This window comes from Lissotriton vulgaris, unplaced genomic scaffold, assembly GCF_964263255.1.
Source record: "Lissotriton vulgaris unplaced genomic scaffold, aLisVul1.2 SCAFFOLD_1111, whole genome shotgun sequence".
Lineage (NCBI taxonomy): Eukaryota > Metazoa > Chordata > Amphibia > Caudata > Salamandridae > Lissotriton > Lissotriton vulgaris.
Genome location: NW_028253888.1, coordinates 33,760 through 105,848, shown reverse-complemented (window position 1 = coordinate 105,848; position 72,089 = coordinate 33,760).

The window sequence follows — 72,089 nt, the reverse complement described above, 5'->3', positions numbered from 1 at the left end:
AATGTGCAAATGAAATTAAAACTGTTAATTCTAATGCGAGATCTTCCATCTTGGAGTCATTTCAGGCCTCCAAGATTCAGTTAACATAAGAGAAATGAACATGGGCTTTACGAAATTGTATAGAAATGAAGACATATTTAGTTAATAATTTTATCTGCATTTAAAATGACACAATTAATAAGCACATTCAACAATAAATGATTTCACAACACCAGCATTTCAGTTAATATTTTCTGCTAGTTACATTTGATTTCCGCATAAATTCTTCAAGTACTCTACATTTTGGCCTATACACACCACATTTGTGTTGTTACATTTTTCAAGATCCTAACACCTAGTTTAACAGAAGAAAAGACTATATGCAGATGCGTTCTACACATGCCATTATAATGCCTCCCTAAAACTGAAAATGGATTTTGCGCTGCATCATAATAAAACAGCCTGTCTACTCTTGCCACATATCCACTGTATTTGCCCCACTGAGGGTGTATGGAAGCAGATATTTAGTTTCTTGTAATGATTGCCTGTATCTCTTTTGTGGCCTCCTGTTAGGGAAGCAGTCCATGGAGAAGACGGCAAGGCCTAAGGTGTTGGGTGTATATATCTGAACTTAGGCATAGTGTGTGTCATCTGTCTGGTGTTTCCTATTCCCTTCCATTCAGAATTCTCTACACTAGCAGTTGAGTCCCCCCCTCCCCCACCCCCCCCGGAGCCAATCTCGGTCGCTGGGGAAGAGAACTCGCCTAGCAGTCATAGGGTCGAAAGCTAACTGTAAAATTACTTTACAGTGAGAATTTAAATATAATGAGGCTCCACCCCATCATGTGTAATGTAATGTTATGTAAATAGGTACTTGTAAAGTGCGAGGCTGCTCCAGAGAGTGTCCCGGCACTGAAAGGACCCCGAGACAGACAGGCCTAGATCTAATGTTGGAATAGCCAGGTTTTTAGTTGGCTCCTAAAGGCGAGGAGTTCCTGCACCCGTCTAAGAGAAAGTGGCAGGCTGTTCCATAGCCAAGAGACCATCACTTGGAAGGAGCTACCATCCATGCGGGAGAACTTAGGGATAGTCATAAAAAGCTGTGCTAAGGACTTCAAAGCCCGTTGCGGGACATAGTGCTGAATCCGTTTCCTAATGTAAGAGGCACCCGTATTATGTAGGGCCTTAAAAGTCAGGACCAGAACTTTAAAATGGATCCTCTTCTTCAAAGATTTCAAGTGGGGAGATATTAGCGCTCTGGGACCCACCGTGTGTATAGCTCTGGCCTTCTCATTCTGGATCACCTGCAAGCGACTAAGTAGAGAGTGAGGGGGTAGAAGCTCAGAAATCCAACTACTAGGGGGAGATTTCCTCCCAAAACTGACTGGTGATTCCCATCAAGGCTGAGATCTTCACCTAGGTGTAGGGGGAATCTACTTACGCAGATGTAGATTTGCTTTAGTGAATAAGGCCATCTGTGTTTACTGCACTGATTACAACATGAATTACATTTTTACCACATACTTGTCCTGATCATTTCTCTAGATTATTGCCTGTGAAATCTGTCTGAGAAAAAAAGTGGTGAATGATTATTACTGATGCTTCGATTCAGGATCTGCAGTTAATTAATGCCTGGCAAAGGATTAATCAGGCTGCTCAGGAATAAACTTGTTATTATCGCCAATTTCACACCGCCTCACGTATTGATTTTTTATTAACATCACAATCTCTGTTGCTTACTGCAGCAGAAATTGGCAGGAATGCTTTTTCGGATCATGCTTATGTTCAAGTTGATTTTGAAAGTGGGAATGCAAGGAGGAGGAACTCCAAGTGGTAGATAGACCGCCTCCTTCTTCAAGACCCTTTGTGGCTTGAGAGATAAAGGGATTGGATTCTAGATTATTTTAATACGAACGAAGGAACAGCTCTGTTTGGGGTGGATTTAAAGCTGCAGCCTGGGGTCAAATCATTGCAGCATCTGCAGGAAAGGCGAGAAAACGTCGAGAAGAAATTGCAGAACTCCAGCTATCTCTTGAAAGCGCATCTAAATTTTGTAAATCCTCATCACAGGGTCAGTGGGAAGTAGCAAAGAAGATTTTGTAAGACTATTTTATTCTTTAGGAAATCAATAGCTCCCAGACCTACTTACAAAGGGTTTACTAAGAAAGTCAAATGGTGGGGAAAATGTTAGCTTGGTCAACGAAAGCACGACAAGAATCAGCCTGTAACTTGGAGGTAATAGACCCTAAGTCTAATATAGCAGTAACTGATAGAGCAGATATTGCCTCGGTCTTTATTGAACATTATCAACAACTATACACCACTAAACATATGACCAGCCCAGAAGCGATTCATGAATATTTTGCAAAAGTGGAATTACCCAGGATATCCATGAATTCAGCTGTTCAGCTTCAAAATTAAATAACCGGATCAGAAATTTTGGCAGTTATAAAGTCTACGGCTGGGGTAAAAGCCTGCGGGGAAGACGGAATACCCATCGAATTTTATAATACCTTTGCTAATGAATTAACACAATTTCTGAAGAAATTATTCAACTATATCAAAACTGGAGGTGCTGTTCCGTCGGAGTTCAAGAGGGCGATTGTGGTCAGTTTTACAAAAAGGGTAAGGAACCTAACAATGTGAGCCCATACAGACCGATTAGCCTCCTAAATGCCAACTATAAGATCTTGATGAAGATATGGGCACAGCAATTTACCCTTTTGGTTCAGGAAGTAATTCAAGTCTACCAAACGGGTTTTGTCGCGGGACAGACCATGTCATCTAATACTGAGTACCTGGTTAAAGTACTTGATTATTTTAACGTCAACAATACACCAGCCTGCATCATGATGGTTGGTGCAGAAAAAGCCTTCAATGTAGTTATTTGGGATGCTTTATTTTTTGGGCTCAAAAGGTTTGGTGTCCCGGTTCAAGTAATTTCCATGCTACAAAACATCTATCGGGGTCTCAGGCTCAGTTAAAAATCAATGGGAATCAAAAAGGGTCAGTGGATATTAATCAGGGGACCAGGCATTAAAATACGAGCTAATATAGATATTAAAGCCCCAATTTCAGGCGTTTTCAAAACTAAAGCTCTTTGCCGATGACGTCTTTCTTTATCTTTGCCCCAAAAAGCCAAACATAGATCAGGCTTTGGCCAAATTTAGACAATATGAACTAATTAGGGGATATAGAATCAATCCAATTAAAACTGAGATTATCATAATAAATACTGGAGCTGAGTTCTTGCTAGATAATTAGAAACAGCAGGCTCTCAAAACTGATCCTATATGTCATCTTGGGATTTTGGTTGCAGGTCACTATGGCCAGCTCGTTAAATAGAACTATGAGGCAACTAGTATTAAAATACAGAAGTTACTCGAAAAATGGGCAAGTTTTCCATTAACTTTAATAGGTCCAGTGGCGATTATTAAAATGTCCATATTACCCCTAATAATATTTCTTTTTTCTTACATCAAGATTAAGATCAATGCTAGCTATTTTAAAGGGCTCGATTCTATGATAAAATCATTCATTTGGAGCAAAAAGGTCTCAAGAGTTAAACTATCAGTTCCACAACTAGATACAAATTTGGGTGGCTTAGCACTATCGGATATCCGCACATATTACGAATCAGCTTTATTGGATTTGGCAGCTTGTTTATTATCTAATACAAAACGGGTAGACAATTTTTTCATAAAATAAGATAATCCAAAAAGCAGGAACTTAAATCCCCACATTTCTTAAAAGTTCCAAACTCCCCCAAAAAACTAGGTACAAAACGCTTCTGGATCTGTTGAGTAGACTTCACTCTTTTTTTAAACAGAGCGGTTTGCTGGCTTTCACACTCTAAAATTGAATGAGTGTAGAGACTTTGGTCTTCACATTCACTCCACCCAATTTAGAACTTGGCAGGATTCTGGCTTGGGTGTAGTGAAACAGGAGAGAATGATAACTTGGGAAGAAGTTCAGACCAGGTGTTACGATCGCAATATGTCATTATTTTTTGAATATTTACAAATAGTTAATTTCGTAAATAAATATAATTTAATACTAAGTTGCTCCCCTTCAAAATTAGTTACCGCCTTGTGTTCCGTAAATATGAGAGGGGTGGGAAATAGTATCGTCTGATACGACACCAAAATGAATCTCCTTTTGGTGAAAAGGTTTCTGGAGAAAGTCGCTTCGGAAACTAAATGTTTTTTGTACAGTCAAGAATGGCAAATAATATCTATCACAGGAAACAAACGGTCATAGCTGCCAACTTTAAAAGAATATTACATATCAATGGGGATACCCAATAGGCTACAAGACCTGGGTTATAGAGGCGGTACAATACAAAAAGCGGTCGAGTAGCACAAATAGCTTAAAACATGAACAATTTTACTTGCATTCACCATTAAGTCACTGTTGCAATTTTATGCAGTTTATTTGCATTAGATTAGATTTATCAGTAGTGGCAACACTGTTACGCCTTAAATTTAAAAATATATGAAACATTTACACAAAAGAGAGTGGTGTTAAGGATGAAAGGATGAAGGATGGGATTGCGATGGTGATTAAGGAGTGGGGGTAGTGGACAAGGACAGGGTAGTGTGTCATATATACATCAATATCACATATTAGTACTGGTCCGGCCTTGGTGCAAGGTCAATTGTTCCGAAGGTAACACATAGCAGTGTATGGACACTATCACATTAGTTTAAAGTTGTCCTGGCTTGTGAGTTGGTTGAAAGTAGACGTTTCGACCCCTATTGGGTACACTAGGTGAGTCCAACCTTAGGGTGGGGTCTTCCTCAGGACTAGCAATGTGAAGAGTACCTAAAAGTTAAATGAATAAATGGTGTTACATAAACTCTAGGGTTACAGGGAAGGTGAATGAGCGTGGAAAGGGGGTCATGAAATTTACCAAATTATAAGTCATCCAGCGTGTTTCCCACGAACTGTGAATGTTTGTCGAGATGGGGCTCAGCCGAGCTCCTAGAGACAGAGAAAACACGATTATATTAATATCCATGAAAAACTGAATGTAATCATGGAAAACACCCTTCACAATAATGACACTTACTAAGTAAACGGTTTGGGTGTATGGCTACCTGTGCACGTACAGGCGTAATGTCAATGCAGGTAAATGAATCCCTGTCACATTCCAGATAAATCTGCAAAGACCGTAAAATGAAGCAAAAAAATAATAAGGGCTTGTGGTCAGCGCTGGGTAATGTCATATAGAATTGTGGTGAATGAAATCAAAACATTTAAATGGACGTTAAACGTTCTAGCACATTACTTAAGTACTGCACGTGTCGTATTAGTGCAGAAGTTTAAACAGCGTGGTGCCAACTGAATCGTACGTCGGCCCGCGGTATTAAGGACAAATCAAAAAGACGTACTTCGGCATCCGCCGAGTTGAGATTCCGCAAAACAAATAAATTTTGCAGAATAACGCATTGTCCTGTACAAAGTGAACGGGGGAACTCGGTTGGTGCCATTGACGCGGCACAAAGTATAGTTAAAAACAGAGGTGGGGAGGGTCTACTCGCCTACGACTTTCCAGTGATGTGGGGAAGATTGCGAGGAATGCTTCCGCAGCCACCGGGAGACGTGTCTGATGGAAAGAGGGGAACTAAGTGCCCGCTTCTGTTCTGCTTTTAAAAATGACACTTTGTGGCAGCTCGAATATCAATGCATATGCCTCTAACTCTTGGAGGACTCTGCAGATAAGATCTCACGGGTACGCAGTCTATACCCTTACAGCTAGCATGCTCTTACCTGTTAGCAACCGCCCGGCTCTGTCAATGTGGCATCAGTGAGCTCGCAGTTGGATGCGTCAGTTTTAAAGGCCTGCATGGGTTACGTGTGCGTTAAGTACAGCAGCTATATCTTAACTCGTAAGGCGGTGTGACACCGGATTGTTGCCTGACAGCATTAACATAGTGACAAGACCTCGATGGAAAAGGTATGCATCTGGCTGCTGTGTGTCTCATGAATGATCTAAAATGGAATTGTCACGTCTGTGTGGCAGAGGGTAAAAACCGATGACAGAGCAGAAATTGTGCGTTATCTTTAGCAATACATTTGACGATAGGACAAGTTAGGAGAAAGCTTCTCAGATATATACATATGGGGCAATGAGGCCCGTTAGATGCTAAATCCTACATTGTACACACAACATCCATGGTACATTGTGAAAAACGGTTCAATATTGATATTCAGAACAATAGTCATGTTAAGGTAGAGGCACCATTAAATAGAACAACAAATGGCATCTTGGAATAATGCAACATAGTATGTAGTTAATAATACGTTTGACGATAAGACAAGTTTAGGAGGGGCTTGGAGAGTGCTTCTCAGATATATACATTTGGGGCAATAAGACCTGTTTGATGCTAAGCCCTGCATTGTGCACAAAACATCATTGGTATATTGTAGAAAACAGTTCCATATTGACATACGGAACACTGGGTCATATTAAGGTGTGGGAACCATTAAACAGAACTGTACATTGCATTTTAGATTGATGGAACATTGTATGTAGTATAACAGAAAAGACATTACTCAATAGCAAGGATAAACATTTGAGCATTCGTGCCATCAAGTTTGTTAAGTCCATTGGTTACACTGTCCATTTTATGCATCTATTTGCATTCCCTTACGTTGTCTGATTCTCGCCATGTAAACCGGGGCATCTTAAATGTAAGGGAATGCAAATGGATGCATATAATTGACAGTGTGACCAAAGGCCCCAATGAACTTGATGGCAAGAATACCCAAATGTCTAGCCTTGCCTGTAGGGGTCTGGCAGCTACTGCTTGATCCTTGAACAACCAGTGTTTCTCCGACTCCAGCCAACTCCATTCTACCAAATGACGTGGTTGTGTCGGCTGAAAATATAGCGGGAGGTCGGGAATGCCGAGACCCCCTCTTTCAGGGGAAGCACCATTAGTGCTTATTTCATCCGTGGCTTGCAACCATTCCAATCAAATTGTGCAAGTTCAGACTGCGTTTGTTTGTTGTATCCACCCCCGTTTGGGGGTTGGAGAGGCATGGTTTGGAACAGATACAAGATCTGAGGTCATTTAGTCATTTTGGCTGCAGCTATTTTACCGAGCCAGGAGAGTGGGTAGTGATTCCATTGGCTCAATTCCTTGCAAATTTTCACCCGCAACCGTACATATTTAGTAGTCACTATGGCTGGTAGGGAGCAAGCAAACGGGATCCTGAGATAGGGAACGGAGCCTGTCGCCCATTGAATGGAGTGACGTTCCTGGCGGTACGCACAAGTGGATGGTGTTAGTGATTTATCCATATTCACCTTAAACCCTGAGGCTTGTGCAAAGGTCTCTAATTCTGTGAGGTATGCTGGTAGTGCGGGTGTTGGGTTCGACAACGAGATCAGAACGTCTTCTGAGTAGAGACTAATCATGTGTATATCGCCCCCAAATGTAATCCCTGTTATCGCTGGGTTGTGTCCAAAATGGTAGGCCAAAGGCTCCATATAAAACACAAAGAGAACAGGTGACAGGGTGCATCCCTGTCTCGTACCTCTCTCTATGGGGAACCGGGATGACGTGTAGCCATTTACTCGTACTGTAGCTGTTGGGAACCAGTAGCAATTGAAGAAGCGCATTCAGAACTTCTCCCTCATCTCCACCCGTTCGAGAACCTGTTCTTGGTATGGCCATTGGACCCTATCAATGGCTTTTTCGCCGTTGATGGTGAGTAGCATGTTTTCCCCCTGCGTCCGAGAGGCTTTCTCCATAAGGTGGAGTGCCCGCTTTGTATTATTGCTTTTTGGGCGCTAAGGGATGAAGCCTGCTTGATCTGGGTCTATCAGACCCGTAATGTGGGGCACAGGTGAGCAGCCAGTATCTCAGTAAATAGTTTAATATCAACGTTGAGAAGAGATATGGGGCGATATGCTACACATGTTATCTTGTCCTTTCCCGATTTTGGGATAACCCCTATGGAGGCTTCAAGTATTTCTCCCGGTATCGCTCCAGGTTCTGTGAATGAATTTAAAAGCTTAGTGAGGAGCGGGGCCACCAGTGTGCAGAATGTGTAAAATGCTGCAGATAAGTCATCCAGCCCAGGGGCCTGGGCTGGCTTAAGGCGTGAGATGGCTGCAATGACCTCTTCAATGCTTATGTCTCTGTCCAGGTGATCAGCCTGGGATTTAGTCAGAGCAGACAGGTCAGTGGTCATGAGATAAATGGCCCCATCCACAGTGGACAATGGCGAGCTAGTATACTGACGGGCGTAGAAGTCTCGGAACGCTTCAGTAATTTCACGGTCCTCCAAAACTCACCGACTATCCCCACGTTGAATCTCTCGGACCCCGTCGGGTCTCCTGCACTTTGTGGACATGACTGTATCCATCCCCCTGTGTAATAGGCGTGTTGCAAGCCTGAGGGCTGCATACTCTGCCCTGTCTTGGTCTAGTGCTGCGAGCTGTTTTCGAGTGGCTTTCAATTGACACCAAACCCGTGGTGCCCCTGTCCACTGATGTATCTGTTCTAGCTCCATCATTTTTTGGGTAAGGTCTTCCCTCTTGTGCTTACACTCTGTATTGTCTTCCGCTGAGATGGCCACCATTTCCCCGCATATGACCGCTTTAAGCGCTGCCCATTGTGTATCTAGGGAAGTGTAGTTATTATCGTTATGAGAGAGGTAATCCTTTATTGAGCGCTGTAACTGTTCTACTACTGGTGCCCGATGTAAAAGAGTGTTGCGGAGGTGCCATTGTCTCGAGGGTCGCTGCATGGGTGGGAGAGTGAAGGTGGCGATTACTGGTGCGTGGTGAGATAGATAAGCTACTCCTATCTCTACCTTTATCACTAGCGCATGTAGAGGTGCAGAGGCCAGCAGATAGTCTAGTCTAGTCTAGTCGAGCGTATGTTTTGTGCGCATTAGAGTAGTGAGAATTTTCTTGGCTATGGGGATGGAAGCAGCGCCATAAGTCTTAGAGGACTAAGTCTTGCAAGCGCTCCAACCCTGTCATCGATAGTGTCACCCCTGTCTGCGCTGTGCGTCGACATGATCTATCTGCTTCATTATCAAAGACCAGATTAAGGTCACCCCCCAATAGGATCCGTTGTTCTGTCATGGCTGTCACTTCTGTGAGCGCTGTGTGTAGAAACCTTTCTTTTCCCTCATTGGGGGCGTACACCGAGCCCACCTTGAATGTGAGACCTCCGAGAGTGAAACGATAGGTGAGGTGTCGCTCCTTAATTTCGGCCTCCTTATGAAGGGCCTCCCCCCAAAAACCCCTGGGCAACAAGTATAGCGACAGCTGCTGATTTGGTGGGGCCAGAAGAGAACAGGTAGGTCGGGAACTTGCGAGATTTGAGGCGGTGACAATATTTGGGTAAGAGGTGCATTTCCTGCAGAAGGCTTATATCTGCATTAGTATTTTCCAGACAAGATAGGACTGCTTTACGCTTAACGAAATTGTTAAGCCCCCTCATGTTCAGGGTGAGTATCTTAAGTGTGGCGGGAGCCATTTATTCAGATGGGGATGATTAGGGCCAAGGACGGAATCCAAAATCTGTTGCTTTGCTCATAGGGAGCAGATTGTAGTACTGGAAAGCTCTTCCTGTGCGAAGCTATATTGTCATTTAAAAATGGTGGCTAGGGACCCCACAACCCCTAAAAAACTAACCCCAAACAAATAATCAGAGGAAACCCTTCTGCATAGGACAGAAGTAAGAAAGGGAAATATTGAGAACCACAAGGAAGTCCATCATCCTCAGATGATCGGGTTAGAGTTTTCATGGGGGACATAATGTGGCCAGGGACATTGCTCCACCTTCCCACCAGCTACCCACTAACAAGAGGGTTATATAAAAAAGGGTTGATGTGTCTGATGAGCATCAGTCAGGATGCGTTTTCGCCAATTCCATGGGCAGAGTCTCAAGTACTGCTTTCTGTCCCTTGGAGATTTCTGCAGTGTCTGGTCACTTAGGCCTGCGCCGCCGACCCTGTTGTCTCCATCGTGATTTTGTGTCTTCTGTGTGGGGGGTAGAGCCTTCGTCTCTGCTCTCCTCCATCAGGGGGTCGATACCCAGCAGGCGGCAGGCCTCTGAAAGGGAGCAGAGCTGGAGGAGTTTGCTATCCATCTGCAAAATTAAACGAAACAGGTGACTCCAGCTGTAGGAAATGTTGCGGTGGCAAAAGTATGAGGTGACGGGTCTGAAGGTTCTCCTCTTTTGCAAAGTAAGGGCTGCCAAGTCTTGGTATAGAACAGGGTTCTGTCCACAGAACGTCAGGGGGTGCATCTGTCAGGCTTTCTGTAAGATTTCTTCTTTTATTCAAAAGTCTTGAACGCAGACTAAAATGTCTGATAGCGGGGTATTAGCAGGGCGTGGTGGTCCCACTCTGCGCGCCCTATCAAGCTTAAGGTCGGCTTCTAGAGGGTTGCCCAGGACATGGTTAAAGAGTTCCCTGGTATATTTGAAAATGTTGTCCGCTTCCTCGTTGGTCTTCACCCCTCGGATCCTGATATTATGGCGGCGGAACTGATTCTCCAGGTCTTCGAGGCAGGATTGTAGGTCCACCTGCTGGTCGTGGATGCAAATGATTTCTTTTTGAAGAGACAACAGCTCAGTGTCCCTTCCGTCGCTTTTCTCCTCCAGATAAGTGACCCTCTGGCCTATGCCATCCATATCCCTTCAGATGTCTTTGATTTCGGCCGTGAGGTCCCGCTTGAGTGTCTGCAAGTCTTCTCGCAGTGACACAAACAAGGACTCCAGGAAGGCCATAGTTATGGGCTCTCCACCATCCCCACTCATTTGTGTGGCTAGTTCGATGTTAGCCGAAGTGTCGCCCGCCTGATTTCCACCTTGGGCCTTTGCAAATAGATCCCTTAGAGTTTTCTCTTTCCGTCCTCAGGAAGAGAACATGCTATGTTTCAGCAGGCAGCTGGAGCGGGTACTGATGGGTCCCATATGAGTTGAGGTAGGGTGCAACGCAGTGGCCCGGGGCTCTTATATCTTCCAGCGGCCTACTCCCCGAGTCACTGCGTGCCGATGTGCCTCCGCCCGGTCCCTGTTGTGTCTTGTGAACTCTAAACTGACCCTTCATATGCAGGCCGTGTATGCGTGTCTTCTGACCGACTACAGCGAAACTCCAGGAGGTCCCCTTACTGTCCCTAGTGCAGGGCCGCTGACACAGTAGTATCCCCTTCAGTATGGCCGGTGAAAACTTCGCTTTCCACCGTTAGGCCTGTGTTACTCGAAGAGTTCTGGGGGGTCACGATGCCTCTGGTGACACGTGTAGGCTTTAACTGGCGTGCCTACCCTCTAGGCGACCCCCCACGGGATCAGCGGGTCTTGCGGTCGAGGGGGCATGAGTCGACCCCCGGTACTTGGTGTAGCTTGTTGCCGCAATCCTTAGGAGTCCGACGCCTTCTGCCACCCCCGCAGAGCACTGCAATGCTCCAGACCCCGTTGGGGCTCCGGGCTGGACCGCTGCTGAATCTCCCCCAGACATTGCTGATGCAGTCCTGTGAGAAAGTGGCTCTATATATACTGGACTAGAATAAAGTGTGTTTAGAATCCACAAACCCCAGAGGTATAACGGAGGTTATACTCTCAAAAGTGGTAGCTTGGTCGAGTAGTAAGGCAATACCAGAGGACAGTGTAAAACATTTGTTGTACACACTCAGTCAGCAAAAGGATTCACACACTCAAGGACTGAACTTCATGCCAATTGTTTTTATATCCACAGATATAGTTGTTTTATTTTTAGAACCAACAGGTATCAAAATATACTTTTCTCAATATGAGAACTCTCATGTAATTACTTTGCAAGGAAGCAATAAAGTTTGTGAACACAATATGTACAGGGGTTGCAGTAGGCAACACAATTCTAAATACACTTTAACATTGAGCTCAATGGGTTTTCATCGTATAAGTACAGTTGATTACTATACAGATTACTTTAGTAGTTCCAGGACTAGATCCTAGATTCAGTCCTGGGATCTAAACTGAAATGTTTTAGTTACTGTAGTGAATTGTCATGAATATAAAGCTGTTTTAAAAGTTTACACGTAGAAACTTTTCAATGAAAATCTGACAATGTTATCCAAAGGGAGAAAATTCAGGTTGCAGGTAAAGTACGATTTCGTTACTTTGGTAATCCAGTACTGGGCTCCTAAATCCAGCACTGGGGTCTCAATTTAAAACAGGTAGGTAATTGAGTTTCAGTATTTCATATGATTTTTAAAGAATATTTCAAGTTTTAAAAAGTAGACACAGAAGAAATTTCATAGAAAAGCAGACAATGCATTCCTATGGAGAAAATACAGATTACTAATAAACCTGGTAAGGATTACTTTTGCAGTTCAGTATTGGGCTACAAGGTACAGTACTGACTTCTCCCCTGATCACAGGTGAGTACTTCGGAATTCGGAATTTGGGTGATTTTATATGAATATTTTTAGTTTCCAAAACTTCACACTTAGACGATTTTTCGAGTCAAACCAGTCAATGTTATCCAATGGCAGGTAAGTGAGTTACCGGTTTCCAGGTGAGTACTTGGCTTGTGAAGTTAGGGTTCTGGGTATAGACTCAGGGGCCCCCAGGTTCAGGTAAGTACAGTTAGTTCACCCCCAGCGTCACAGGGGCGGCAGGGTGCAAAGGTGGCTAGGCCCAATGTTATCCAACGAGGGAAAGGGGGCCTCCGGTTGGTGGCTGCTGGCTAGCAGGCCACGCGGCTGTAGGAGCTGGGCTCCTGGTCACTTGCTCAGGGCAAAGGGGGAAGTAGGAAAGGACAAAGGTGGCACAGCCAGCGGCACTCGTGCGGCTGGGTGCAGGGTGCTTTTGAGCCCTCTGGCGATCAATGTTACCCGATAGGAAAGGTAAAAAAGGAACAAAGACTGCAGGCTCGGGGACGGAGACTCTCCAGGGGCGACCAGCACTTCGAGAGGTAAGTTGGGATCTTGGAGCACAGGTAGGTACCCCAAAGGGAGGCACAAGGGGCTGTAGGGCGCCGGGTGCAGGGGTGCCTTTGGGGTCGGAAAAGCTTACCCTCAGCTGGTCGTGGTTGGGGTGGCCCCTGGTTCTGAGTCTGCAGGGGTCGTCTGGTTCGTCAAGGAGGATCTTTGGGCACTGGACTTTGGGTCCCAGTTACCGGGGGGACGTCCTCGTGGTCTTGGTTTGTTTGGGCACAGCCCTGGCTCGGCAGGTGCAGAGTGGGCTGGTCCGGAGCTTCCTGGCTGGCACCAACGGGGTTGTTGCAGCAGAGCCTCTGCTGATGGGAGTCCCATTCTTTAGGAGGGTCAAGGCAGGCAGGTCCTCTGGGTTTCCCGAGGTTGCTGTCCGCAGGAATCACCGGGGTTAGGCAGGAGCAGGTTCCAGGGTCAACAGGCAGGTAGGGCTGGGGCCAAGTCAGTTGGTGTCGTCCTGTTTAACACCAAGTTTTAGGGCACCACTCCAATCATATATAGTCAATTCCAATTTTTCAGAGTCCACATCCAATTATGGAGTCTTGATATTTTCTCAATCCGTTCTTTATTATTTTCTTAAACTCAAAAAGTTCATCAGCCAACGCGTTTCGTTCTGACCACCAGAACTTCTTGAGGGTGTGTATAATAGTTGAGAAAACCAGCTGAAAATATCACTGATATGTGTGGGATCCTTCCAAATCACAAGAAAGTATTATAGTTCCAATTAAGAAATCTGAATAGGTATAACTGGCTAGCTAGACCACACACAGGCAAGGCAGTTAGTCGTAATTGTTGATCCAAGAGTATAGAAATTCAAACTCCAGAGATAATAATCTCAGCAAAAGTCCTTATTGTTGTTCATAGGTATATATAGCCTCTCTGGTATTTAAAACGGGAATCTGACTCATTATAATCCAAAGTCGTATATCCCAAAAGGACTTCTGGTAGACAATACTGCCTAAACGCTATCTCAAAGTATTCCGGCCATATCCGCGCGGAACATAAAACAGGCTCCCGATCGAAGACGGGTTAAGATCGCATCTCGGACGGTGTCGTCCTGTTGTTAGCAGCTGCACGGCGTGTCTTCTTCCTCTTGATCTTCTTTCTTCTTTTTACTTTCGGGATCTAAGGATGGAAGGTTCAGGGAGACCCTAAATACTGAATTTAGGGGCGTTACAGGTAGGGCAAGGACAGAGGCCAATAGGTCCCTGTCCTGGGGTGGGTACACTCCCTAGCCTGCTCCTCTCATGTGGGAGAGGGGCAGGAGCATAGCTGTGATTGGGCAGGGGTGCCCATCTACAAGATGGCCGGAGCCCGGGGTCGTGCTTTACCTCTTCTCCCCCACCTGAGGGGTGGGGTTGGCACAGGCTGGCACACCCACCTTCCTGATGTAGTTTTTCCCACCAGTCTTCCCACCAGAGTGGGGGTCAGGACTGGTGGGGGCCAGTTGCTGGGTACAGCAAATGGTCTAGAGAAGCTCACAGAGGCGGCATGCCTTTGAAGCTTCCCCCTGCCCATTGTGGGGGAGGAGACCTAGCACCTCACCCAGGATGTGCATTGTTGCAGGCCCAGGAGAGCGGGGGCTCTCCACCCAGAGGTCCAGCAACATGTCTGCTGCAGTGGCGTCACTAGGGAGGTGCGGGGGTGCAGACCGCACCGGGTGTCACCCCATCATGGGGTGACACCAATCTGGTTAGTTACAATGTTACGCTGGCTGCTACAAAATTCAAATAGTCTCCAGTCAGTGCAGTGAGTGTGCACTGACTGCAGCACGTCGCCACGCACGCACCGGTGGTGATGTCGTGATCAGTGATGCTGGTGCGATGCGATGCGTACCCCAGTTTGTGGGTCCCAGGGCCGTCAATCTTCAGCCCTACCAATGACGGCCCTGGGACAGCCCCCGCGCACTGTGCTCCTCTGACGCGTTGCGGTAAGGCGCAAGGGAGGAGACGAGACGGCAGGGGAGTGCGTGCGGTGTGCTAGAATAAATAATTAATGTGAAGTTAGTCACCACCATCTTCTGTGATATCGCGAGCGGAGTGCTGTCGTCTCCCCTTCAAATTTGGGACAGTGGGACTGACTTCTTGGGTCACGGTGAAAGCAGTATATCATTTTTATGAATGAACTCAAAATATGAAGTTCAAAATGTGGCAGTGCAGGCTGAGGCACACAATCAGATTCAGATCACATCATCGCAATCGCATTACTCCCAGACAGTTCCCAAAGCCCAAAGAAGACAGACAATCACACACACACAGTACTTTAAAAAAGGAGAGCTTCAGCTTTAAAAAGACGTGTCAGGAGCGATCTCCAATCATGATTTATTTCAGAGCTGGACGGTGTTCGCTCGCTAGTCTCTACATTATTTATGTGTGACTGCACGAAATGTTCCAAAAAAACAAGCTCTCTTGCTTTGGCTCTTCTTTCTTAGAAAGTTTCCCACTGATCAGTTAAGCGTGGTACTGGTACAAGAAAAAAGGGAAGTCTAAAAACAACGATTTTCCATTTTAATTCCCATTGGAAACTGACTGTTCTCTGATACTGAAAAAAACAACTTGGCTGAAGTTAGGATTTTACTCAGAAAGAATGCTATTACTTATGGTAAATCTGTTTAGTAGTTTTAAGAAATATTTGTTGAAATAAGTCTTTGGTGTGCTTATGAGGGGGTACATTTTTCAGAATAGTTAGTGATATCTGGACCGTTATGCACTAAAAATAAAAAATTACTTGCTGAGGGAGCATTTTTTTCCAGTCACCCAATGGAGTACTGCAAAACCTGGTATGGTACTCCCGTAATTGACGTTCTGATTGGCCAGCCGTAACTTTCCATGAAAATGCTGTGGTGGTCATGTCAGTACTCTGGGAATCTCGCAAGCTTCCACCTCATGGTACTATGTCACCACTCAAGCTTCACGAGGAAGCTTACATTGTTCTGTGGTACCATGAGGTGGAAGCTTGCGATAGGGATGCCATAAGAGTACAGCAGTACCTGAAATGTTTTTTTTTTATTTTTATAAAAGGAGGAAGACATTGCATGATGGGTGCACAAGGCCAAAGGAGAGACAGCATCGTACATAGACAGTATTAATATTTGTTAAAATGATAAATTAAAATAATATTTCCAAAGAATGTGCCACATTCTGGGACTTAATTTGCTTTTCCTTGCTTCATTACTTAGTCACCTTTCCTGCAAAATCGGATCCTCCATGGGTAATAATTCCAGTGGCCCTTGTCACATTTGATGTACTGCCCACTGCATATTTTGTGCATAGGAAGTCGGGTGTTAAGAATGAGCCAAACCTGTAGGATAATATTTTACATTTGTAGGTGATATTGCAAAGCCAACCTGAACCCCATAAACAGTACACACACAAATAATAGTATTTTATACCATATTAGAATTATAATTAATTATTCGCTATTCGTGTATAAAACATGTGAACAAGAATAACTAGTATAATTATAAACATCTCAACAACTAAAAATGTCATAAGGGTGAAAGTGAGATACACCCAAAGCATTGTTCACATTCATCAAATATTCTAGTCAAGCTATATTTTCTTAAATTCAGTAGCCTTACAGCTGAACTCATTATAAGCAGCAAAATATTAGCCATCATGTAATGCCCCTCACATACCTCTATGCCATTAGGCCTCAAATCCAAATCCAGAATGTCAGCATCTCTCGCCCGAAAATGGTCAGACTGCTCGTCTCCCCCCAATTACCTGGGTCTGCCAAACCTTTACAGTGTATTAAGGTCAATCGAGCAAGGGTCTTGGAATTTGATTTTGTTACACAGAACAGAATATAATGGGGACTATTTACAAAATACATTGTGTAGTACATATTGAGGTACTACAAAACCTATTACAAAAATGCTATTCACATACCTACGTTTCTGACTCTGCCTCGCCTATACTTACATGTGCAGAGATCTCTGCCATGACTGTGGAGCCTCCACACACAAAAGTATATATTTTAGTAGTAAATGTGGGAGGGACACAGGGAAGTGACTGGAAAATAGTCAATACTTACTACTGAAGCAGTGGGGAATAGGCAGGAGAAAGGAGGGTGTTAAGGAAGGATCAGGAAGGGGTTTTATTCATAGGATGTGAATCCACTCACAAATGAGTAAGCCTATTTCTATTCACAAACTGCAGTTATAGTTACTACAGCCAAAAGGGATCCATAATGGTGCTAAAGTACTACAGACATCATCAACAGTATCTCAGCAGAGGTACAACAGGGCACACATGCTTAAACTAGCCTTTTTTAATACACTTTTATGGTCCCCAAGTCGTGATTCAGATATCTTCACCCTACAAGTGGGTGGTGGGGTACTCCTCAGAAGTTGCGTGCAAGATTGTTGCAGCACAACACCACCATACAACGGGGCTTACATATAGATGCTGACCCTCACCTATGGCAGATCTGGGAATGCATGGTGGGCCGCAGAACAGATGTCAGGGTATTGAGGTTTGAGATCAGCTGGCCAACTCTTTTTAGGTCGAGCTCGACCTGCATTCAATGCGAAGCATTGATTGCTGTCTGCTCGGAACCTATTACAATTGAAAAGTAACAAATCTCTAAAATCCTCCATTTAAAATCGTCAGCATTATGTCCTTTATCTAAAAAATGCTTGACCATGGGGCATGCAGTTTTTTTAGTCCTTATAGCCGAGCGGTGTTCGTTTAGGCGTGTTTGAATCGCTCTCGAGGTTTCACCTATGTATCCTTGAGGACATGGGCATTGTATGAAGTAAATCACGTTGTTTGTTTTACAATTCCACATTTCTCTTGCTTTAGTTTTGTGGCCGTTGTACTCGAATCTATTATACTGTAATAATATGTGATTTTGAACCGATATAATTCTATGTTCTGTATGCATCTTCACCTTATAGATATTGTGTGGCTGCTCCAGGAAGAAGGCGCTGGCCGCCGAAACGCGCGTAGAGACTGAATTTTTATGCCACCTACCCCCATTTTTACTGTTTGTCAATTTATAATTTGTGAATGTCAATTATATACTGTGAATTTTTAACTGTTATTTGATGTCATATAAATGACCTTTTTTTAATTGTGTTAATTGATTAATAAAAACTTGTGTTTTAGTCAGCTGTAGTCTACTCTTAAATATTTTTATTTATATGTGACTCCAATTGTTAAATTGCCTAGGTTGTTACTTTTCAATTGTGCTTATTTCCCTGTCCTAGGAATTACAAAATTCGTTAATTCAGGGGGTCCTTGTTAAATACACATTTGCTCGGAACCTATTGTCAGCCGTTTCTGGGAATGAAGACACGAGTCAGACGCGTGCTTTTGCAGTCTCAGTTTTGACCGCAGGAGCGCGCCTCTGAGACGCACTTGCGCAGATGCACACACAGCCCCTGCTTTCGCTTGGCTTGCATGCAAACACGGCGCACACACACACACACAGCCAGCCCCCACACCCTGCACACACACACACACACACACACACAGGCGTGCACACACATACACACGCTGCCGCCCCCCCCACCTCCCCTGCACACACACACACACACACACACAGACACGCACACACACAGACACGCACGCATACACCCGTCGCAGCCCCCTACCCCCCTGCACACACACACACACACAGACACACCCCCCGCCCCCCCTTACAACTAAGCCCAACTCACCGCATCGCCGCCACTCCTGACTTCAGCAGCCACCGCGGGGCTCTACCTCAGGCATGGGAGCCCCGCCCGCGTCACCAATGCTGCTCTCTGGCACTCCGTGGATGCGGGCTTCACGCAGAAGGCGGAAGTCCCGCCCCACGACCGGCTTCACGCTGCCGAACTTCCGGTTCAATAAATTGTGATTAAAAGAAAGAACCGTATTTCCCCTATAAACTGCCAGAATTTTGGCCCAACATGTTCCTATTTATAACACTAGTTGAAAGAAAGGTAAAACTTATTCGGCGATATAATCAACGAAGTACAATCCTGGTTTTCCGAGATTAGGAGCTAACTAGTAAACCTTACTAGTGGCTGCTCATTAGCTAGCTGTGTAATTCTAAACTATACTCCACGCTACAAGCCTAGCGCTTTGAGCAGCTCCTCGAACTGCAGCTGTGGTAGATTAACGAGGCGCCTTGGTGAGGATTGTAAGAATCTCCACCCTTCAGGCCCGCATGTGAGTAGGCCACCCAGCCTGAGTAGTTTATTTACCACTTCTGTTTATCCAATCACAATATCCGGAAATTAAATGCAAGTAACACATGGACCTGGGAGACTTGGCAGATGTGCTCCCATCAAGCCTGCACGTGCTTCTAAGAGTCAGTCCATGTGTGAGACCCTCAGTCCTATCTAGCTATTTATTTATTTATTTGCAAATTTATATACCGCGAACATTACCCGAAGGTGTCAGAACGCTTTACATAAGATCCAGTTGCATTACATAAGGAATTTGGATTACATGAGTTACATAAAAGGTACATACAGCAAAAGTTGCATATAAACAAGTTGCAAGTTCGCACAAGGAAGATAAAAAACAATAAAACGTTACATTCACATAGGAGTAGTAGTAAGTACAAAGGTCTACTACAAACGCTAGTGGTTAGAGATATATGTATACAAGTTGCATATTCACTCAAGTATTTACAGATGTCAGTGTTATTAATGACATGTATCATGTTCAAACACCCTCGATTTTTGCCTATCTGCTGTTTAAGAAGATTGCCTTCTCATGTTCGGCATAATGCTTTTCTGTTAATACGTCTTTCAGGTTACCAATGAATGATGCATTAGAGAGGTGTAGAACCCGCCCACAGTTTTTTTTGGCTGTACTTTTGTGTATTTAAAATATGAGAAATATAAAGTGGTTTATTGTTTTCAAAGGATGAGTAGATATCTTTTTCTTTGCTTTCTAGTACTTTTAGTCGTTCGTCAATAATGGAACGAAAAGGACCTCAAGCACTAGGAAAACCTAGACTAGTTGAGCTAGTCGCGTTAGGACGTTAAAAACTGCAAGTCCCAGCATGCTTAGAACTGTTAGCTAAAAAAAAGTGGCTGAGAGTCAACTACACGACAATGGGTCATTAATGTCTACAAGGGTACCAACTAGTGCTTTCTTAAGAAAAGCACTGAATAGTTTTCCATTCTTCAAAAAGAAGCATCAGTTTAACATGAATACTCCAACAATTACACTAAAGAAATCCTAATAGCCCCTTAAATTCACTACAAATGATCTGCTACACAAACTATTAATCACTTTAAAATAAACTGCTCATAAACATACATGATGTAGCAGAATCCATTAGATCTGACATAGCTGGTGATGTATATCATCTTACCATTGACATGGGTATATTATAGTTTGTATGGATATGTATCATTATTCTATTGTCTTAAGTCCAGTTGTTTACTAGTTTTACATGTGGAAGTTGTCCGGTGTGAGGTATGGTTTTAATCACAAAGGCACAAATTATGGTTTGTGTAGGGAACTTTAACCAGTACATTTTAAAAGTTTTTAGGTTTTGTGTTGCAACCATAGCGTCACAGTGAAATCATGTTATGTTAGAATTTTTAGAATGCAACAAATACTTAAGGGGAGCACTGGCAATATGGAGCTAGTAGTCCGCAAGAAAGCACTGATAAGATTGTATAACAAACATTAACAATGCCAATAGGTCTGGCTTTAAAGAAATGTTGTATGATAATATGAAACATTACAAGTAAATAGCATGGTGATGAATAAGGCATGCCAACTTGTTACTCTCTGTGTCGCTCAGATTGCTATGAACGTCAATGAATAGAGGACAAGTTTGAAAAATGATGTCATACTTTAAAAAAAGAAAATGTATTTTAACTGTTTGTAATGTTTATATTGCATTACAAATGCTATAGGTGTCACATTTGTGAAAGTTAAAACTATTGGCATTGTAAATGACAAAGCTATTAATTTCGTTATTTTCAAAACCAACACATAAATAAAAAAAATGTCATTTACAATACCAATAGCTCAAACTTTCCTAATGCGAGACCTATTGCATTGCAAATGCTTGTTTCCCTTGAGCTGCTAGTTTCTTTACTGCATTTATGTGGTTGGGCCATCTGCTGTCAAAGATGATTAGTGGGCATCTAACATGCTGTCCATAAATTCCATCCTGAGACAACTCTGTTGACTTAACATAATGTTTGTAAGTAATATTCGGTGTTGAAGTGTAAAGAAATTGCCTTTCTATTTTCCCAAGCATTGTATCATTAATCCATCCTATCGTTCAAACACAATCTCAAGCCACTCAGTTGTAGGGCAAACATTGTTAAATTATAAATAAACACACATCTGTTAGGTCCGGAAAACATGCCTGCTTAGATCTTACTAGTCTTTAACCTTTCTGTGTGTCTGACTACATGTACTGAGTCTTGGTTCTGCATTCCGCCATGATGTGTGGAAGTTCTGTTCTGCATTCGTGTGGAGTCTCCAAACTCGGGCAGGTTCCTCCGCCTACTGCAAATATACAAAATATTACATACGGTAATAATAGGAAGACAACAACAGGAAGCTGGACATTTTCTTTTTACAGTTTTATATAGCGCGAGCTAGACATGAAGACATCAGGGGCCTCATTTATGAGGCCTTGCGTCAGTTTTGCGCTGCGGATGCGTCACTTTTTGTGACGCATCTGCGGCGTAAAACATGCGCCTTGCTGCGCCATATTTAAAAAGTGACGCATCTAGGTAGATGCGTCACTTTTTAAACCCCTGCGCCACATTATACCTGCGTCAGGTATAATGTAAATTGTTGTGTCTTGTAAAGCGCACTGCTACCCGGAGGCCTCGTAGCGCTATAGACCGCTGGGGAACCCGTCCTGGCTTTCCCTGTGAGATAGTCCCTCCTTGGGGTCTCCAAGGTGAAGCCAGGCATCCCCGGCGTTTGTGTGGGGCCGTTGTGGAGATGAGGCAAGCTAATGCCCAGAGTTGCCGAGTGTGCTCCCTGGTCGGAGTAGGCACCGATGCGAGAATTATCAGTCCGCTGATCCTGGTCCAAGACCCTGCCGCGTCGGGAATCGAACCCTGGTCCCGGGCCGTTCTATGCACTCGGGTCTGCCGCCTCTAACCAGTGAGCCACACCTCTCCACAATGCAATGTATGCAGAGGGGGCGTTCCCCCGCAAAAAGCCTCGTAATAGTGACGCATTGAAAACTATGAAATTTCACTGCGTCACTTTTAGGATGCGGTTGCGTCAAAATCTTGCGCCTGCCTCACAGCAGGCGTAAGACTGACGCAAGCCCTTTCACATGGGGCTTTCCCCATGTGAAAGGACGCATTGCTGGAGATGCGTCACTTTTGTGACACACTCCAGCAATGCGTCACTTTTGCGCTTACAGATGCGTCAGAAATACTGACGTATCTGTAAGTCCTTGCGACATGATGCGTCATACATTAAATATGACGCATCATTGGTGTCGCAAGGAGTGCGCAGTGAAAAGTGACGCATCGCTGTTTTCACGCAGCGATGCGTCACTTTTCATAAATGAGGCCCCAGGTATCAGAGCGCTTTACAGAGCACCAGTTACGTTATATGAGGACGCATTCATGTTTTTTGTGAGGCACGGGGAGATTAAGTGATTTGCCCAGAATCACAGGATTTTGAACGTGGATGCCGAGACTAGAACCCGGTTTCCCAGCTTTGACGTCGACCGCGCTTGCCGTAAGGATATATCCTGTCACGATTTTGTTTACATTCCGAGCTGCCTTCTCCTCCTAGAAGTATCTTCCACGCTTCTCGACACATTTTGGCCCTAGCAAGGATTAGGTACTTGAAGAGAAGGCACCCTCCTATTTAAAAATCCGAATCGAACATCATGATGAAAGGGGTAATACACGAGTACGCCTTAGCTTTATTGAGGACCAATTGCACAACTAAGCAATGCAGCATAAACCCAAATCTAGCGGGACATAGCAGTGGGTGTCCATACGCGGAGGGGGAAGCTGTGCCACAAGTACCGAAAGGACCTACTTTGCAGGACCTGCATTCTGGGGCCAAGGACATTATGGGTTTGTCCTCCCACTCACATACGCAGCATCCACACATAATGCCACAATACCAGAGGGTTCTCAAGTGAGATAGACAGTTATTAAGGGCACATTAGTCCTTGACACATCAGTGGATGTGTTTTTTGAGAGTGCAGTCCTGTCATGTGTTCATTGAAAGCTTTGTCATCATAATACTTATTCTATGTAACACATTCTGTTGAAAATTTAATAGCATGCGTTTTTATCATTTGTTTTCTTAGAATTGAATAATAATCTATATTTGCCATTATGTTCAAGCTGACACTGTGTACCTTTACGATACTTCCTAACCAGGATCAATTTGTGATGCTTTATTCTCTAAGTTCACACGAGGACAGAATACTGTGTAATGTTCTCCCTCCTTTAAAATGCTTTTTAAATTAATGGGAAAAATGTCTGCTCAAGGCTAACCATTGTGTGTTACCTGTTTTAAACCTACATTTGCAATATATAAAAACATTGTTTTTGCATAACTGAACTATTTCTTACCCTTTCACCTATTTTGAATGGCTGATACAAAAGCTATTTGTGAATTAGCAATTTTAAGGTCTGCTAAATCAGAACATTTTAGTATGAAAGATTTTAGTAAAGTCTTCACAGTGCCAGATACAAATATGTAGAAATGCATTATTGATTCAATTATTTCAGAAAGTGTCATTTAAAAAAAAAAATCAGCAAACCCAGCTGGCCAAGCAAGTTCAGAGAAGGACCATGGGCAAGAAGAAACAACATCAGCTCTGAGGCAGGCACAACTTATAGATAAGACCTGCGAGGAAGTGAAAGCCACCACCAGCAGGAGTAGTGGACTTGCCCAGAGACTGAATGGGTCTGCCTCCCAAGAACCTCCAGGAGCACACTGGAGAGACACCTGGGAGTGGCCTTTGATTTGGGCACCAGCAGCCAGGAGAAGGAAGTTGTTGGTTTTTCTTCTTGCTTTGAAGACTATCAAACAATAGGGTCTCTAGAGCTGGCCCCAACACTATGTGGATCTACGCATAGCCCTTTCTTAGCTCCTGAGGTCCCCATTCCATCGGGGCCTCCAGCTGCACCACTTGCATCAACTCCTCCTCCCCGTGCCCATCCAGAAGTACTAGTCATGGGACACTTCAGCCCTTGACACCCCATATCCATTTTGTGCTGATCAATCACTTCACCCAGATTCAACCTCAGTGCCTGCATTTGAGAAGATCACAACACCATCAGTAGATATCTTGCAAGGTTATGGCAATGCTGTCTTGGGGAATCTGTGACTTAAGTGGAGAGGTTTGGGTACTGCAAGAGGCATTCTCTGGGGAGATGCCAAACTTAACTGGCACCGTCACCTCTTCGATTGCAGCAATTCTGTTTCGTCTGCCTCCCCTACATGCACCACCTCCTATAATTCTGTCTTGCAGTCAATCAATCAATCAATCAGTGGTTTATAAAGCGCGCTACTCACCTGTGAGGGTCTCAAACTGCTGGGGGGAGGGGGGAGAGCAGCTCTTGGTCAGTCGAAAAGCCAGGTCTTGAGGTTTTTCCTGAATGTGTGGAGGGTTGGGGATCGTCTGATGTTGACCCAGAGCTCTTTCCAGGATTTGGCTTCTATGTAGGAGAAATATCTCCTGCCGGTTCTGTTTCTGCGGATGCTGGGGACCTCTGCCAGGGCGAGGTCAGCGGAGCGGAGGTTCCTCTTGGGTATGTGGAAACGAGCTCGGTCGTTGAGGTATTTGGGCCCGATGTTGTTGAGGGATTTGTAGGCGTGGGTGAGGAGTTTGAAGGTGATTTTCTTCTCGACGGGGAGCCAGTGGTGTTGGGTCATATGATCGTGGCATAGTGCCCCTAGAATGAGCCGGGCTGCGGCATTCTGGATTGTTTGGAGTTTGTGTAGAAGAGTTTTGTTGATTCCGGCATAGAGGGCATTGCCATAGTCTAGTCTGCTGGTTATGGGTGCTTGGGTGACGTTATTTCCGCAGTCGGGTGGGATCCATTTGAAGGTCTTGTGGAGGATGTGGAGGCAGTTGAAGCTGGTGGACGTGATGGCGTTGATCTGGCAGTTGATGGTGAGGGAGGAGTCGAGGATTTTAGAGAGGTTGCAAGCGTGGTCTGTCGGGTTGGGTGGGCTACCGAGGGCGGAGGGCCACTAGGTGTTGTTCAAGGTAGAGTTGCAGGGTCCGAGGATGAGGACCTCAGTATTCTCGGAGTTGAGCTTTAGGCAGCAGTCAATGTTTCCCTCATGTGCTTTCTTCCCATGTGGTATTTAGTCCTGCAATGGCTAGCCAATTTACATCTTCACAGGACGGGGATATGAACATTATTGTAAAACTTGATAATATGGATGGCCAGTGACTTTTGCCCTCAAGCCAGGACCCTGAGTTGTACATATCCTCTGGCTTGAAAAGACAGTTTTTCAAAATTTATTTTATGAAATTTGAGTCTTGTGGTTTGACTCTTTATAGGCAGTGGACTTTTCATATCCATCTTTATATGTAGACTTGGTTACTTCCCAAATTATATGTTTTTGAATTTAAAAAAGTTTACATTTCTATAAATCATTTGAAAGCTGCCAAAAATCTTTTTCTTACATTTATAAATCATACTGTGCATTTTATGTCAACTAAAAAAAGGTTTTATGATTTAGAAGATGCTTTCTATTTCTAAGTGCAATAATATAATGTCTTGAACTATGGTAATGAGAAAAGAATATGACATAAATAACAATAATCTATTTTGTAAATGCAACAGAAAGCAGTCAATCAATGATGAAAGGTTGACAAAGGGTTGTGGTGTAATAAGTGCACATAGCTTTATTTGACAAAAAATGGTGAGAATAGTAAGTGTTCTCACTTATTACAGCCGTTGTTTGGGTGCTTGTGGTGCAAGTAGTACAAGTAAGGTTTGTGATGCTTGTGGTGCAGGTGGTGATTGTTGTGCAAGTGGAGAAGGTATCTGTGTATAATCTCCACATCTTAATTTGTGAAAAAACATAAGAGTAATGGCCCTTGTCAGGAGGCCACTTACACTTGCACCACCATTGCTACTGTCAGTGTTGGAAATTACAATAACAACACAATAACTAACCATCACAGTTTTACAAGTGTAAAGATTCTTATCATTCCACTATAAGAATGGCGTTGGCTGCTGGTATTAGTCATTTTAATGTATATCAAATTAATAAACAACTGTGGTTGTGCTCATCTCTAAATTAGGCAAACAGTGCCACTTCGGGGCATACTGTCATAAGTGCCAATGCTCTCAATTAAGTGCTGGTGCCGAGCACCGGAAACCACTGGCTCAATCTAAGCACTGGCTATCTTCATGGCCAACAAGTTATTTCTTGGTAACATTACACAATATTAAGCAAGGCATGGCTTCGCCTGTGAATCATCTGAGGGAGTTCCTTAAGTGAGTCTGCAATATCACACACAGTAGCCCCTGGAACCCAAATTTCCTGCTAGACATCAATTTGTTGCTAGAAAAACTGATCCCTCCAATGAGCAGCACTAGCCGATGCCATGTCAAATGACCAACAGGTTGACGGTCATGGAGACAGTTGGCACCAGAGAGGTTGAGGGGGGATAATCATGAACGGAGGATACCTGCTCCTTCCCAGCAGTGCGTTCTCCTTCAGATGATTGAGAGACATCTGGAGGTGCACAGTGCTGGAAGAAGTACGTAAGTGATTGTACAGAGAGGCCTGTAATGTGAGGGCTTTGTGGAGATGAGTGCTACGTAGGTAGATGCATCTTGTTTGGCTAATGGCTGAAGGCTGGCAATCCTCAGAAGGGATTAAGAAGGAACTCTGCTGCTAGGCTGTAGAGTGGCCTTCATTAAGGTTTTATGTATGGGGCAACAAGACCGTCCTCATCCTACAGGTCCTACGCCTCCAGGTCCAGCTCCTGCTCCTCTTCTTGATGATCAGGGCTGGATGCAGATAGTGTTGCTTAAGGGAGGATCTAATTCTCGTCTCGGATTGCCCAAAGTCCTTTGCTTGTAAATGGTTCAACATCATTATCAAGCTCAATATACCTAGTAACTGAAAGAATAAGATCTCAATGGATGAAGAACATCACATCCAGTTAAATATTAAATTGTGCAAATAAAGAATCAAGTTTATTTATTTATTTTATTTATTTATTTTGAAAGATTTATATAGCGCGGACAAGATCCTTGCAGATATCAGAGCACTTTACAATCAGCGAGTCTAGTTATAAATAACAATGAAAGAAGGAAGAATCACGAGTAGCATTACAAATCACGAGTAGCATAATAAATTAAAAGGAAATTCTGTGGAGGCAAGATCATGCATGACAAGAACAGTTCGTGTACAGGGGAAAAAAGCGTAGCATACATGACAGGAGCATCATAGTTAATAAATAGTCCCGGGGTGACAACTGAGATAAGGATGTTTAGTTGGATCCTAAACGCAGAAGGCACATTAGCAAGGAAAGCTATTGAGTCTCAGAAAAACGTAGCTTATAATCAGGTGAATTTTGCCATGAGAGTTGCTTTAACTTCCTTTTTGAAAGAAATGGTAGAAGCATTCAGTCTAACTTCTGGTGGAAGAGTATTCCATATCCTTGGCGCCATGCCCAAAAAGGATCGTTTATATGTTTTCTTCTTCTTGAATCTTTGAGGTTTCAGGAGTAGGTTATCTGCGCTCCTTGAGGACCTTAACCCACCAGAGATTGTCAGTTTCTGTGCGAGGTAGCTGGGTGCGTTGTAATGTAAGGCCTTATGGGTCATGCAGGCTATTTTAGGATGGATTCTTGCTTCCAGTGTGAGCCAGTTTAAGGATTTTAAGTCTGGTGAGATGTGGGAGCTTTTCGAGCCAGTGATGAGTCTTGCAGCGGCGTTTAAAGAGGCTTGCAGGGGAGCCGGAGAAGCTTTTGGAAGGCCACATAAAGAGGCACTTCCATATTCCACTCAAGGTTTAGCCAGAGCTTGTACAGCCAGCTTGAAGTCATTGACTGTAATGAAGGGTTTCAACTTCCTCAGAGTGTTGATTTGGAAGTTTGCTCCCTTTGTAGCATTGCTAATATGTTTCTGCATGGTGAGGTTGCTGTCTAGAGTTATACCCAGAGATTTTGCAGAGTCAACAATGGTAGGTTGAACGTTGAACCCAGTAATATGTTGGATCAAGGCTTGCGTAGTGGGAATTTTTGCAGGTGGAGCTATTAAGAGTAATTCGTTTTTTTGCGCATTAAGTTTGAGGTGGTTTTCTGCCAGCCAAGTCTGGGTGTTCGTGAGGGTAGTGTTAAGCCGTTTAATGTCATATAGGGTTTGGATCTTAAGATAAAGTTGAGTATCGTCTGTGTACCATGTGTGACTAATACATTGTATTCTATTATGGATTGATCCATGGATAAGCTTATTTTATATCACCCTTCCCTTGTCACTATCCCTGGTAAAGGGAAGTAGGAGAACTAACAGCGTGGACCCTGGATGAGTGAGGACTATTAACCGGAGGCAATAAGCCTGAGCAGAGCATAAAACTAGACATTTACACATTTATTTAACATTTTTCTTAATTTTAATTATGGTTTTATTATTATTAAGTATGTCAGTTAATTTAAGAGTCATCCACTTATTCAATATAGTCCCATTCCTCAACAATAGAAATTGATTAAGAACAGTGGATATTTGTTCATATCATTCAATACAATCAATGCAATCTGCATCTCATGACCATCCCCTGGCAGCTAACAGTACCTTTATCTGTTCTATCAAATCCTATCATTCCCCCCAGATATCACATGCAGACCCAATTCACGTTTGATCCAAGAACATCAGGATTCCCCAGAAGGTAAGTTGTTACAGGGCTCCAAATATTTTTCGGTCTAGATGCAATCGGAAGCTCCTCAGCATAAATGTTCCACTGATCTTTACAGTATACAAGGTCCTTGAGCCACGTCTTCACTCTTGGTACCATTTTCCCACCCCAATTTTTGGCCACTAGCCTTTTGGCCAGTAAAAATGTTATAGCCACCAGTTTACTATAGCACAGTTGAGTTGCCTTCAACAGTCCCAAAAAACATACCTGCGGCATGCATGCTACCTTTTCCATAGTCATCTGCAAGATGATTTGCGTCACTGTACCCCAATATACTGCCACATTCTTACAGCACCAAGCTAAATGCACAAAGTCAGCATTCTCCACCCCACAGCTCACACAGAAGGAGTCGTCACGCAGCCCGTATCGATGCAAGCGGACTGGTGTATAGTACATCTGCTGTAAATACTTAAAATGTATTATAAGTAGATTGCAATTTGCTGTGAGGTGCCCAGTCAATGCGCACCACGTAACCCAATCTTCCCATGACATCTGTACATCCAACAAATCATTCCAGTTAACAAATGCACCAGACGTAACCATTGGATTTTCAACAAGAGAGGCGTTATACAGCCTGGTTATTATGCCTTTCCTTTCCTCCATGGACAGCAGCACCTAAAGTGCATTCTGAGGCTTCAGCTCATCCGGGTACTCCGGGTAGATAGTACAAATAGCAGCCCGCAATCTGACATACGCAAAGCCCAACATAGTTGTGTACTGTTTGGTTGCAGTGAGGGCTGCCAACGTTATAAATTTCCCACTCGGGTAGAGATCGCCCAATGTAGTAACTCCAGCCCACCCCAGAGTGTCCAAGAGGCCCTGCTCCTGAACAACGGATATGCCAGGGTGCGCATCAGTAACAATGCTGGCGCATACAGATAATACCTTCTCGCTCTCACCCGCAGCTCTTTCCATGCACAGTAGTGCAGGTCACTGTATCAATAAGCATCCTAGAGTTAAGTGGTCATTCATAGAGCACCACCACCGAGAGCAGGGCCGGATGGACGTCGTCTGACTCCACAGCCAAATGCGGTAATTTCTTTTGCGTGAAGCGCCAATAATGTGCGAAATGTGCTTGTGCACATAGATAGTAGAGGCGCATGTCCGGTGCACCAAATCCAACCCCCTCAAAAGGCTGGATCAGTGTTTCCCAACTGCATTGCAAGTTCTAACCCACCCATACCAATGTTGATAGACATGCCTGGAGTGACTCGAAAAAAGCTTTAGTCAGCACTATAGGAATGTTTGTGAACAAATACAAGAATCTGGGTAGAATCATCATTTTTATAACAGCAATGCGGCCTGCAAGAGACAGCGGGAGGTGCATCCACCGGGATACCTGGTCTGTCAGTGTCGTTATCGCCTGCCCATAGTTCATCTGCACCACTACCTCCGGATCCCTATGCACCCAAATCCTGAGATACTTGACAGCTTCCGTGTCCCACTTCAGCAGATACTCCAATTCACACGGCATTGTTCACTGTGTGAGGGGCAGTATTATTGATTTATCCCAATTTATATAGAGGCCAGAATACCCACCAAACTTAACATACTCTCGGAGCAGAGGGTCCAAATTCAGCTCTGGCTCCGGCACATACAGCAGCATATTGTCCGCATGCAGACATATGGCAAGTGGCTGCTGCGGGAACCCCGGAGCCGCCTGTTTGTGCAGCGGTCTGATTTTACATGCCAGAGGTTCGAGCACTAAAGAAAAAAGCATGGGCGACAGCGGACATCCCTGCCTCATACCTCTGCATATTCTGATGGGATCCGACAGAAACGTATTGACCCTAATCCTCGCTGCCGATGCAACATATAGCAGACATATCCATTGCACAAATGGAAGAGGGAGCCCCATATAACACAATTAAGCATGGGCGAATTTTGCAAATTTGCGTTTCGTGAATTCGCGTGAATTCACAAACAAATCTGCGAATTTGCAGATTTCCCCGAGGAAATTGCGGATTTTTTGGCAATTGCACTATACTCAACTGGAGTACTTTCTACTGGCTAATCAGTAAGTGCTACCTCGTTGGGTAAATGTATCGTGCTTTTCCTACACTACAGCAGCGTAAAGGCCCGGAAGAGTTGTCTTCAGTGACCACGTGTGTCTGTAACTTTGCCACCGCGCCCATAGGCGCCGAGGTCCCTCGAGTGAGCTGTCCATCACAGTGGGGGAAAGGGCTGGAAGAGGTTACATAGCCTAGTATGTTTTGGGCCGGGCTTCTGTGTGAGTTCACATGCCTCTTGTTTATAAAGGTCAGAGACGGATCAGAGCAGCAGATAAGGAGAAAGCAGTAAGTGCTACCTCGTTGGGTAAATGTTCGTGCTTTTCATACACTACAGCAGCGTAAAGGCCCGGAAGAGTTGTCTTCAGTGACCACGTGTGTCTGTAACTTTGCCACCGTGCCCATAGGCGCCGAGGTCCCTCGAGTGAGCTGTCCATCACAGTGGGGGAAAGGGAGGGAAGAGGTTGCATAGCCTAGTGCGTGTGTGAAGGGGCCAAACGGGCGGGGCTTCTGTGCGAAGTTCACATGCCTCTTGTTTATAAAGGGTCAGAGACCGATCAGAGCAGCAAATGACGAGAAAGCAGTAAGTGCTGGTCACTGGAAGTACAGGGGGATTGCACTCGAGAAACTCGTGGATGCCTAGACCCCCATCACGGGTTACAGCTAATTGTAGACGGTAGATCTGGGGAGAAAGCACATCTGCCTAGCATCGACCGTGCTCACTAGATTCTTGGGCTGATTATAATGCGTTACTGAATTTGAGCTTCAACTCGGCACCTGCTTTATTTATATCTGTAAGTGCTTCCTGCTGAGGTTTAATTTTTGTGACAGGAGCCTTGTTGCCTAATTGTAACTATTCTCTGACCCTGCTTCGAGGGTCAGAGCAGGGTCAGAGAATAGTTGCAAGTAGGCAACGAGGCGCCGCTCAGGAAGCACTTACAGGGTTACAGCAGGTGCCCAAGTTGAAGTTAATTTCTTTGTAAACATTTTGTAAATGGTTACAAAGAAATTAGCTTCAACTTGGGCACCTGCTGTAACCCTGTATGTGCTTCCTGAGCAAAATTTGTCCCGATCACGGATTCGCAGATTTTGCCGCAATTTCACGCGATTCGCGATCGTGAAATCGCGGAAAATCCGCAAATTTGCAAGTGAAAAGAATTTTTCACCCATACTTAAACACAATATAGCAAGTATATAGCACCACAGTATGGAATCAAAAGCCTTAGCGGCGTCGAGCAACACCACCGCAGCCCTCATCTCAGGGTCTAGCAGATGTCATTTTGCTAACAAAGTACTCAAATTATGTGTCATGGACCGCTCCTGCACAAAGCCTGACTGATCTGGTAACACCAATGCAGGCACCAGTGGCTGCAATCTCAATGCTATGATTTTGGCGAGTATTTTACATCAATATTCATTAGAGAAAGTGGCCGGTATAATTCTCAGTGTTTGGAATCTTTATCTCGTTTTAATAGAATAACTATTAAGGCCTCCCGCAACATGGGCAGTAGGATCCTGCTCTCATATGCTTCCGCATATACTTCAACAAGCTGCAGGGCCAGCAGATCAGCATACGTCTTGTAAAATTCACCAGGCAGACCATCTGTGCCCACAGCTTTACCATTCAGTCGTGTTAGAGATTGGTGCAAATACTCCCTTTGTCCTGTGAACAGCCATCCTTGAGATAATCAGCTATCTCCTGTTTTGTAGCCCCGGCTTGGTTTCCGTATAAGCCACCATAATACTCAGTAAATACTGATAATATTTCCTGCGTCGTGTATCTCGGCTCCAAGTCTTGTCCAGTATCTCAACTATGCGACCCTGCTCTCTATGTTGAGACAACTTTGTAGCAAGCGTCGTTCCTGCCGCTCTCCCCATACACCCTGGTCGTCCAGTGTCTAGACATACAGTGCACCTCTTGCTCTGCGGTTTCTGCATGTTCTCTATTTAACTCCCTCTTTTGTGCAAGAGCATCAGGCGTCGGTTTTAGCTCATATTGCCTTTCAAGATTTTGGAGCTTAATCTCTGTCTGCCATCTTACTGTGCAGGGATCTCAAAATACCCCCTTGCACTCCCATGCATTCATCCTGGATCATCACTTTTCAAGGCTTCCCAATGTGTTCCCGCCAACCGCGTATTATCTTGGAAAAAATTGCTAATGGCCGTCCCTATTGTAGTGCAAAACACTGGGTCTAACAAGGACACCAGCTGTAATCGCCACTGAAATGGGGGCTAGTGAATGTCGGAATTACCAATTGCATTAAGACCGGTGCATGGTCAGATAGCGTTCTAGCCAAATGTTCCACTCTCACTTCCTTAGATAACAGTCAATAGTCCAATTGGGACCAGGAATCATGCACAGAGAAGATAAACATACCCTCTTTCACATCCAGATATTGTACCCTCCGTGCATCCACCAGCCCTTCCACATGCATAATCTCCTGTACTGCATGCACTGCTTGTTTCCATTGCCAATCCATGGCAGCAGACCTATCCATACCCAGGTCCAAGTATACATTAAACTCACCACCCAAAATAACCAGGGTAGAGGGGAGTAGACCCAAACTTCATTATCAACATTCGGCCCATATGTATTAATCATCACCACCCTCGACCCTCCAAGAATACACTGTACTAACCAGAATCTGCCCTGATTGTCTAATTCAGTACTAAGGAGGATAAATGGAGTACCCTTTTTCACTAGGAGCAGGAACCTTCTGAAATACTTAGAATATGATGAGGCCACTCTAAGAAATGCCCATCTCTTCCCCACATTCTGCTCAATGTGCTTGGTCAGATGAGTTTCTTGTAGCAGGGCCACTTGGATTGCATGCCTATCTAAGGATGCTAACACCCGCCAAATTTTTGGGGGATTGTTCAATGTCCGAACGTTCCACGTCATCATTTTATTCTTTCCTTCCAGAGGTGCCATTTATGTTCTTAGGTCTCATATTCAGGTGAGATGTCACCACCCCCAGCCAGACAATCCCGAAGACGCACACCCATGTATCCTGCACTGTAATTACAACAAAAACAGACTCAGCACATACCACTCCCTACCCCCTTCAGCCAACCCACCTCGCCAAAGACATTTTCTTGCTACAGAACTTTGTGCACTTAACAATCGTACACCATCAAAACATTTGGGGTGCTCCCATCTGGGGGCCACTAGTGCCTGTACATTCCCTCCAGATTACAAGGGAGGTGGCCGAGTGTTCCCATTTAACTAAGCGAGCAGCGTATTTATTTACCATTTTTCAGCAAATCGCCCCATCATCCCATGCCATGTATAACAGCCTGAATAATGGGATATATAGAGAAGCCATTAGGCCTCGCTCCAGCCCAGCAACCTCATATTGACAGCAACCCCCGAAAAACACATAGAAGAGATAGTAATTCAGTATTTCCTGCCCCCCTACTTCGCGTCAGAGTGAGAGTTCTCTGGACTTTTCCTGTTACGTTGCAATGTATTTACATACTCAGTTGCACTCTAGGGGGGTCACAAATATCTTTTGCTTTCCCCTAACATCGATGCGCAGTCGAGCAGGATATTGCATTGTATAGGTAATGTTCTCGGCCCGTAGCTTCTTTTTTTTTTTACTGGGAGATATTCATGCCTTGTGGCCTGTACTGCGATGGTGGAATCCGAATAAAACTCTTTGTATGTTATCTTTTGTTTCTCCCTTGCAAGGTGCCTCACAGTGTGCCTGTCTCAGTAATTCAGAAGTCATGCAATCACCAGGCCCGGCGGGGCCCGGGACCAGCTGCGCCGCCCACGACCAATGTGCACGCTCCACCAGCATCACTGCAGAGAGATTCTCCAGCCCAAACACCTCCTTAAGCATCATCTCGATGTATACCTCCATCCGGCCAGTAATGGTCGCAACAGTCACAACTCACAACAAACACAGCTGTATGGATCCCTCCTTTTCCATTCCCACAATGTGCGATAGCACAACCAGCACAGTCCAACAATACACCATCAGCAGAGTGCAGGACCCTGTCATGTGTAAGATGTCAGGTGAGGGAAGTCCACATCTGAGTAAGTCCCTGGACTTGCTAGCTACATCCTTGTCAGCTTGGCCAGCATCAAGTAGGTCCTATGTAAATAGTGAAACTGTATTCATTTGAATCTGGTGTTGGAGGAGACCTGTCTGATTAGTTTGCAGGATCTCCACCTCTCAGGTGCCTTGATCCCAACAGGACAGTCTGTACGGCATCTTTCCTTTGCACAGTGTGTGGAACCACCTCTGTCCTGTAATAACGCCACCTGCAGATCTGTTAATAATTGCCAACATCCAGACGATACTATCAACTGTCTAACCACAGCATGCTCCTGCGGTCTGTCTGGGAAGGAGCCTCAGACTGCTCGCGCAGTATGAGCTAGTCTAGCATAGTGTAAGAACTGCCCTGAACCCAACCAAAACTGTTTTTGTGCCTGGACTAAAGAGAGGAGTCAGTTATTCAAGTAGAGGTCACCTGTGCACTCTCAGTCACCCTCTGTCCAATTCCCGTAGGCCTTTTCTGTTACCAGGGAAGAGCAAGGTTTCAGTGTGAAAAGGGGCAGATGTTCCATAAAAGGGACCCTCTCAAGCAAACTTACAAACCACTCTATGCCACACCTCTACCATCAGGTGTATGAGGTACGGAAAGTCGTTTAGATCCCCCTTTTCCATCATGATCAGTCTCAGGGGGTATACAGATTATGTGTGTCAGCCGGCAAAGTCTTCTTCCAGTTGTGGTCATTGTTAAACCAGCTTACAGCATACTAAAGCTGGGTAGCCACGTAAATGAAAGCAGGTCCAGGAGTCCCAGTCCTCTCCCACCCAGCAGAAATTCAGAATAACCAGTTTCACCCAACTCATCTTCTCTGTCCACACTAATGTGCACATTAGTTTATCCATCAGGGCAAACCTTTTTGGGACCGGGCACAACACATTTTGTAGCAGATACAGGCAGCGCAGCAAAAATAAAATTTTAGCTGAGGATAGTTTTCCCACAATTGAAAGAGGTAGGGTACTCCAGAATGCAACAGCCCATCACAGGCCGTCCAGTTATCACCCTATGTTGAGGTAATATTGGATCACTGGAGAGTTAGTCGCACACTGAGCGCAAGGTAGAGAAACTTCTCCATTTCACACTGCAGCCCCAGGCAAGATTTTGATCTGTTTGTCTTCAGTTCAAGTCCTTTTGGCAAATTCCCCAATTTTCTGTAGGGAAGGGGGGCCAAATCCCTAGGGACTCATAGATATATCAGGGTATAATCTGCATATATCAACCCCATGTGACACGTGCCCACGAAGTGGACACCCAGGGTTCCAGTCTAATCCTTAGTTGACACAGCAATGGTCCCACTGAGAGTGCACAAAGCACCAGAGACAGGGGATAACTCAGTCTTGTGCCTCTGCCTAATCTCCATTTGTCTGAGAAAATGCCTACTGTGCACACCCTGGCCATCAAATCCATACACAATACCCGCACCCACCGAATAAAGGCAAGACCAAAGTCCATCGCCCTCCGGACCGCCCACATGTACTGCCAACCAGTGATGTTGATCCAGCATTACTAAAGAAATTCTGTCACTACACCACCATTCACTACCTAATACTCACCAAACTAATTAATACCAAGGCCCATATGACTGAGACAGAAAATCGTGGAGCTGAATCATGTGGCCTAATTAATCACTCTAGCAAAATAATATTATGTACATTATTTACAACTGCAGTATAACATTTTAATCATAATCTCAATAAAACATTTAATCAGACCACTATGGCCGATGAATATTGCTAATGGTAACGACTAAATTAATCTTATTGGCACAAAGGTCTGACACTTCAAAATTGCACACAATCTATGAATAAAGAAAACATAACCCTAGTTCCCTAAAGTAAGCTTTCTGACCTGTAAAGAAAAAGACATATAATATTTTGCATAGCCCTTACGTGTCCAAGGAAAAACGGACAGCACTTCGCCCTCAGGAACAGTCAGCCCCTCTCCCCTCAAAGGGCTTAATTTTTATACCTTTTCTGACTCACTAATCTAGCTATATGATATAATTTCATTCAATCCAGCAACCTGATTGGTTGCTGTCCATCAGACCACCGAGAGGCCACCGCATCAAATTTTATGACATCAGCTTGTCATTGTTCATTGACATGAGGAACAACAGTTTCCGCAGGATTGCAACATTTACACTAAAAGTTCATGTTCTTCCTCCAGAGCGTTGGCCAAACTGCCTCTACTTGCTTCCTCTACCTTGATATGAATTCTTTTAGAGCACGTTCGCGCAAAGTTTTTGTTTGAGCTTTAGTTAATTCCATGAAAGTAGAAATTTAAGCCACAAATTGCTTTAACAAGCTGTGCTTGGCTCCTTTCAGTCAGGCCAACCGAGGATCTCCAAAACTAGGCCTCAAGCCTTTTAAACGGGCTAGTATTTAAACAAACGTAAAAGAGTAATTAATTCAAGCAATGTAAACCCTTCTGTTACCCACCCTTTGCTAATGCTTAACCCATTAATATATGTCACCTAACAGAAGCACGCAAATAAAGCAGCACATTTATAATCTACCATTCTTCATAGTGTCCAGCAGGAATCTTCATAAATCTGAAAGAGGTAAAAAGATGACAAACAAACATATATAGACAAAGACAGAGACACACACATAATGCACATAAATAAGCACATGTCATTTTGAATCAGCCGCATTAGTGTTGACAAAGACAAAAGGACAGACAAACAACATTAATTACATGTAATAAAACATACTTGCAAATGCAACAAGAGCACAATAATGTTAATCCCACGTGTAGTGTAATGTAAAAACTTAAACTAGATTGATTAATACAATAAATCATGCAATAACTCATTAATAAATTAGTTCTTGTTACAGGGATTAATTTCACAAGCTTATTTAAAAAGCTCGCTCCATCAACTCCCTCATCTGGTGATTTCAAAATCACCAAACACCCAAAATTTAGAAAATTTTGAACCCAATTTAGAGACGTCACATCTTGAGTTCTTTCAGTATTAGTCTCCCTAAACCCCTGTTTCTGCTGTTTGTTCAACACTTTGAAACTGAGCTCTTCGCATCTCTTCTAACTCATATTCCTTCTCTTGTTCCTTTCTGAGTTTAAAAATCCTTCTTTTCTCCCTCTGATACTTCTTCCTCTTGTGAATCATGCAACTGATTTTTAGCAGGAAAATCACTATAATAATGATAATTACTGAACAGAGCACTTTGCCGATGATTGAGCCACCAATCTCTGAAAACCATTCCTTGATTGCCTCTATTCTTTTACCTAAACGTTCAGTAAAATGTTCTTCCTCTAGGGGTTCTATCTCCTCATGAAATTCTGTAATATTTTTAATAAGCGACTCTATATTCCGACTCTTGTCAGGAATATATGTACAACAATGCTAGACATGTAAGACCCCACAGACCCCTCCCTCTTTTGCAAGCAGAATGTCTAATGCAAGACGATTCTGCATAACCATGCTTCTGGTAGCAACAAGTTCTGTGTTGACCAATTGAAAACCACTTGCTGTATCTGTAGACAATCTGTCTACAATCGTGGAAACCTTTCTGATTTTGATTGAATTCATTGTTATTCCAACCATTGGAATGATTGCACCAAAAATGTCTCCCATGACTTCTGTAAAGCTTTCTCTCTTGAACCTGTTCAGTTGTTCACCAAATTCAAAGGTTCCCTTTTCATTTCTGTCGACATGAAAAATCTTTGGAAAAACTAATCCTAAATAACACGTCCCATACCAATGGTCTGGGAGGCTAAAATATGCCTTGTTACCACAGATAAAATAAATCCCAGGAAAAAATTGGATCCCTTCCACCCTTGAATCCCCATCCCCCTATGATACGATATGTATCCTCACATTGACTTGCACCAACAAAAAAGTTATCATATAATGTATTGTCTCTTCTAATGCAAAACTTGCCACTAACTGGCTCATCAAAATGAATAGCTGCATTTGTGTTAACTCCATTTAGTTTAGCGTCCTCCATCTGCCAAAACTTGGATTTAGCATGTCTAAGTACTTCATTTCTCTTATAGACCGCCCTTCTTTCCTCAACCATGTTCAGGAAAGTCTTTTCCTCAGCTCTCATTTTGCATGTTAAATTATTTCTATAAGCGTATTCATAATTAAGCTCATTAGTTACCAAAAAGAATTCCCTCATCTGTTTCGCAGGCCTAACTTTATTAAACTATTTACAACTTTGAGATTTGCGAAAATCTCATCAAAGTCTGAGTAGTAGTACTCCAATCGACCAGTTTGACAGAACAGGCTAGCAATTACACTGCAGGTGATGCCATAAGTGAGAGGTAACATGTTATAAGTAACCCCCTCTGAGACAGAAGCAGGCAGCTTCACGCAGACATAGCAATCCTTAACATTCATTACTTTAACATATTCAGATAAAAGCCTAGAAAATGAATTGCTAGAAAAATCTCCAACAGATCTATCCTGATGGATTTCAGGATTATGCTCTATAACTCTGCTAAACTTTCCAGCATGTTTTTCTTGTTTAGTCTCTGCCTTACTTGTCATGTTAGCTTTGAATTTCTGCTTAATAATACCAAAATGGTATACTACAGCTAATATCAGCCAAATTAATATCAATAGAACCACACAAATTATAGACATTTTGCAGCACCTCTTCAAGATAGAACACCTTGAAGTATCAGAGCGAGGCATTTTTAGATAATCAAAAAACAAAAATTTCAAAAATGTATGTGTAAACAAAAATTTCAAAAATGTATGTGTAAGTAAATTTTACTACAAATGTAAATACTAAATACTCCCCCCTTTCTAATTTTTTTTTTATAAAAGAAACCCTATAACAGCTTTTCTTCGACCTTGCGTGACATGAACGTGTGTTTTCTCAGCTAACACAATTTCTTCGACCTTGTGTCACCTAACACATTTTCTTCAGCCTTAAGCCAGGAAATTAGAATCCTAATCTAAAATTAAACAACTTCAATCAGTGTCACTAGCTTCTTCCAACTCTTCTAAACTACTACTCCCTACCTCAACAGTTGGCTGGATTATTATGTAAGTCCACTCTGGGGACTTATACTTTTGATTTGGCTTTATCACTCTTCTTGTCTTGCGAGTGATTACTTCAATTTTATTATTTTTCTCGTCTTTCTTATTAGAATCTCCTCCCTGACTAGAAATCTCATTAATTTGCTCTTTAGATTTCTTAACTAATCTGAACTTTAGATTATCTTCCGGCCAAATGTCTCCTCTTCTCAAGACCTTTTTCTTTGGCACTGTTTCGTTTGATTCACTTTTCCAAGATCTTTTTCTGAATTTTCTCACTTCAGATTCTTCATCACTTCCATCTGTGTCTGATTCTGAGACTTCAAATCTGTACCTAGGAACTTCTTTACTCGGCAGCTTCACTCCATTAGGAACATCATCCCTACTGCTGGTACTTGGCAATTCTTCCTCTTCTTCAGGAATCACCTTTAGCTTCCCAGTTTCAGAATTCTTGCTCCTGCACACAGAGTTACTCCTTTGCCTTTCAATACTCTCCTGGATTAGATTTTTGTCTTGCTCAAAGTTTTCTGCTTCAGAATCTTCTTTTTCTTTCTGAGACTCTTTTTCTAGCAGATCTTCATCAACATCTTGTTCTTCAGTCACAATTTCCAGATCTTCTTTATTCAAGTTCTTATTTGCATCTAAACTCTCCAGATGTTGATTTTCCTGCTGATCATCAGATTCTGGATCTTCAGGATCTCCTTCTGAATCAGAGTCAGTTGTTGTCTCACTTTCTTCATCAGAAGTATCAGGAGGTGGTACACGAATGGTATGACTCGCATGCACCCACCTTTCCAAACCTCTACATTTAACAGCATTCGTTGTGACAAGAATTACTTGTCTTGGCTTTTGCCATCTAGGTACTAAACAGTTTCTCCTCCGATGAACCTTTGTTCTCACCCAGTCTCCAGGCAACAGATCATGTGCTTGTTCCTTCTCTTTTGTTATAACATCTGTTCCCACCTGGTGAAATACAGAATTAACTACATCAGAGAGATTCTGACAGTATTCAATGATTGCACTATCATTAATACTCAAAAGCTTGCCAACAGGAACAAATGCTTGCCTCATTACCCTTCCCATTAAGATATCATGAGGACTAAGTCCTGTCTTTTTCTCTGGTGTACTTCTCAAAGACATCAGAACAAGTGGAAGAGCATCTGTCCATTTCACTCATGTGGCTAGACACATTTTTGAAATCCTGTTCGTAATTGTTCCATTTATTTGTTCTACAACACCTGATGCTTCGGGTCTGTATGCACAGTGTAGTTTTTGTTCAATGTTCAGAGCTTCACAAACCAATTTTAACAATCTGTTTTCAAAATGCGTTCCGCGATCACTTTCAATAGTTACTGGAAATCCGTACCTAGGTATGATCTCCCTCAAAAGCAATTTTGCCATAGTGACTGAGTCATTATGACGAGTTGGGAAAGCTTCCACCCATCTTGAAAACAGACAAACAAACACAAGCACATATTTTAGCTTGTTGTGCTTTGGCATGTCAATGAAATCCGTTTGTAACCTGGTAAAAGGACCACCCTCCCGACCTATGGTTCCCGTGCTTACAACAGTTCTCCTATTTGGATTCATTTGTTGACAGATCAAACATCTTTGGCAAAGTGACTCTGCTATGATTCTGAATTTTGGACTAAACCATGTTTCTCTGAATAATCTGATCATGGAATCTCTTCCTAAATGCCCTGGACCATGGTACATCCGTGCCATGTCAGCAATCATGCTATTTGGTAAAACAGGTCTGCCATCTTTGTAGACCCAAACTCCATCTTCCTCTCGCTGTCTACATTCTGCTTTTAACCATGTGTTTTTCTCTTCATCATCTGCCTCATCTTGTAATTCCTTTACTCCCTGCCATGTTGCCACTACAGATATTAGCATGAGAGTTCAACATGTGACTTTTGTCTTTTTCCCGATTGATTGAATATTTGTTCTTTGCGCAATACCTTGCGATCTCATCTGCGTCTGCGTTTCCTTTAGTAATGTAATCTTCTCCTTTTTTATGAGCTGCGCATTTTATGACAGCAATTTGTTCTGGTAATTGAATGCCATCAATCAATCTCTTGATCAATTTTGCATTTCTGATTGGCGTTCCCGCAGAGGTCAAATAACCTCTTTGAGACCAGAGTTGACCATAGTCATGAACTACACCATACCCATATTGACTATTAGTCACTATGGTTACCTTTTTACCAGCTGCTTTCTCACAGGCTCGAATTAAACCAAGTAATTCAGCTATTTGGGCTGATCGAATTCCATCAAGAGGTGAACCCTCTACAACATCTGAAACTGTACATACTGAGTATGCTGCTCTCAGAATTCCTTCATCTGTTCTTAGACAGGAACCATCAACGAAATAGACCAAATCAGATTCAGGTAAAGGAAAATCTTTTATGTCCTGTCGAGGTTTGGTGCAATAATCTACAACATCCAGACACTCATGATCAATATCAGTTTCGTTACTTACCTCAGTAACAACACCATCGGGCAATAATATAGAAGGATTTAAATTCACACATCTTGCAATTGAAACATTATCTGATCCCAGAATTGTTTTTTCATATTTTGTCAATCTATTACTGGTTAGATGCTGAGTTTTGCTTATGGTAAGCAGAATTTCAACTGAATGAGGCACATATACTTTTACAGGAAATCCCATAATAATACCCTCACTCTGTTCAAGACTTACACTTGTTGCAGCCACTGCTTTTAAGCAACCTGGCAAAGCTTTTGCAACAGGGTCCAAAACAGCTGAGAAATAAGCAATTGGCTTTCTCAATTTCCCATGTCTCTGGATTAGAACTGACAATGCACAACCCTCCCTTTCACTGCAGTACAGTTCAAAATCCTTTTCGTAATCTGGCATACCTAAAGCAGGTGCTTCACACAAACTTCTTTTTAACTGTTCAAAGGCTTCTAATTCAGTTTCTGACAATTTAATCGGGTCTTTTATGTCTGCTTTTGTTAATCTCTGCAGTTGTTTTGCAATAACTAAAAATCCACTAATCCACTGACGACAGTATCCAACCATTCCAAGAAACATTCTGACCTGTCTTTGTGTCGTTGGGGGCTGTATTGCTCGAATCATTTTAATTCTTTCAATAGTCACTTGTCTGATTCCCTTTGCAATTCTGTGACCAAGGTACTTTACCTCTTGTTTGCAAAATTGTAATTTTGCAGGTGACACTGTATGTCCCTCATCTGCCAACCTATTTAAAAGAGTAATGGTGTCAGTTACACAATTTTCTCGTGTTTTTGCTGAAACGAGCAAGTCATCAATATACTGTACCCATGTTGAATTTCCAGGTAAAATCAAATCTTCCAGGGATTTCTTTAATAACTGATTAAAGATAGATGGACTCTCAGTATACCCCTGTGGGATACAACACCATGCTAAAATACGGTTCTGGAACCTAAATGCAAAAATTTGTTGGCTCTCTGGATGCAGTGGAACTGTAAAGAATGCATTACAGAGGTCAATAACCGTATACCATTCTGCATCATGCGGAATCTGATAAAGAATTACCGCAGGGTTTGGAACAATTGGGCAACATGGAACAACAATTTGGTTAACTTTTCTTAAATCCTGAACAATTCTGTAAGTTCCGTTTGGCTTTTTGATACCCATAATCGGTGAGTTACATGGGCTGCTCTCAATTTCTTTTAGCACACCCTGACTTATAAATTTTTCAATCACGGGAATGACACCTTCAATTGTCTCAGCTTTCATGTTGTATTGAGGAACATTCTGGAAATCTATTCCTTGTTTCACAGTAATTTTCACTGGATCCCATTTTTCATAAGACCCATATCATTTCCAGTTAGGTCCCAAATTTCTGGTTTGACTGGCTTTTTAAGCTCTTCTGGCAAATTATTTTTGTCAAAGACAGGAAATAATAATTTCCTTTCTTCTTCGACCATCAACATTGTCAATTTGTAAAGACCATCTACTTCTGAAGTTTGTAACTCAATGCCATCTGGTGAGCAATATATCTTGCAATTCATCTTGCACAGTATATCACGACCCAACAGATTTACAGGACTGCTGTCACAAACTAGAAACCTGTGTTTATCTTTGTAATTCCCAATTTCAACTTTAACAGGCTCTGTCAGATTTGTCTTGATTTGCTGATTAGCTACACCTACAACTTGGATGGACTCACCAGAGAGAGGAAGGTTCTCAATTTCTGTTGATCTAACAGTAGAGCGGGTAGCACCTGTGTCCACAAGAAAAGTGATATCTTTATCATTCACTTTACCATTAACAAATGGACCAGACTAATCTACCTCAAGAGTGGATCCAAGCACACACTCTTCTTCCTCTCTCAGGCACCGTCATGAGTAATCATCAGACGAATCACTTTCTTCCTAATTTTTTAGCCAAAACTGTTGTGAGGCATTCGACAAATTTACCTTTGACACATAATTTACCTGATTACCACCACAGAAAGCTGTTTCAGGTGTAAATCTTTGAGCATTTACACAATTGGGGAATGGTGCTTGTGGAATCTGGCTCTGATGAATTTGGCTTTGCTGAGTCTGGCTTTGCTGAATCTGGGTTTGCTGATTCGTTACCTGTCGCTGTAGCTGTCGCTGCTGACTTAACTTGTTTAACTGCTGCTGTAGCTGTTGCTGTTGCTGCTGATTTAACTCATTCTGCATCTGTGGATTCAATGAAGTATTTTTAAAATTTCTGGGCGGGTTTTTACACTCGCGCTTCCAGTGTCCAATTTCACCACAATTAAAACATGGGAGCTTTTGTTTCAGCTCTTCAACATTTACATTAAATTTAGACTTTTTATTAAAATTATTTTTAAATTTGCCTTGATTCTGCTGCACATTTTTATTTTCAAAAGCCATCTGCTGTTGCTCAGCTACTTTCACTTGTGCCCACATCGCCTTCTCCTTAAGGTTCTTTTGCTTGGCGTCTATCTCATCACTGCAGTATTTTGCCTTTCTCAGGATGTCATCAACTGAAAGTGCTAGCCAGCACACAATTCCATTTTTAATCATTTCACCTATTTCAGGTCTGAGGCCGTAGACAAATCTGTAAATAAAGTGGCTCATGTCCTTTTCACTTAATTTTTCATAGCCACTGTACTGTTTGAAGACTAACAGTAACCTTTCATAAAATGAATGTACTGATTCTTTCGGCTCTTGATTTGTTCTGTCAATCTTAACCCAATCTACTTCTTTCGGGGGAATTTTTCCTTTCAGCCAATAGATTACTTTATTGTATAAATCCATAACATCTTTTGATGGGGCACCTGTAACTGTGTCTCGGGCAAGTTCTTCTTTTGGCCAATCCACAGAAATGTTGCATTCTGTCCAAAGATCTGATGGAACAACAATGTCAAAGAAACCATCTAGATCAATCCACAGAACTTTCGATACCTTAATGAACCTATCTACCTGTCGATACCACTCAACTGGCTTTTCTCTCAGGTGAGGAAAATCATTAGTAAACAATAGTATATCCTGTCTAGACCAAGGGACATGCACATATCCTCCACCTGCTATTTCCCTCATTGGAAATTCTGAAACTGTTTCACTTCTAACCTTTTTGTCCTGTTCTTTATTCTTTGACCATTTTATTCTCCATTTACCTAATTCACCTAATCTTTTCAGGAAAGCAATCAATTCTTTAATATGGGTCATTCTTCCAGCAATATTGAGATTATCAATATCTTTCTCAGAAAAGTCCACTCTGTAATGTTTCTGCAAATGTTTTTGTTTGCTTAAATCAATTTCTAATTCAGCAGCCATTTCTTCCAGTTGCTCATACCTGTTTTTCGTTTTCCACTGGATGCTCTTGCAAATAAAAAGTAATTCATCATCCTGATACAATTTCAGACTGTCAGTACCAATTGTGCCAATAATTAATTCCTCCAAATCAGCTTTTAATTTTGCAACATCAAGCTTTTTAAATTCAGGTGCTTCAGGAGACAATGCATTTTGCGTTAAATCTATTCTATTCAGGCTTCTTTCTGAAGGGCCTGGATCTGATTCTGCAACAGATGGTGTCTGAGAATCTGTTACGCTTCGATTTAAAGTTAAATTTGGCATCATAGATTTTTCTCTATGTATCTCTGAGAGTTCTGAATAAAAATTTTCAGCTACCTTTTGAATTTCTGCATTAAATGGAACCATCAAGGCAGAATGCCTATTTTCTCCCTGATCAAAAACCGATACAACAGGACCAATTATTACTGGTACTGTCACTGCTTCCATGCTTTTTGTTAATTGTTGAATTAAATCTTCCTTTGCTCTATTATAACTGGAAATTTCTGGCATATTGGCAAGAGTTCTTTCTGGATTTCTCTGAAAATGATTTCTTTGCTCTGGAATCCTACTCTCTAGGTGTACTAGAAATATTTATTGACCCTACTCTTTCAGGTAATTTTAAAAATCTGGATGAACCTTCATCAGCTTCCCTAGGAGGTGCACTTGGAGAAGTTCCTGTAGAAACTCTCGGTGTCGATTGAGAATCTGCCTGATAAGGTGGCGGTTTGCGTTTAGTAACATAAATGTCTTCTAAAATTGCATCATCTAATTCCTCATCAAGTTCACCTTTCTCTTCATTTTTCTTTTGACCTGGGCTTCCAGTGATCATTATTCTTACTGGGTACAGACCATCATAGATGTCTGCTTTCCTCCCGCGCCTCACTTTATCCTCATGTGTTTCTCTATTTAAAATCTGCTTTGAATTTCTAGGTGCTGAGCATTTGCTTTCACGTTCAAGTTCCATCATCTCAACTTCCCATTCAACTAAAGCCTCAAATTGTGTAGGTCTAGGCTTGGGCACAAGATCCATCATCCTTTCTCTCAGGTTCCTTAATACCTTGGTATTAAATGACCCATCCTCCGGCCATGCTAATACACCGTCCTTTTGTGTATAATGCATCCAATTTTCAAACCAAATTACAGTATGATAACCATACTCGCCTTCCATATAGACTGCGGGTGTTTTATACTTATGAAGTAATTTTCCACCACGCGTTTCAATTTTCTTGTCAGGTTTAAATAAATTTTTCATTCTCTGAAACCATGAAGGTTTCTTTTTCTCACAATCGTACCAATAACTCATGATTTAAGTCAAAATCGTTTATTCCGAAAAGTTCGAAATGTTTTCTCGGTGTTCCGCTACTCCAGCCAATCCGTGCGCGAAAGACACCAACTAGCCAATCAGGTTAAGCTACATCACCACTTTGCTCAACCAATAGAAGTACAGTATTCAGAACTGACCAATCTGGTAACAGCTCGTCACTGTCACGTGAACCAATCAGTGCGCTTGCTGTGACGTATGTTAGCCAACCACAGCGCGAACCGAAATGACGTACACTGCCGCTGCAGCTTCGCTGTGTGTTACTCCGTAAACTCACCACTCCTTTACAAAACTTTTCACAGCGCCATTTTGAACAATGCGTTTCCAATGAATTTTTAATTAGTAACTACAAATAAACAAACCACTTGTCTGTTTTGCTAAACAAAGTAATAGTTTTACAAACTCACAGAACTCACTTCGCATGAAATAGACGACGCTACTTTCACAAAACATTCACGCATTCAAACAGAAAACTCTGATCATGCACACACGAAGTCTGGCAGGACTTTAACCAGGAAAAAACAACTTTCAGAAGGAGGGCCAAGGGAACTATATTTACCGACCATTCAAGAGAAAATCCCTTATTAGCAATACTCTTAACAACAGTAGACTTAAAGGTCAAAAAAAGGCCGAATGGGACAGACACCAAAAGAGATCACACCATAAACAGTTTCCACCTGTGGTAATGAAACATCAAATACTTAAATAAGTCCTATCAGCCCACCCATGTGGCGGAACATCGTCATTTAGGACCCTCCAAACAAGGTCCACACGTCCAAGCCCAATGGTAGTGGCTTAGTCCCTTTAGACCATTGTTCCAAAGATAGATGTATCCTCACCACACATGGTACTGATAGAGTGCAGTGCTCGAAAAGAAATATATAATTGTGATTTAAAATGGGGGTCAAAGTAGAAAAATGTGTTTATTGGTATCCACCTTGACGTCAAGTAAAAAACAGTGTAATGACAGTGTGAAAATATCACTGTCCAGTATGCTAGTAAGATAAATTAGGCCAACATGTTTCTGCCTTGTTGGTGGTAATTCACCGGCATTCTTCAGGGCCAGGCTGGAAATATAGCTACTGCAAAGTACACTATCGTAAGTGTAAATGAAAAAACATATTTGTGGAACATATAAATATTACTGAAAAAAGCGAGTGTGGTTAAGTCAACCACCCTACCGTATCCTCGTGACTTTTTTGGACACAGAGGAGTTCTTCCTGTAAATATTGAAAAAAACTAATGTCAATACCTAGTTACTTAAGGTGTGATATGAAAAAAAATAATTAAATAAAATCAATTTTCGGCGAATGTCCTCATTCATATTATTACGCCAATCTCAATTTGTGACGGCGACAATGTTAATGTGCACTCTGATAGTTACACCGAACTCTTTGGTTAAAGCAGTAAAGAAGAATATTTTTCACTTACCCAGCTTTGTGTGGGAAGAATGCCTCACCTCACCCGGCAACGGCTCGGAATGTGGGGCCCGTGGGGTTCCGAGCCGTTGAGCTTTAGTTCATTCCATGAAAGTAGAATTTAATCCACGAATTGCTTTAACAAGCTGTGCTTGGCTCCTTTGAGTCAGGCCAACCGAGGATCTCCAAAACTAGGCCCCAAGCCTTTCACACGGGCTAGTATTTAAGCAAACATAAAAGAGTAATTAATTCAAGCAATGTAAACCCTTCTGTTACCCACCCTTTGCTAATGCTTAACCCATTAATATATGTCACCTAACAGAAGCACGCAAATAAAGCAGCACATTTATAATCTACCATTCTTCATAGTGTCCAGCAGGAATCTTCATAAATCTGAAAGAGGTAAAAAGATGACAAACAAACATATATAGACTGTAAGAAATGGGGGTTACCCAAATCTCCAAGGGGGTAGCATGGCATCAAGCGGGCAGGCCAAACTTCGAGGACATGTGAAGCATTCACGCAGTACCCACAGTCAACACACCAGGCACACCACAAAAGAGGCAGGACACCAGTTTGAGTTGGAAAAAGATACGTAGTTTAGTAGGATTTCCAACCTGCAAGGCAAAAGAATGCAAAACAGTAGTGTCACACAGAGCGCCAAATGGCGCCAGAGCCAAGTGAATACTGGGGGGAAATTATTTACATAGGAAGTAGTCCATGCTGAAAGAGAAAAAGGATGGAATCAAAATGTCATTAGATCTGGGGCCAATCTGGGGGTGCCAACTCAGACTCTCATCCTAAAGGGAAGGCTGTAATTGCAAAATTCTACATTAACATAGAATTACATCATGCACCATATCGCCAACCCAAGTTAGGGAAAGAAAACATTAGGGCATCACGGCATAACATGAACAGGAACACCTGCAATAAATCAGCCTATCTGGCCCATCAATCTGGTATACAAACAAGGGCCTGGATTAACACATCAGGCCAACTCATTGACCAACCTAGGCGGAACATACTTCGCCCAGCATAAATATCAGGTAGGGGCCCTTCTCATAAATCAGGAACACCTGCCAGGAATCAACTAGGCTCCCTCTACCATCAAATTAGGGGTATCAACATCGGGGTGTACACAACAGCCAACCCTCATTACTTCTAGACTCCCTTAGACATTTCCTTGCCCAGACTTCCTCTCTAACTGGGGACCTCAGGACAACCCATAAGGTAGGTACCTTAATTTGCGATGAGGGGGAATAAGACTCTGTACCCCAGAATATGCCATAAGGGCAACCGGCTTGCTCCTGAGTTGTTTATTTGTGTAGTTTGTGGCAGGAAAGTTAGGGCAGTTCAACAAATCTGGAGCCCAAGTCACAGGTGCCCTCCGCAAAACGGGGCACCTGTCAAGGCAACACAGTCCCCGTGGTGGGCACCAACAATGTACCCCGTTGCCCTCTATGTCCCCCACACAGTTAAGCGTAGGCCCCACTCACCGGGCTCTCCTCGATGGCTCCTGCGGGGCTCCTCTGCAGGAGGGGGGAACCAGGCACCGACAATGTGCCTCGAGTCGCGGGACCCTCCGGTGATCTGCGTGGTCACTCGGGCCCACCAGGCCTCACCCAGGCCTCAGCGTTTCAACCGGGGCTCCCTCTTCACTATGGGGGGGGCCCCACTTCACAACTCCTCCTGTCTTGGGCCCTCCGCCGGGCTCCTCTCCTTACTCAGGGACCCGGGGCTCTCCACAACAGGAGACTGAGCTCTTTCCCAGGGGAAGGGGCAGGCACCGGCAATGTGCCTCGAGGCCCCTCCCTCACTGTGGCATCACTCAGGCCTCTCTTCTCCTCTCAGGGGCCCATGGAGGGGGTCACTGCACCTCTGTGCGGCCCCACTGGGCTTTCTTCTCTGGTCCCTTTCAGGTCGGGAGGCGGGCTGGTACCGGCAGTGTACCCCGGCCCCGCCTACCTTACCGGCCCCTCGCGTGGGGCACAGACCGGCGGGGTGACCTCCCGCTCCGGTCGCTTCTCTCGGGGCTCCCTCCTTGACACAGGGGCCCTGCAACGGTGCTTCGCCTGGGTCCTCCCTCCCTCACGGGGACCCAGGGCTTGGTGTCGCTTCCTCGCGGCCTCCTCAATCCGGGCCGCAGACCGGCGGGGTGGACTCCCGCTTTGGTCGTTCTTCACAGGGCTCCCTCCTGACCACGGGGGCCCTGCACCGAGCTTCACCCGGGTCCTCCCTCCCTCACGGGGACCCGGGGCTTTTACTCCCCTCCTTCTGGCCTTCCCGGCCAACAGCCAATCCCTGCGCGGCCTTCAGAGGTCACGGCCGCGCAGGCCAATCCGTGCACGGCGGGGCGGGCCAATGACGCGGCCTGGTCCCCCCGTCACGTGATGCGGGAGTTGGCGGCCTCAGGGCCGAGCGCGGCCCTTCCTTCACCTCGGCGGCCCTCTCCTGGTACCGGGGGCCGCCGCAACGACACCCACCACAGTGGGGGGTCACACACACACGCCGGGCTGCGGCGGTGATTTCCAGCGGCGATAAGGGGTAGGCTCCCTTGTAATTAATTACTTATACGCAGACAGCGCGCTGACACGAGGGTAGGCTCCTCACAGTTTCCTCAGCGCCCGGGCTGCGACGGTAGCTTATAATCAGGTGAATTTTGCCATGAGAGTTGCTTTAACTTCCTTTTTGAAAAAAATGGTAGAAGCATTCAGTCTAACTTCTGGTGGAAGAGTATTCCATATCCTTGGCGCCATGCCCAAAAAGGATCGTTTATATGTTTTCTTCTTCTTGAATCTTTGAGGTTTCAGTAGTAGGTTATCTGCGCTCCTTGAGGACCTTAACCCACCAGAGATTGTCAGTTTCTGTGCGAGGTAGCTGGGTGCGTTGTAATGTAAGGCCTTATGGGTCATGCAGGCTATTTTAGGATGGATTCTTGCTTCCAGTGTGAGCCAGTTTAAGGATTTTAAGTCTGGTGAGATGTGGGAGCTTTTCGAGCCAGTGATGAGTCTTGCAGCGGCGTTTAAAGAGGCTCGCAGGGGAGCCGGAGAAGCTTTTGGAAGGCCACATAAAGAGGCACTTCCATATTCCACTCAAGGTTTAGCCAGAGCTTGTACAGCCAGCTTGAAGTCATTGACTGTAATGAAGGGTTTCAACTTCCTCAGAGTGTTGATTTGGAAGTTTGCTCCCTTTGTAGCATTGCTAATATGTTTCTGCATGGTGAGGTTGCTGTCTAGAGTTATACCCAGAGATTTTGCAGAGTCAACAATGGTAGGTTGAACGTTGAACCCAGTAATATGTTGGATCAAGGCTTGCGTAGTGGGAATTTTTGCAGGTGGAGCTATTAAGAGTAATTCGTTTTTTTGCGCATTAAGTTTGAGGTGGTTTTCTGCCAGCCAAGTCTGGGTGTTCGTGAGGGTAGTGTTAAGCCGTTTAATGTCATATAGGGTTTGGATCTTAAGATAAAGTTGAGTATCGTCTGTGTACCATGTGTGACTAATACATTGTATTCTATTATGGATTGATCCATGGATAAGCTTATTTTATATCACCCTTCCCTTGTCACTATCCCTGGTAAAGGGAAGTAGGAGAACTAACAGCGTGGACCCTGGATGAGTGAGGACTATTAACCGGAGGCAATAAGCCTGAGCAGAGCATAAAACTAGACATTTACACATTTATTTAACATTTTTTTTAATTTTAATTATGGTTTTATTATTATTAAGTATGTCAGTTAATTTAAGAGTCATCCACTTATTCAATATAGTCCCATTCCTCAACAATAGAAATTGATTAAGAACAGTGGATATTTGTTCATATCATTCAATACAATCAATGCAATCTGCATCTCATGACCATCCCCTGGCAGCTAACAGTACCTTTATCTGTTCTATCAAATCCTATCATTCCCCCCAGATATCACATGCAGACCCAATTCACGTTTGATCCAAGAACATCAGGATTCCCCAGAAGGTAAGTTGTTACAGGGCTCCAAATATTTTTCGGTCTAGATGCAATCGGAAGCTCCTCAGCATAAATGTTCCACTGATCTTTACAGTATACAAGGTCCTTGAGCCACGTCTTCACTCTTGGTACCATTTTCCCACCCCAATTTTTGGCCACTAGCCTTTTGGCCAGTAAAAATGTTATAGCCACCAGTTTACTATAGCACAGTTGAGTTGCCTTCAACAGTCCCAAAAAACATACCTGCGGCATGCATGCTACCTTTTCCATAGTCATCTGCAAGATGATTTGCGTCACTGTACCCCAATATACTGCCACATTCTTACAGCACCAAGCTAAATGCACAAAGTCAGCATTCTCCACCCCACAGCTCACACAGAAGGAGTCGTCACGCAGCCCGTATCGATGCAAGCGGGCTGGTGTATAGTACATCTGCTGTAAATACTTAAAATGTATTATAAGTAGATTGCAATTTGCTGTGAGGTGCCCAGTCAATGCGCACCACGTAACCCAATCTTCCCATGACATCTGTACATCCAACAAATCATTCCAGTTAACAAATGCACCAGACGTAACCATTGGATTTTCAAAAAGAGAGGCGTTATACGGCCTGGTAATTATGCCATTACCTTTCCTCCATGGACAGCAGCACCTAAAGTGCATTCTGAGGCTTCAGCTCATCCGGGTACTCCGGGTAGATAGTACAAATAGCAGCCCGCAATCTGACATACGCAAAGCCCAACATAGTTGTGTACTGTTTGGTTGCAGTGAGGGCTGCCAACGTTATAAATTTCCCACTCGGGTAGAGATCGCCCAATGTAGTAACTCCAGCCCACCCCAGAGTGTCCAAGAGGCCCTGCTCCTGAACAACGGATATGCCAGGGTGCGCATCAGTAACAATGCTGGCGCATACAGATAATACCTTCTCGCTCTCACCCGCAGCTCTTTCCATGCACAGTAGTGCAGGTCACTGTATCAATAAGCATCCTAGAGTTAAGTGGTCATTCATAGAGCACCACCACCGAGAGCAGGGCCGGATGGACGTCTTCTGACTCCACAGCCAAATGCGGTAATTTCTTTTGCGTGAAGCGCCAATAATGTGCGAAATGTGCTTGTGCACATAGATAGTAGAGGCGCATGTCCGGTGCACCAAATCCAACCCCCTCAAAAGGCTGGATCAGTGTTTCCCAACTGCATTGCAAGTTCTAACCCACCCATACCAATGTTGATAGACATGCCTGGAGTGACTCGAAAAAAGCTTTAGTCAGCACTATAGGAATGTTTGTGAACAAATACAAGAATCTGGGTAGAATCATCATTTTTATAACAGCAATGCGGCCTGCAAGAGACAGCGGGAGGTGCATCCACCGGGATACCTGGTCTGTCAGTGTCGTTATCGCCTGCCCATAGTTCATCTGCACCACTACCTCCGGATCCCTATGCACCCAAATCCTGAGATACTTGACAGCTTCCGTGTCCCACTTCAGCAGATACTCCAATTCACACGGCATTGTTCACTGTGTGAGGGGCAGTATTATTGATTTATCCCAATTTATATAGAGGCCAGAATACCCACCAAACTTAACATACTCTCGGAGCAGAGGGTCCAAATTCAGCTCTGGCTCCGGCACATACAGCAGCATATTGTCCGCATGCAGACATATGGCAAGTGGCTGCTGCGGGAACCCCGGAGCCGCCTGTTTGTGCAGCGGTCTGATTTTACATGCCAGAGGTTCGAGCACTAAAGAAAAAAGCATGGGCGACAGCGGACATCCCTGCCTCATACCTCTGCATATTCTGATGGGATCCGACAGAAACGTATTGACCCTAATCCTCGCTGCCGATGCAACATATAGCAGACATATCCATTGCACAAATGGAAGAGGGAGCCCCATATAACACAATTAAGCATGGGCGAATTTTGCAAATTTGCGTTTCGTGAATTCGCGTGAATTCACAAACAAATCTGCGAATTTGCAGATTTCCCCGAGGAAATTGCGGATTTTTTGGCAATTGCACTATACTCAACTGGAGTACTTTCTATTGGCTAATCAGTAAGTGCTACCTCGTTGGGTAAATGTATCGTGCTTTTCCTACACTACAGCAGCGTAAAGGCCCGGAAGAGTTGTCTTCAGTGACCACGTGTGTCTGTAACTTTGCCACCGCGCCCATAGGCGCCGAGGTCCCTCGAGTGAGCTGTCCATCACAGTGGGGGAAAGGGCTGGAAGAGGTTACATAGCCTAGTATGTTTTGGGCCGGGCTTCTGTGTGAGTTCACATGCCTCTTGTTTATAAAGGTCAGAGACGGATCAGAGCAGCAGATAAGGAGAAAGCAGTAAGTGCTACCTCGTTGGGTAAATGTTTGTGCTTTTCATACACTACAGCAGCGTAAAGGCCCGGAAGAGTTGTCTTCAGTGACCACGTGTGTCTGTAACTTTGCCACCGTGCCCATAGGCGCCGAGGTCCCTCGAGTGAGCTGTCCATCACAGTGGGGGAAAGGGAGGGAAGAGGTTGCATAGCCTAGTGCGTGTGTGAAGGGGCCAAACGGGCGGGGCTTCTGTGCGAAGTTCACATGCCTCTTGTTTATAAAGGGTCAGAGACCGATCAGAGCAGCAAATGACGAGAAAGCAGTAAGTGCTGGTCACTGGAAGTACAGGGGGATTGCACTCGAGAAACTCGTGGATGCCTAGACCCCCATCACGGGTTACAGCTAATTGTAGACGGTAGATCTGGGGAGAAAGCACATCTGCCTAGCATCGACCGTGCTCACTAGATTCTTGGGCTGATTATAATGCGTTACTGAATTTGAGCTTCAACTCGGCACCTGCTTTATTTATATCTGTAAGTGCTTCCTGCTGAGGTTTAATTTTTGTGACAGGAGCCTTGTTGCCTAATTGTAACTATTCTCTGACCCTGCTTCGAGGGTCAGAGCAGGGTCAGAGAATAGTTGCAAGTAGGCAACGAGGCGCCGCTCAGGAAGCACTTACAGGGTTACAGCAGGTGCCCAAGTTGAAGTTAATTTCTTTGTAAACATTTTGTAAATGGTTACAAAGAAATTAGCTTCAACTTGGGCACCTGCTGTAACCCTGTATGTGCTTCCTGAGCAAAATTTGTCCCGATCACGGATTCGCAGATTTTGCCGCAATTTCACGCGATTCGCGATCGTGAAATGGCGGAAAATCCGCAAATTTGCAAGCGAAATGAATTTTTCACCCATACTTAAACACAATATAGCAAGTATATAGCACCACAGTATGGAATCAAAAGCCTTAGCGGCGTCGAGCAACACCACCGCAGCCCTCATCTCAGGGTCTAGCAGATGTCATTTTGCTAACAAAGTACTCAAATTATGTGTCATGGACCGCTCCTGCACAAAGCCTGACTGATCTGGTAACACCAGTGCAGGCACCAGTGGCTGCAATCTCAATGCTATGATTTTGGCGAGTATTTTACATCAATATTCATTAGAGAAAGTGGCCGGTATAATTCTCAGTGTTTGGAATCTTTATCTCGTTTTAATAGAATAACTATTAAGGCCTCCCGCAATATGGGCAGTAGGATCCTGCTCTCATATGCTTCCGCATATACTTCAACAAGCTGCAGGGCCAGCAGATCAGCATACGTCTTGTAAAATTCACCAGGCAGACCATCTGTGCCCACAGCTTTACCATTCAGTCATGTTAGAGATTGGTGCAAATACTCCCTTTGTCCTGTGAACAGCCATCCTTGAGATAATCAGCTATCTCCTGTTTTGTAGCCCCGGCTTGGTTTCCGTATAAGCCACCATAATACTCAGTAAATACTGATAATATTTCCTGCGTCGTGTATCTCGGCTCCAAGTCTTGTCCAGTATCTCAACTATGCGACCCTGCTCTCTATGTTGAGACAACTTTGTAGCAAGCGTCGTTCCTGCCGCTCTCCCCATACACCCTGGTCGTCCAGTGTCTAGACATACAGTGCACCTCTTGCTCTGCGGTTTCTGCATGTTCTCTATTTAACTCCCTCTTTTGTGCAAGAGCATCAGGCGTCGGTTTTAGCTCATATTGCCTTTCAAGATTTTGGAGCTTAATCTCTGTCTGCCATCTTACTGTGCAGGGATCTCAAAATACCCCCTTGCACTCCCATGCATTCATCCTGGATCATCACTTTTCAAGGCTTCCCAATGTGTTCCCGCCAACCGCGTATTATCTTGGAAAAAATTGCTAATGGCCGTCCCTATTGTAGTGCAAAACACTGGGTCTAACAAGGACACCAGCTGTAATCGCCACTGAAATGGGGGCTAGTGAATGTCGGAATTACCAATTGCATTAAGACCGGTGCATGGTCAGATAGCGTTCTAGCCAAATGTTCCACTCTCACTTCCTTAGATAACAGTCAATAGTCCAATTGGGACCAGGAATCATGCCCAGAGAAGATAAACATACCCTCTTTCACATCCAGATATTGTACCCTCCGTGCATCCACCAGCCCTTCCACATGCATAATCTCCTGTACTGCATGCACTGCTTGTTTCCATTGCCAATCCATGGCAGCAGACCTATCCATACCCAGGTCCAAGTATACAATAAACTCACCACCCAAAATAACCAGGGTAGAGGGGAGTAGACCCAAACTTCATTATCAACATTCGGCCCATATGTATTAATCATCACCACCCTCGACCCTCCAAGAATACACTGTACTAACCAGAATCTGCCCTGATTGTCTAATTCAGTACTAAGGAGGATAAATGGAGTACCCTTTTTCACTAGGAGCAGGAACCTTCTGAAATACTTAGAATATGATGAGGCCACTCTAAGAAATGCCCATCTCTTCCCCACATTCTGCTCAATGTGCTTGGTCAGATGAGTTTCTTGTAGCAGGGCCACTTGGATTGCATGCCTATCTAAGGATGCTAACACCCGCCAAATTTTTGGGGGATTGTTCAATGTCCGAACGTTCCACGTCATCATTTTATTCTTTCCTTCCAGAGGTGCCATTTATGTTCTTAGGTCTCATATTCAGGTGAGATGTCACCACCCCCAGCCAGACAATCCCGAAGACGCACACCCATGTATCCTGCACTGTAATTACAACAAAAACAGACTCAGCACATACCACTCCCTACCCCCTTCAGCCAACCCACCTCGCCAAAGACATTTTCTTGCTACAGAACTTTGTGCACTTAACAATCGTACACCATCAAAACATTTGGGGTGCTCCCATCTGGGGGCCACTAGTGCCTGTACATTTCCTCCAGATTACAAGGGAGGTGGCCGAGTGTTCCCATTTAACTAAGCGAGCAGCGTATTTATTTACCATTTTTCAGCAAATCGCCCCATCATCCCATGCCATGTATAACAGCCTGAATAATGGGATATATAGAGAAGCCATCAGGCCTCGCTCCAGCCCAGCAACCTCATATTGACAGCAACCCCCGAAAAACACATAGAAGAGATAGTAATTCAGTATTTCCTGCCCCCCTACTTCGCGTCAGAGTGAGAGTTCTCTGGACTTTTCCTGTTACGTTGCAATGTATTTACATACTCAGTTGCACTCTAGGGGGGTCACAAATATCTTTTGCTTTCCCCTAACATCGATGCGCAGTCGAGCAGGATATTGCATTGTATAGGTAATGTTCTCGGCCCGTAGCTTCTTTTTTTTTTTACTGGGAGATATTCATGCCTTGTGGCCTGTACTGCGATGGTGGAATCCGAATAAAACTCTTTGTATGTTATCTTTTGTTTCTCCCTTGCAAGGTGCCTCACAGTGTGCCTGTCTCAGTAATTCAGAAGTCATGCAATCACCAGGCCCGGCGGGGCCCGGGACCAGCTGCGCCGCCCACGACCAATGTGCACGCTCCACCAGCATCACTGCAGAGAGATTCTCCAGCCCAAACACCTCCTTAAGCATCATCTCGATGTATACCTCCATCCGGCCAGGATTGGTCGCAACAGTCACAACTCACAACAAACACAGCTGTATGGATCCCTCCTTTTCCATTCCCACAATGTGCGATAGCACAACCAGCACAGTCCAACAATACACCATCAGCAGAGTGCAGGACCCTGTCATGTGTAAGATGTCAGGTGAGGGAAGTCCACATCTGAGTAAGTCCCTGGACTTGCTAGCTACATCCTTGTCAGCTTGGCCAGCATCAAGTAGGTCCTATGTAAATAGTGAAACTGTATTCATTTGAATCTGGTGTTGGAGGAGACCTGTCTGATTAGTTTGCAGGCTCTCCACCTCTCAGGTGCCTTGATCCCAACAGGACAGTCTGTACGGCATCTTTCCTTTGCACAGTGTGTGGAACCACCTCTGTCCTGTAATAACGCCACCTGCAGATCTGTTAATAATTGCCAACATCCAGACGATACTATCAACTGTCTAACCACAGCATGCTCCTGCGGTCTGTCTGGGAAGGAGCCTCAGACTGCTCGCGCAGTATGAGCTAGTCTAGCATAGTGTAAGAACTGCCCTGAACCCAACCAAAACTGTTTTTGTGCCTGGACTAAAGAGAGGAGTCAGTTATTCAAGTAGAGGTCACCTGTGCACTCTCAGTCACCCTCTGTCCAATTCCCGTAGGCCTTTTCTGTTACCAGGGAAGAGCAAGGTTTCAGTGTGAAAAGGGGCAGATGTTCCATAAAAGGGACCCTCTCAAGCAAACTTACAAACCACTCTATGCCACACCTCTACCATCAGGTATATGAGGTACGGAAAGTCGTTTAGATCCCCCTTTTCCATCATGATCAGTCTCAGGGGGTATACAGATTATGTGAGTCAGCCGGCAAAGTCTTCTTCCAGTTGTGGTCATTGTTAAACCAGCTTACAGCATACTAAAGCTGGGTAGCCACGTAAATGAAAGCAGGTCCAGGAGTCCCAGTCCTCTCCCACCCAGCAGAAATTCAGAATAACCAGTTTCACCCAACTCATCTTCTCTGTCCACACTAATGTGCACATTAGTTTATCCATCAGGGCAAACCTTTTTGGGACCGGGCACAACACATTTTGCAGCAGATACAGGCAGCGCAGCAAAAATAAAATTTTAGCTGAGGATAGTTTTCCCACAATTGAAAGAGGTAGGGTACTCCAGAATGCAACAGCCCATCACAGGCCGTCCAGTTATCACCCTATGTTGAGGTAATATTGGATCACTGGAGAGTTAGTCGCACACTGAGCGCAAGGTAGAGAAACTTCTCCATTTCACACTGCAGCCCCAGGCAAGATTTTGATCTGTTTGTCTTCAGTTCAAGTCATTTTGGCAAATTCCCCAATTTTCTGTAGGGAAGGGGGGCCAAATCCCTAGGGACTCATAGATATATCAGGGTATAATCTGCATATATCAACCCCATGTGACATGTGCCCACGAAGTGGACACCCAGGGTTCCAGTCTAATCCTTAGTTGACACAGCAATGGTCCCACTGAGAGTGCACAAAGCACCAGAGACAGGGGATAACTCAGTCTTGTGCCTCTGCCTAATCTCCATTTGTCTGAGAAAATGCCTACTGTGCACACCCTGGCCATCAAATCCATACACAATACCTGCACCCACCGAATAAAGGCAAGACCAAAGTCCATCGCCCTCCGGACCGCCCACATGTACTGCCAACCAGTGATGTTGATCCAGCATTACTAAAGAAATTCTGTCACTACACCACCATTCACTACCTAATACTCACCAAACTAATTAATACCAAGGCCCATATGACTGAGACAGAAAATCGTGGAGCTGAATCATGTGGCCTAATTAATCACTCTAGCAAAATAATATTATTTACATTATTTACAACTGCAGTATAACATTTTAATCATAATCTCAATAAAACATTTAATCAGACCACTATGGCCGATGAATATTGCTAATGGTAACGACTAAATTAATCTTATTGGCACAAAGGTCTGACACTTCAAAATTGCACACAATCTATGAATAAAGAAAACATAACCCTAGTTCCCTAAAGTAAGCTTTCTGACCTGTAAAGAAAAAGACATATAATATTTTGCATAGCCCTTACGTGTCCAAGGAAAAACGGACAGCACTTCGCCCTCAGGAACAGTCAGCCCCTCTCCCCTCAAAGGGCTTAATTTTTATACCTTTTCTGACTCACTAATCTAGCTATATGATATAATTTCATTCAATCCAGCAACCTGATTGGTTGCTGTCCATCAGACCACCGAGAGGCCACCGCATCAAATTTTATGACATCAGCTTGTCATTGTTCATTGACATGAGGAACAACGGTTTCCGCAGGATTGCAACATTTACACTAAAAGTTCATGTTCTTCCTCCAGAGCGTTGGCCAAACTGCCTCTACTTGCTTCCTCTACCTTGATATGAATTCTTTTAGAGCACGTTCGCGCAAAGTTTTTGTTTGAGCTTTAGTTAATTCCATGAAAGTAGAAATTTAATCCACGAATTGCTTTAACAAGCTGTGCTTGGCTCCTTTCAGTCAGGCCAACCGAGGATCTCCAAAACTAGGTCTCAAGCCTTTCAAACGGGCTAGTATTTAAACAAACATAAAAGAGTAATTAATTCAAGCAATGTAAACCCTTCTGTTACCCACCCTTTGCTAATGCTTAACCCATTAATATATGTCACCTAACAGAAGCACGCAAATAAAGCAGCACATTTATAATCTACCATTCTTCATAGTGTCCAGCAGGAATCTTCATAAATCTGAAAGAGGTAAAAAGATGACAAACAAACATATATAGACAAAGACAGAGACACACACATAATGCACATAAATAAGCACATGTCATTTTGAATCAGCCGCATTAGTGTTGACAAAGACAAAAGGACAGACAAACAACATTAATTACATGTTATAAAACATACTTGCAAATGCAACAAGAGCACAATAATGTTAATCCCACGTGTAGTGTAATGTAAAAACTTAAACTAGATTGATTAATACAATAAATCATGCAATAACTTATTAATAAATTAGTTCTTGTTACAGGGATTAATTTCACAAGCTTATTTAAAAAGCTCGCTCCATCAACTCCCTCATCTGGTGATTTCAAAATCACCAAACAACACCCAAAATTTAGAAAATTTTGAACCCAATTTAGAGACGTCACATCTTGAGTTCTTTCAGTATTAGTCTCCCTAAACCCCTGTTTCTGCTGTTTGCTCAACACTTTGAAACTGAGCTCTTCGCATCTCTTCTACCTCATATTCCTTCTCTTGTTCCTTTCTGAGTTTAAAAATCCTTCTTTTCTCCCTCTGATACTTCTTCCTCTTGTGAATCATGCAACTGATTTTTAGCAGGAAAATCACTATAATAATGATAATTACTGAACAGAGCACTTTGCCGATGATTGAGCCACCAATCTCTGAAAACCATTCCTTGATTGCCTCTATTCTTTTACCTAAACGTTCAGTAAAATGTTCTTCCTCTAGGGGTTCTATCTCCTCATGAAATTCTGTAATATTTTTAATAAGCGACTCTATATTCCGACTCTTGTCAGGAATATATGTACAACAATGCTGGACATGTAAGACCCCACAGACCCCTCCCTCTTTTGCAAGCAGATTGTCTAATGCAAGACGATTCTGCATAACCATGCTTCTGGTAGCAACAAGTTCTGTGTTGACCAATTGAAAACCACTTGCTGTATCTGTAGACAATCTGTCTACAATCGTGGAAACCTTTCTGATTTTGATTGAATTCATTGTTATTCCAACCATTGGAATGATTGCACCAAAAATGTCTCCCATGACTTCTGTAAAGCTTTCTCTCTTGAACCTGTTCAGTTGTTCACCAAATTCAAAGGTTCCCTTTTCATTTCTGTCGACATGAAAAATCTTTGGAAAAACTAATCCTAAATAACACGTCCCATACCAATGGTCTGGGAGGCTAAAATATGCCTTGTTACCACAGATAAAATAAATCCCAGGAAAAAATTGGATCCCTTCCACCCTTGAATCCCCATCCCCCTATGATACGATATGTATCCTCACATTGACTTGCACCAACAAAAAAGTTATCATATAATGTATTGTCTCTTCTAATGCAAAACTTGCCACTAACTGGCTCATCAAAATGAATAGCTGCATTTGTGTTAACTCCATTTAGTTTAGCGTCCTCCATCTGCCAAAACTTGGACTTAGCATGTCTAAGTACTTCATTTCTCTTATAGACCGCCCTTCTTTCCTCAACCATGTTCAGGAAAGTCTTTTCCTCAGCTCTCATTTTGCATGTTAAATTATTTCTATAAGCGTATTCATAATTAAGCTCATTAGTTACCAAAAAGAATTCCCTCATCTGTTTCGCAGGCCTAACTTTATTAAACTATTTACAACTTTGAGATTTGCGAAAATCTCATCAAAGTCTGAGTAGTAGTACTCCAATCGACCAGTTTGATAGAACAGGCTAGCAATTACACTGCAGGTGATGCCATAAGTGAGAGGTAACATGTTATAAGTAACCCCCTCTGAGACAGAAGCAGGCAGCTTCACGCAGACATAGCAATCCTTAACATTCATTACTTTAACATATTCAGATAAAAGCCTAGAAAATGAATTGCTAGAAAAATCTCCAACAGATCTATCCTGATGGATTTCAGGATTATGCTCTATAACTCTGCTAAACTTTCCAGCATGTTTTTCTTGTTTAGTCTCTGCCTTACTTGTCATGTTAGCTTTGAATTTCTGCTTAATAATACCAAAATGGTATACTACAGCTAATATCAGCCAAATTAATATCAAAAGAACCACACAAATTATAGACATTTTGCAGCACCTCTTCAAGATAGAACACCTTGAAGTATCAGAGCGAGGCATTTTTAGATAATCAAAAAACAAAAATTTCAAAAATGTATGTGTAAACAAAAATTTCAAAAATGTATGTGTAAGTAAATTTTACTACAAATGTAAATACTAAATACTCCCCCCTTTCTAATTTTTTTTTTATAAAAGAAACCCTATAACAGCTTTTCTTCGACCTTGCGTCACATGAACGTGTGTTTTCTCAGCTAACACAATTTCTTCGACCTTGTGTCACCTAACACATTTTCTTCAGCCTTAAGCCAGGAAATTAGAATCCTAATCTAAAATTAAACAACTTCAATCAGTGTCACTAGCTTCTTCCAACTCTTCTAAACTACTACTCCCTACCTCAACAGTTGGCTGGATTATTATGTAAGTCCACTCTGGGGACTTATACTTTTGATTTGGCTTTATCACTCTTCTTGTCTTGCGAGTGATTACTTCAATTTTCTTATTTTTCTCGTCTTTCTTATCAGAATCTCCTCCCTGACTAGAAATCTCATTAATTTGCTCTTTAGATTTCTTAACTAATCTGAACTTTAGATTATCTTCCGGCCAAATGTCTCCTCTTCTCAAGACCTTTTTCTTTGGCACTGTTTCGTTTGATTCACTTTTCCAAGATCTTTTTCTGAATTTTCTCACTTCAGATTCTTCATCACTTCCATCTGTGTCTGATTCTGAGACTTCAAATCTGTACCTAGGAACTTCTTTACTCGGCAGCTTCACTCCATTAGGAACATCATCCCTACTGCTGGTACTTGGCAATTCTTCCTCTTCTTCAGGAATCACCTTTAGCTTCCCAGTTTCAGAATTCTTGCTCCTGCACACAGAGTTACTCCTTTGCCTTTCAATACTCTCCTGGATTAGATTTTTGTCTTGCTCAAAGTTTTCTGCTTCAGAATCTTCTTTTTCTTTCTGAGATTCTTTTTCTAGCAGATCTTCATCAACATCTTGTTCTTCAGTCACAATTTCCAGATCTTCTTTATTCAAGTTCTTATTTGCATCTAAACTCTCCAGATGTTGATTTTCCTGCTGATCATCAGATTCTGGATCTTCAGGATCTCCTTCTGAATCAGAGTCAGTTGTTGTCTCACTTTCTTCATCAGAAGTATCAGGAGGTGGTACACGAATGGTATGACTCGCATGCACCCACCTTTCCAAACCTCTACATTTAACAGCATTCGTTGTGACAAGAATTACTTGTCTTGGCTTTTGCCATCTAGGTACTAAACAGTTTCTCCTCCGATGAACCTTTGTTCTCACCCAGTCTCCAGGCAACAGATCATGTGCTTGTTCCTTCTCTTTTGTTATAACATCTGTTCCCACCTGGTGAAATACAGAATTAACTACATCAGAGAGATTCTGACAGTATTCAATGATTGCACTATCATTAATACTCAAAAGCTTGCCAACAGGAACAAATGCTTGCCTCATTACCCTTCCCATTAAGATATCATGAGGACTAAGTCCTGTCTTTTTCTCTGGTGTACTTCTCAAAGACATCAGAACAAGTGGAAGAGGATCTGTCCATTTCACTCATGTGGCTAGACACATTTTTGAAATCCTGTTCTTAATTGTTCCATTTATTTGTTCTACAACACCTGATGCTTCGGGTCTGTATGCACAGTGTAGTTTTTGTTCAATGTTCAGAGCTTCACAAACCAATTTTAACAATCTGTTTTCAAAATGCGTTCCGCGATCACTTTCAATAGTTACTGGAAATCCGTACCTAGGTATGATCTCCCTCAAAAGCAATTTTGCCATAGTGACTGAGTCATTATGACGAGTTGGGAAAGCTTCCACCCATCTTGAAAACAGACAAACAAACACAAGCACATATTTTAGCTTGTTGTGCTTTGGCATGTCAATGAAATCCGTTTGTAACCTGGTAAAAGGACCACCCTCCCGACCTATGGTTCCCGTGCTTACAACAGTTCTCCTATTTGGATTCATTTGTTGACAGATCAAACATCTTTGGCAAAGTGGCTCTGCTATGATTCTGAATTTTGGACTAAACCATGTTTCTCTGAATAATCTGATCATGGAATCTCTTCCTAAATGCCCTGGATCATGGTACATCCGTGCCATGTCAGCAATCATGCTATTTGGTAAAACAGGTCTGCCATCTTTGTAGACCCAAACTCCATCTTCCTCTCGCTGTCTACATTCTGCTTTTAACCATGTGTTTTTCTCTTCATCATCTGCCTCATCTTGTAATTTCTTTACTCCCTGCCATGTTGCCACTACAGATATTAGCATGAGAGTTCAACATGTGACTTTTGTCTTTTTCCCGATTGATTGAATATTTGTTCTTTGCGCAATACCTTGCGATCTCATCTGCGTCTGCGTTTCCTTTAGTAATGTAATCTTCTCCTTTTTTATGAGCTGCGCATTTTATGACAGCAATTTGTTCTGGTAATTGAATGCCATCAATCAATCTCTTGATCAATTTTGCATTTCTGATTGGCGTTCCCGCAGAGGTCAAATAACCTCTTTGAGACCAGAGTTGACCATAGTCATGAACTACACCATACCCATATTGACTATTAGTCACTATGGTTACCTTTTTACCAGCTGCTTTCTCACAGGCTCGAATTAAACCAAGTAATTCAGCTATTTGGGCTGATCGAATTCCATCAAGAGGTGAACCCTCTACAACATCTGAAACTGTACATACTGAGTATGCTGCTCTCAGAATTCCTTCATCTGTTCTTAGACAGGAACCATCAACGAAATAGACCAAATCAGATTCAGGTAAAGGAACATCTTTTATGTCCTGTCGAGGTTTGGTGCAATAATCTACAACATCCAGACACTCATGATCAATATCAGTTTCGTTACTTACCTCAGTAACAACACCATCGGGCAATAATATAGAAGGATTTAAATTCACACATCTTGCAATTGAAACATTATCTGATCCCAGAATTGTTTTTTCATATTTTGTCAATCTATTACTGGTTAGATGCTGAGTTTTGCTTATGGTAAGCAGAATTTCAACTGAATGAGGCACATATACTTTTACAGGAAATCCCATAATAATACCCTCACTCTGTTCAAGACTTACACTTGTTGCAGCCACTGCTTTTAAGCAACCTGGCAAAGCTTTTGCAACAGGGTCCAAAACAGCTGAGAAATAAGCAATTGGCTTTCTCAATTTCCCATGTCTCTGGATTAGAACTGACAATGCACAACCCTCCCTTTCACTGCAGTACAGTTCAAAATCCTTTTTGTAATCTGGCATACCTAAAGCAGGTGCTTCACACAAACTTCTTTTTAACTGTTCAAAGGCTTCTAATTCAGTTTCTGACAATTTAATCGGGTCTTTTATGTCTGCTTTTGTTAATCTCTGCAGTTGTTTTGCAATAACTGAAAATCCACTAATCCACTGACGACAGTATCCAACCATTCCAAGAAACATTCTGACCTGTCTTTGTGTCGTTGGGGGCTGTATTGCTCGAATCATTTTAATTCTTTCAATAGTCACTTGTCTGATTCCCTTTGCAATTCTGTGACCAAGGTACTTTACCTCTTGTTTGCAAAATTGTAATTTTGCAGGTGACACTTTATGTCCCTCATCTGCCAACCTATTTAAAAGAGTAATGGTGTCAGTTACACAATTTTCTCGTGTTTTTGCTGAAACGAGCAAGTCATCAATATACTGTACCCATGTTGAATTTCCAGGTAAAATCAAATCTTCCAGGGATTTCTTTAATAACTGATTAAAGATAGATGGACTCTCAGTATACCCCTGTGGGATACAACACCATGCTAAAATACGGTTCTGGAACCTGAATGCAAAAATTTGTTGGCTCTCTGGATGCAGTGGAACTGTAAAGAATGCATTACAGAGGTCAATAACCGTATACCATTCTGCATCATGCGGAATCTGATAAAGAATTACCGCAGGGTTTGGAACAATTGGGCAACATGGAACAACAATTTGGTTAACTTTTCTTAAATCCTGAACAATTCTGTAAGTTCCGTTTGGCTTTTTGATACCCATAATCGGTGAGTTACATGGGCTGCTCTCAATTTCTTTTAGCACACCCTGACTTATAAATTTTTCAATCACGGGAATGACACCTTCAATTGTCTCAGCTTTCATGTTGTATTGAGGAACATTCGGGAAATCTATTCCTTGTTTCACAGTAATTTTCACTGGATCCCATTTTTCATAAGACCCATATCATTTCCAGTTAGGTCCCAAATTTCTGGTTTGACTGGCTTTTTAAGCTCTTCTGGCAAATTATTTTTGTCAAAGACAGGAAATAATAATTTCCTTTCTTCTTCGACCATCAACATTGTCAATTTGTAAAGACCATCTACTTCTGAAGTTTGTAACTCAATGCCATCTGGTGAGCAATATATCTTGCAATTCATCTTGCACAGTATATCATGACCCAACAGATTTACAGGACTGCTATCACAAACTAGAAACCTGTGTTTATCTTTGTAATTCCCAATTTCAACTTTAACAGGCTCTGTCAGATTTGTCTTGATTTGCTGATTAGCTACACCTACAACTTGGATGGACTCACCAGAGAGAGGAAGGTTCTCAATTTCTGTTGATCTAACAGTAGAGCGGGTAGCACCTGTGTCCACAAGAAAAGTGATATCTTTATCATTCACTTTACCATTAACAAATGGACCAGACTAATCTACCTCAAGAGTGGATCCAAGCACACACTCTTCTTCCTCTCTCAGGCACCGTCATGAGTAATCATCAGACGAATCACTTTCTTCCTAATTTTTTAGCCAAAACTGTTGTGAGGCATTCGACAAATTTACCTTTGACACATCATTTACCTGATTACCACCACAGAAAGCTGTTTCAGGTGTAAATCTTTGAGCATTTACACAATTGGGGAATGGTGCTTGTGGAATCTGGCTCTGATGAATTTGGCTTTGCTGAGTCTGGCTTTGCTGAATCTGGGTTTGCTGATTCGTTACCTGTCGCTGTAGCTGTCGCTGCTGACTTAACTTGTTTAACTGCTGCTGTAGCTGTTGCTGTTGCTGCTGATTTAACTCATTCTGCATCTGTGGATTCAATGAAGTATTTTTAAAATTTCTGGGCGGGTTTTTACACTCGCGCTTCCAGTGTCCAATTTCACCACAATTAAAACATGGGAGCTTTTGTTTCAGCTCTTCAACATTTACATTAAATTTAGACTTTTTATTAAAATTATTTTTAAATTTGCCTTGATTCTGCTGCACATTTTTATTTTCAAAAGCCATCTGCTGTTGCTCAGCTACTTTCACTTGTGCCCACATCGCCTTCTCCTTAAGGTTCTTTTGCTTGGCGTCTATCTCATCACTGCAGTATTTTGCCTTTCTCAGGATGTCATCAACTGAAAGTGCTAGCCAGCACACAATTCCATTTTTAATCATTTCACCTATTTCAGGTCTGAGGCCGTAGACAAATCTGTAAATAAAGTGGCTCATGTCCTTTTCACTTAATTTTTCATAGCCACTGTACTGTTTGAAGACTAACAGTAACCTTTCATAAAATGAATGTACTGATTCTTTCGGCTCTTGATTTGTTCTGTCAATCTTAACCCAATCTACTTCTTTCGGGGGAATTTTTCCTTTCAGCCAATAGATTACTTTATTGTATAAATCCATAACATCTTTTGATGGGGCACCTGTAACTGTGTCTCGGGCAAGTTCTTCTTTTGGCCAATCCACAGAAATGTTGCATTCTGTCCAAAGATCTGATGGAACAACAATGTCAAAGAAACCATCTAGATCAATCCACAGAACTTTCGATACCTTAATGAACCTATCTACCTGTCGATACCACTCAACTGGCTTTTCTCTCAGGTGAGGAAAATCATTAGTAAACAATAGTATATCCTGTCTAGACCAAGGGACATGCACATATCCTCCACCTGCTATTTCCCTCATTGGAAATTCTGAAACTGTTTCACTTCTAACCTTTTTGTCCTGTTCTTTATTCTTTGACCATTTTATTCTCCATTTACCTAATTCACCTAATCTTTTCAGGAAAGCAATCAATTCTTTAATATGGGTCATTCTTCCAGCAATATTGAGATTATCAATATCTTTCTCAGAAAAGTCCACTCTGTAATGTTTCTGCAAATGTTTTTGTTTGCTTAAATCAATTTCTAATTCAGCAGCCATTTCTTCCAGTTGCTCATACCTGTTTTTCGTTTTCCACTGGATGCTCTTGCAAATAAAAAGTAATTCATCATCCTGATACAATTTCAGACTGTCAGTACCAATTGTGCCAATAATTAATTCCTCCAAATCAGCTTTTAATTTTGCAACATCAAGCTTTTTAAATTCAGGTGCTTCAGGAGACAATGCATTTTGCGTTAAATCTATTCTATTCAGGCTTCTTTCTGAAGGGTCTGGATCTGATTCTGCAACAGATGGTGTCTGAGAATCTGTTACGCTTCGATTTAAAGTTAAATTTGGCATCATAGATTTTTCTCTATGTATCTCTGAGAGTTCTGAATAAAAATTTTCAGCTACCTTTTGAATTTCTGCATTAAATGGAACCGTCAAGGCAGAATGCCTATTTTCTCCCTGATCAAAAACCGATACAACAGGACCAATTGTTACTGGTACTGTCACTGCTTCCATGCTTTTTGTTAATTGTTGAATTAAATCTTCCTTTGCTCTATTATAACTGGAAATTTCTGGCATATTGGCAAGAGTTCTTTCTGGATTTCTCTGAAAATGATTTCTTTGCTCTGGAATCCTACTCTCTCTAGGTGTACTAGAAATATTTATTGACCCTACTCTTTCAGGTAATTTTAAAAATCTGGATGAACCTTCATCAGCTTCCCTAGGAGGTGCACTTGGAGAAGTTCCTGTAGAAACTCTCGGTGTCGATTGAGAATCTGCCTGATAAGGTGGCGGTTTGCGTTTAGTAACATAAATGTCTTCTAAAATTGCATCATCTAATTCCTCATCAAGTTCACCTTTCTCTTCATTTTTCTTTTGACCTGGGCTTCCAGTGATCATTATTCTTACTGGGTACAGACCATCATAGATGTCTGCTTTCCTCCCGCGCCTCACTTTATCCTCATGTGTTTCTCTATTTAAAATCTCCTTTGAATTTCTAGGTGCTGAGCATTTGCTTTCACGTTCAAGTTCCATCATCTCAACTTCCCATTCAATTAAAGCCTCAAATTGTGTAGGTCTAGGCTTGGGCACAAGATCCATCATCCTTTCTCTCAGGTTCCTTAATACCTTGGTATTAAATGACCCATCCTCCGGCCATGCTAATACACTGTCCTTTTGTGTATAATGCATCCAATTTTCAAACCAAATTACAGTATGATAACCATACTCGCCTTCCATATAGACTGCGGGTGTTTTATACATATGAAGTAATTTTCCACCACGCGTTTCAATTTTCTTGTCAGGTTTAAATAAATTTTTCATTCTCTGAAACCATGAAGGTTTCTTTTTCTCACAATCGTACCAATAACTCATGATTTAAGTCAAAATCGTTTATTCCGAAAAGTTCGAAATGTTTTCTCGGTGTTCCGCTACTCCAGCCAATCCGTGCGCGAAAGACACCAACTAGCCAATCAGGTTAAGCTACATCACCACTTTTCTCAACCAATAGAAGTACAGTATTCAGAACTGACCAATCTGGTAACAGCTCGTCACTGTCACGTGAACCAATCAGTGCGCTTGCTGTGACGTATGTTAGCCAACCACAGCGCGAACCGAAATGACGTACACTGCCGCTGCAGCTTCGCTGTGTGTTACTCCGTAAACTCACCACTCCTTTACAAAACTTTTCACAGCGCCATTTTGAACAATGCGTTTCCAATGAATTTTTAATTAGTAACTACAAATAAACAAACCACTTGTCTGTTTTGCTAAACAAAGTAATAGTTTTACAAACTCACAGAACTCACTTCGCATGAAATAGACGACGCTACTTTCACAAAACATTCACGCATTCAAACAGAAAACTCTGATCATGCACACACGAAGTCTGGCAGGACTTTAACCAGGAAAAAACAACTTTCAGAAGGAGGGCCAAGGGAACTATATTTACCGACCATTCAAGAGAAAATCCCTTATTAGCAATACTCTTAACAACAGTAGACTTAAAGGTCAAAAAAAGGCCGAATGGGACAGACACCAAAAGAGATCACACCATAAACAGTTTCCACCTGTGGTAATGAAACATCAAATACTTAAATAAGTCCTATCAGCCCACCCATGTGGCGGAACATCGTCATTTAGGACCCTCCAAACAAGGTCCACACGTCCAAGCCCAATGGTAGTGGCTTAGTCCCTTTAGACCATTGTTCCAAAGATAGATGTATCCTCACCACACATGGTACTGATAGAGTGCAGTGCTCGAAAAGAAATATATAATTGTGATTTAAAATGGGGGTCAAAGTAGAAAAATGTGTTTATTGGTATCCACCTTGACGTCAAGTAAAAAACAGTGTAATGACAGTGTGAAAATATCACTGTCCAGTATGCTAGTAAGATAAATTAGGCCAACATGTTTCTGCCTTGTTGGTGGTAATTCACCGGCATTCTTCAGGGCCAGGCTGGAAATATAGCTACTGCAAAGTACACTATCGTAAGTGTAAATGAAAAAACATATTTGTGGAACATATAAATATTACTGAAAAAAGCGAGTGTGGTTAAGTCAACCACCCTACCGTATCCTCGTGATTTTTTTGGACACCGAGGAGTTCTTCCTGTAAATATTGAAAAAAACTAATGTCAATACCTAGTTACTTAAGGTGTGATATGAAAAAAAATAATTAAATAAAATCAATTTTCGGCGAATGTCCTCATTCATATTATTACGCCAATCTCAATTTGTGACGGCGACAATGTTAATGTGCACTCTGATAGTTACACCGAACTCTTTGGTTAAAGCAGTAAAGAAGAATATTTTTCACTTACCCAGCTTTGTGTGGGAAGAATGCCTCACCTGACCCGGCAACGGCTCGGAATGTGGGGCCCGTGG